The 72,089-nt window shown below is 37.2% G+C and overlaps 5 protein-coding genes across 10 annotated transcripts; 3 read left to right on the top strand and 2 right to left on the bottom strand.

Annotated features, from left to right (window-relative positions):
* Positions 1-1,419: 1,419 nt before the first annotated feature.
* On the top strand, positions 1,420-3,907 carry LOC18435761 (receptor-like protein EIX2). 2 transcript variants are annotated; one of them, XM_088849438.1, is made up of 3 exons: positions 1,420-1,536; positions 1,641-2,006; positions 2,128-3,907. In XM_088849438.1, exon 3 carries the CDS (start codon positions 2,198-2,200, stop codon positions 3,764-3,766), a length of 1,569 nt encoding a protein of 522 aa, XP_088705564.1. In that variant the 5' UTR covers positions 1,420-1,536; positions 1,641-2,006; positions 2,128-2,197; the 3' UTR covers positions 3,767-3,907. The 2 variants fall into 2 exon arrangements, with proteins under 2 accessions (XP_088705564.1, XP_006845863.4); XM_006845800.4 differs by having other exon boundaries at positions 1,641-3,907.
* Positions 3,908-11,648: 7,741 nt separating this feature from the next.
* Positions 11,649-20,357, top strand: LOC18435760 (homoserine kinase). Of its 5 annotated transcripts, none has more exons than XM_020668171.2 (3): positions 11,649-11,799; positions 14,225-15,430; positions 19,854-20,357. In XM_020668171.2, exon 2 carries the CDS (start codon positions 14,265-14,267, stop codon positions 15,426-15,428), a length of 1,164 nt encoding a protein of 387 aa, XP_020523830.1. In that variant the 5' UTR covers positions 11,649-11,799; positions 14,225-14,264; the 3' UTR covers positions 15,429-15,430; positions 19,854-20,357. The 5 variants fall into 5 exon arrangements, with proteins under 5 accessions (XP_020523830.1, XP_088705559.1, XP_088705563.1 ...); XM_088849433.1 differs by having other exon boundaries at positions 14,225-15,460; XM_088849437.1 differs by lacking the exon at positions 19,854-20,357 and adding an exon at positions 18,785-19,169.
* Positions 18,718-20,184, top strand: LOC110007389 (uncharacterized). The gene is made up of 3 exons (XM_020668169.1): positions 18,718-18,802; positions 19,773-19,895; positions 20,018-20,184. Exons 1-3 carry the CDS (start codon positions 18,718-18,720, stop codon positions 20,182-20,184), a joined length of 375 nt encoding a protein of 124 aa, XP_020523828.1.
* Positions 20,358-35,260: 14,903 nt separating the features above from the next.
* Positions 35,261-39,311, bottom strand: RPK2 (receptor-like protein kinase 2). Its single transcript, XM_011625658.3, has one exon. It carries the CDS (start codon positions 39,066-39,068, stop codon positions 35,568-35,570), a length of 3,501 nt encoding a protein of 1,166 aa, XP_011623960.1. The 5' UTR covers positions 39,069-39,311; the 3' UTR covers positions 35,261-35,567.
* A 14,890-nt stretch (positions 39,312-54,201) lies between these two features.
* LOC18435757 (replication protein A 70 kDa DNA-binding subunit B) lies at positions 54,202-59,519 on the bottom strand. Its single transcript, XM_088849432.1, has 12 exons — positions 59,076-59,519; positions 58,017-58,163; positions 57,654-57,893; positions 56,972-57,149; positions 56,509-56,779; positions 56,307-56,409; positions 55,923-56,047; positions 55,593-55,671; positions 55,353-55,500; positions 55,036-55,196; positions 54,832-54,952; positions 54,202-54,583 (listed from the first exon to the last, which is right to left on the bottom strand). The coding sequence occupies exons 1-12, from the start codon at positions 59,210-59,212 to the stop codon at positions 54,389-54,391; spliced, it is 1,905 nt and encodes a 634-aa protein (XP_088705558.1). The 5' UTR covers positions 59,213-59,519; the 3' UTR covers positions 54,202-54,388.
* Positions 59,520-72,089: the final 12,570 nt, after the last annotated feature.

Raw genomic sequence — 72,089 nt, 5'->3', positions numbered from 1 at the left:
ACAAAAAACTCTATCATGGGTTACAAAAAAAGCAAAAAACAAAAAATTCAATCATGGATTAAAAAAAAACAAACAAACATTTCAATCATGGATTACAAAAAAAAAACAAACATTTCGATCATATATTACAAAACATTCGATCATGGATTACAAAAAATTCTATCATGGGTTACAAAAAAAAAAAAAAAAACAAAAAAATCGATCATGGATTACAAGAAAAGAAAACAAACATTTCGATCATGGATTACAAAAAATTCTATTATGGGTTACAAAAAACCAAAAAATTCGATCATGGATTACAAAAAAAATCTATCATGGATTACCAAAAAAAAAAAAAAAAAAAAAAAAAAAAAAAAAAAAAAAAAAAAAAAAAAATTCCGTACGGAATCGCCGATTCACTGTTCGGACTCGCCGATTCCGTACAGTGAATCGCGATTCACTGTACAGAATCGTCCGGTTCTCTCTAGAACCGGACGATTTCCGATTTTCGGGCGATCCGGTTCCTTTTTCACTATTTCCGAGTCGAACCGGGCGAGTCCGGTTCGACTCGGCGTTTTTTAAAACGCTGTTTTAAACACAATTGTTTAAGCCCAATTTTGCAGCATTTTCAAATGGGGCATTTTAAACACAATTGTTTAAGCCCAATTTTGCAGCATTTTCAAATGGGGCAGGAAAAAGAGGTGGAGAAATAGTACAAAAATAGTAGAATTTCCATTTAATGGTCCATATGACACTCCCTTAGTCTATATCATGCAGGAAAGAATTGGGTGGAAATTTCCTTTCAGGCAAGATCAGTATGTCCCACAATTATTTGTTAATTGCTTCAACTACTCATTTTTGACTTGCTGTGCTCTGACTTGACTCCTTCAAACCTCTCTCTCTTTGTGTGTGAATTGAAAGCAATACAATACGCAACAAGAAGTTCTGAGAAAGTCCATACTTCTGCATCAAATAATTGAATCATGGAGCCCGGATTTTTGCAAGACAATGTCCTACTCCAATTTATTCAGAGGAGCTCCACATTACAATGGTGACACTGTTCCTTTTGGTTTGTTGACACACACTTCATCAGCCATCATAAATACATATAGGTGAAACAGCCTTTGACAGTTTCAGGTTCAGAAACTGATCTTACTTGGAGCCAGAAAAAAATAGCCATGGTGATTTGCTTCTCTTGCAGGAAATGCCTTATGTTTATACTGATCGTACTCTGCATGTTCCTACGAAGGTCATCTTCATGTCTAGAGAGAGAGAGAGAAATTCTTTTAGACATCAAAGCCTTCTTCATTCACCCCAATCAGACCTCGAAGGCGTCGATGTATATCATGGGTTCATGGCAAGGACAATATTGTTGTAGTTGGGTTGGCGTTGAGTGCGAAAATCGTACATCTCATGTTGTTGTTTTGAACTTAGATTTTGTTCAAGAAGAGGGGATAAGGGGAGGATACCTGAATGCTACTCTTTTTGTTGGGCTAGAACAATTAAGGTCCCTTAGTCTGGTATCTAATAGTATGGGAGGCTTATTGCCCATCAAAGGTAAGAACTTTTTTTATCTGTCATAATTCTCTTTTTTCCTTCTTGGGATGAACCTCAATTCAAATAATTCTAGTGGTTTCTCATAGCTGTTCTTGTTGTGGCAGAGCTTTCGAGACTGAGGAACCTGCAACGGTTGGTTTTAAGAGCGAATTCATTCGAAGGTGTACTACCGATGGAGATAGGTTTGCTATCCTCCCTTCAAGTCCTTGACTTGGGTACAAATAGACTCAGTGGAAGCATACCTTCTTCTTTGGGCAACCTTTCTCACCTTCGGGTGCTCGATCTAAGGGGTAATCAATTCAGAGGAAGTATCCCGCCATTCTTGAGTAGCTTGCTGTCACTTGAAGGTCTTTATCTAAGTAATAATCAACTTCAAGGGAGCATACCTCGAACCTTCGGTAATTGGTCATCTCTTACTGTTCTGGCTCTCAGTGGCAATCGCCTTTCAGGACCCATCCCAAGAGAACTTGGTAAGCTTCAAAATTTGGCGGAATTGTATCTCTCTAATAATTCCCTGTCAAATAACTTCTCATTTTCCACTATTGTACATCTCTCTAAACTTCGATATGTGGACCTTTCTCTAAATACCAGGTTGGTCATCCTGGATACGAATGTCATCCCATCTTTCCAGCTTTCTGAACTCCGACTATCATTTTGTGACATGAGTAAATTCAACCTTAGTGTGGATGGGTTCCTTTCCACTCAACGGATTCTAGAAACCATAGATTTTTCGTACTCTAAATTGGCAGGAATTGTTCCGACTTGGCTGATCGAATCTGTTAATGAGAATTGCTATTTGCGAGGGAACATGCTCTGGGGATCAATTTCTTCACCAATAGTTCAACCCAATCTTACCCGTTTGGATTTGTCTATCAACAACATTAGTGGAGAAATACCAAAGGATTTCTTTGCTCATCTTCCCAGTCTGTCGAACCTAAACATCTCCCACAACTTCCTACGGGGTAGCATCGATTCTTCCATAGGCAGTTCAGGCACCTTGGTTGGTTTGGATTTATCTTTCAACCAACTGTCCGGGAAATTACCGTTGAACCTTTCCAACAAGTTATTAACTTTAGACTTGTCAAACAACAATCTATCAGGAACTTTACCTACAAATCTAACTAGTGGAAGAGCCATATGGTATTTGAAGTTGTCTAGGAACAACTTAGAGGGACCCCTGCTATCACAGAACTTCTATCTACCAAACCTACAATCTTTACATTTGGATCACAATGCATTCCATGGAACAGTACCAGAGAATTTACTTCTTTACAGTCCCACTTTGACAGTATTAAACATTGGATATAATTATCTGTCTGGGGTAATCCCAAGAGAGATAGGGAAGCTACCAAATTTGCAAGTGCTGATCTTCAAAGAAAACCAGTTTGAAGGAAACATTCCTCATGAGTTGTGTGAGCTACAACAGTTGGCCATTTTGGATCTTTCTCTAAACAATTTGCAGGGCGCCATACCTCCTTGCTTCAACAATAACTCTGCTTGGGTAAATGGCACATCAGCCACAATAACGTATTTACCAATTGAAAATGGCGAATGGAATTATGTTGAGGTGGTTTATTTCGACAAGGGCAACGAATATGGATATAGTGGACTCATTCTCTCTCTTTTGACAGGAATCGATCTTTCTTCGAACCAAATCAGTGGCTCCATACCCATGGAAATGGGCCTCTTGAAAGGACTCATTGTATTGAACATCTCAAATAATCACCTCACGGGCATCATTCCCAACTCATTTTCTCAGTTGCAGGATATCGAAGCATTGGATCTCTCTCAAAATAAGCTCACAGGTAGATTACCTCCTTCATTAAGCCTGCTCACATTTTTGGGCATCTTTTCTATCGCAGATAATGATATAGAAGGGAGGGTACCCACTGATGGCCATCTATCAACCTTTGGAGAAAGCTCCTATGTTGGAAACCCAAAACTATGTGGCTTCGCTGGGAAAGCATGCTATGATCAGGTATCAAGTATGCCTCAGGGAGATGAGGACAATGAAGATGCAAAATCTGGATGGGAGGGGAACAAACTTGTGCTCTATGGTTTAATTGCAGTGGGCTTTACAGTTGGTTTCTGGGGAGCTCTTGCATTTGTTTTCCTAAATAAGAAGTGGGGGATTATGTGTTTCGAAGCAATGGATGAAGTTATTCATCACTTGCTATGGAAATGTTATCCAATACCTAAAGGAACATTCAATCTTTTGCCAAAACCTTGATCACTATATTTATGTATATATCATCTATGGTAGTAGCTGACCCCAGATAGTTGGGATAAGGCTCAAATGATAATGTTGATATCATGTATGGCAGTCGCCCTCAAGTAAAATTTATGTTGCCTTTCTTGTTTGTCACTAAAACAAGGTTATTTGCATTCCATGCCTGAAAAGATGAGAATTAGAAACAAACAAATTGTTTGACGAAATTGAGTAACTAAACAATCCTCATAATAACTAGAAGAAGACATTTTATAGAAACAGTTGCAGACAAATGAAAGTTGCATATGAATCACATAGCCAATATATGAGAGATTTTCTTTAGCCTTGTGAGTCCAGATGGTATCCTGATGAGAGTTTTCCTTAATGCTTTGGGAAACAACAAGCACCCCTAGCAATTGAATGTGCTCAGCTTCCAGAGCACAAGGCCCTGTGAGCATGGCACTAAATCAATGGAAACCCAGAAGCTCCCAATTCTCTTCTCCAATTTTTACCCTTGAAAGAAAATGAACTTTTCTTCCTGCAGCATTAGCTTGTTCCAAGTTCCAACCCAAACTCTTATCCCTAATATTATCCCGTGCCACTTTTATCCCCATGTACCCCCTAACAACCAATCATAATCAAACAATTGTGTATTTGGCTTGCACATCCCTTCTTTTTAGTGACTATTCCGGCGGCTCTTTCATGTTAAGAGCCTTGCTCGGTTCACAACAATACTGAAAGTCTAACACGTACGTGCACACACACACCCCATCTCTCTCAACTCATATGCCAGTCATCGGTTATTGTTAATAAAACAATTGTTCTCTCTCTCTCAATCCAAAACTTGCATGAGCATAAAAGACTTCTATGGATGGAAATGTACTAAATTTGCGCGGTAAAGGTTCTGCATGAAACTTCAAACCACCCCTTCTGTTTGATGCTGAGCTTGAAGGACTTTGAACAGAGGAATGACAAATCGCAACCATTTGTAGTTGACATCAGATGGCTGTTAACCTACATTGCACTCATTAACTACAAACTCTTCATGCAAGGTTTAATGTATAAATGTTGGGAGCTGCATGGCCTAAGAAAATATTTAAATACCGGCCATTATATCAGAAAGAAAATATAATAATTTAACGGGCCTTAGGAAAATAACAAATATAATGGACTTTGTAATGGAGATAATGGTGGTACTATTTTTTTATTCATTAATATATTTAAAAAAAGTATATAACGGGGTTTACAGCACCCACATTTTTTAGATTTAAGAAAAGGGATATATCAGTCATCACACCGATATATAGTGACAAATATAAACCTCAAAATCACCGTTATTTGACCATCGCAGCAATGTCGACTCTACAGGTTACTCTGTCCCATATCGCTAGCTATATATCAAAATGCGCAACATCTGATTCAGTTAAATCAGTTGCCATATCGGACATTTTAATGTTTTCTCGAACCATGTATACAATAATACATATCTAATCTAAAATGGGAAACAACTCCCTCAGCAGTCGAATGTTAACACGCGACAGTTGAAGAGCAACCGCTCATGTCCGAAGTTTTCAATGTGACTGCTCCAATACATGTTCTTAAGGTCAGGAAGCTGGGGAAGCCGCTTGCATTAGATTATAACGGTTTATGCCCTGTTTGGATTATAGATTTGCACTGGCAGCACACTGAGCTTTTGCTTCTTTCACATCAAATATTTTTGTGTGAAATCCTTAGAATTTTGAAAAGGTGCTTCTTCACATCAAATATTTTTATGTGTGAAATCCTTCGAATTTTTAAAAGGTGAGTCCTTTGAAAGTTTGCTTCTTATTCCTCATGTCGTTATCAAATTTGGTAACTTTATAGTTAATCAAAAATTAATTAAATCATTTAAGGTTAATGGTCTTGACACTTTGAAAATAACTAAGCCATTTAAATTCAATTTACAAATGCTTTTCTCTTTATAACAAATTGAAAAATCTTAAATGATAACTGACCAAAAAACAACATCACGAATGATGAATGTAAAGTGAAATACCCTACGATGGGAATCTGTATTATTAACAACAAAAAAACAAATTCCTCATTGCCCAATAATTGTCCTTTTAAGACAAAAATAACTACAACTAAATTAAAGCACTTCAAAACACCTCATAATCACGCTCATTCCTCATCACCACTCAAATTCCACGACAGCCACAGTCATTTAACACACACACACACATATATATATATATATATATATATATATATATATATATATATATATATATATATATAGTAAAAGGTGTGGTTTATATAAGGTCGAGGCTCTAAACAATCAAAGTAAGATGCACCTTCATATGTCCAAAGATGTTTCAAGACCATAAATCTTTATGGGTGCCTGAAAATTTATTTTTATCTCTAATTATAAAATTTAAAGCTTGAAAAAGAGTATAAGTCAAGCAGATTTATGAACAGCAGAAAATTGAAAATTAATGGTCCAAAAATGCATTAAAAGATGCACTATTTCCAAGACTTGAAATCCATTTTTTCTCATGTCCATGCATCTTGAAGTTGAGATGATCAATTTGAGGATTTTTGGGCATCAAAAAAACCTCTTCGACTCAAAGTTTTTAGGGGAGCCCTAATTTGATTGTTTAGAGTCTTACTCTTATATAAATTTTTTCCATAATATATATATATATATATATATATATGGAAAAAGTTTATATAGAGCCAAGGCTCTAAACAATCAAATTAGAGCCTGCCTCAAAAATTTCATTAGAAGATGTTGTTTTGATGTCTAAATATCTTCAAATTGATCATTTCAACATCAAATGCATGGACATGAGAAATAAATGGATTTCAAGTTTTGGAAATAGTGTATTTTGTAACGTATTTTTGGACCATCAATTTTCAATTTTTCATATATCTGTTGATCTATACTATTTTTGAAGTTTTAAACTTTATGAATAAAGATGAAAATATATTTTAAGACTATCACAATGATTTTCAGTATTAATACCACATTTCTCCACACTATTTGTAGGTAGGCTCCAATTTTATTGTTTAAAACCTAGGTTATACTATGAAGTAATTTATCATTGTACTCTACAAAATTTGGACACTTATGCATTTGTTTTATACATAGAGTTTTTTTTTGTAAGTGTATTTTTTGTCATTAGGATAGGTGTGATGTCATATACACTAGGTGTGACATTACCCACATTGAGCATTAAACGCAACTAGTGTGCTCTATGTGGTGATGTCTCACCTATAAAGATGACAACACACCTATGTGAATGACATCACGCCCCTTCTAATGACTAAAAATATCCTTATTAAAAAAATGATCCACGTACAAAACAAGATTATAAAAGTATCCAAATTTTGTTGAGTATAATGATAACAAGGGTATAAAATTTGTTGAGTATAATGATAAAATCACTTGAACCTTGCTTGGGTCTAGGTCCAAGTGACTCGAGACAAGTTTGGATCCATGTGGGACCCTTTTTTCAGTCAAGTCAGGGTTCTGGCCAACCCAGACCCGACCCGACCCAACCTCTTGACACACTATTGGGTCACAAATGGCCCAATGGTCAATTCCGGCCCGGATTGACCCCTCTTTTTCTTTTTTATTGTGACCATTTTATTCTTCTACATTTGTGTTTTGCCCAGCCGAGCCGTGGCTTCATTCTAGCTTGTAAGGACAAAGGCCGCACTAGATCCAAGAATGGATTGGCCCAGTTCCGTCTTGTTGCCACATAGGGGAACCTAGATTTTCTCTTGTTAGTTTTTATCAATGGTTTAAAAAACGGATCGGTGACCCGGATCGGGCTTTTAAAAAATCGAGCCGGATCGGCGAATCGGCAATCCGGATCGGGAATCTGGTGAATCGGTCAGAATAAAGCTTAAAAAAAATCCGAGAAAATTATTAAAATTCATTATAAATATTGTTTTTTAGGAATTCAATAAGAAATGAGGGTACTCCATTAAGAATTTTCATGTTTTTGAATGAATATGCGAATATTGATATGTTCTTTCCCTGCATGAACCGCCATTCAGCATTTAATTTACATCACACAAAAGGATGAACATATAATTATCATGGAATAAGTATATCAACATACATAGACTACAATAAAGCATAAAATTAGTAACATACGATCTAAAAATAAAATAATAGATGACGTTGTTGTTCTTCTTGGTCACATTGGTTTCATTGATTGAATTCATTTGACAATTCATTGATTCGATCTAAAACCGAATCATCGATATTAGCAGGCGTCTGACTATTCCCAAATTCCTTAGTGTTAGTGTTTTGTTGTGTTCTCAATCCAAAATCCCCGAAGCTTGTCCATTCTTCATGCTCACCTACACTGTCGTGCTCATCCCTACACTGTTGCCGTTGGGACTCGATATGTGAATAATATGGCTGGGATAGGGTGGCCTCAGAATCATCATCTCTTTCATTTTCTCTTTGAATAATATGGATTAAAAAAAAAATAACAAATTTTCAAAAAAATCAATCATGGATTAAAAAAAAAAAAAATCAAAAATTTTCAAAATATTCTATCATGGATTACAAAAAAAAATTCGATCATGGATTAAAAAAAAAAAATCACAAATTTTTAAAAAATTCTATCATGGATTACAAAAAAAAATTCGATCATGGATTTAAAAAAAAAATCACAAATTTTCAAAAAATTCAATCATGGATTACAAAAAATTCGATCATGGATTACATAAAATTTGATCATGGATTACATAAAATTCGATAATGGATTACATAAAATTCGATCATGGATTACATAAAATTCGATCATGGATTACAAAAAAAAACAAAGAAAAAAAAACAAAAAATTCAATCGTGGATTACAAAAAAAGAAAAAAACAATTCGATCATGGATTACAAAAAATTCAATCATGGATTACAAAAACTCTATCATGGGTTACAAAAAAAGCAAAAAACAAAACATTCGATCATGGATTACAAAAAAAAAACAAACATTTCGATCATGGATTACAAAAAAAAAACAAACATTTTGATCATGTATCACAAAACATTCGATCATGGATTACAAAAAATTCTATCATGGGTTACAAAAAAAAACAAAAAAAACAAAAAATTCGATCATGGATTACAAAAAATTCTATCATGGGTTACAAAAAATTCGATCATGGATTACAAAAAAAAAAAAACAATTCGATCATGGATTACAAAAAAATTGATCAAGTATTACAAAAAAATCTATCATGGATTACAACAACAAAAAAAAAAAAATCCGTACGGGACTCGTCGAGTCACTGTACGGAGTCGCCCGATTTCGTACAGTGAATCGGCGAGTCACTGTACAGAATCGTCCGGTTCTCTCTAGAACCGGACGATTCCCGTTTTTTTCGCCAATTCAATCCGTCCATGGCGATTTCTGAGTCGAACCGGGCGAGTCCGGTTCGACTCAGCGTTTTTTTAAACATTGGTTTTTATACATTATTGATTGTCACCCTATTTTTGAAAATTTAGCTGTATCGCCCTTTATATAGGAATAGTATCAAAAGAATATCAAAACACTCGTAGTACCAATCGAATTCATATAGGAATTAGAACAAGTTTCAAAAATTATATTTGACAATAAAAACATTCTTAGTACCAATCGAATTCCCATAAGAATTGAAGTAGGTTTTGGAGGTTATACATAGTAAAAACATAGGTCCAAGATCTAGGGACATGCGAGCAACACACTTTCTTCGAAGTGTTTGATACCTCTGACTCTACAAAAATCGAGATGAAAAAGTACCAATAAGAGCACTCTCAAGATACAGTTAGATCTGAGTATAACGTTCAAAGATTCGCTTAAAATTATATCAAAATAATATTAATATATTTCTAACTATCTCCATGAATGCCACAGCAACTACGACCAACTGCTCTATAAATACGTATGCTTTACAAAACCCGTACAACCGTCTCAATCAGTGAGCAACCCTGTATTAAAGGCAGAGCTCAGTAAAAACTCAACGATGGAGCACCAGTCCTCATGACATTCAACATGTTTTCATAAGATTTTCATCAATGTAGGTACCTGGGAAACTAAAGAACTTAGAGAGAAAGAGAGAGTATTAAAAAGAGAAAAAGTTTATATAAGGTTGTAACCTTATAATGTAGAGCTACGGATGCATTTCAAAAATCCATGAAAAGGTAGTTTTAATGTTGAAAAACCTTTTGATTGATCATTTCGACATGGAGATGTATGAGCATGAAAAATAAAAAGATCGTAAGTCTCAAAAATAGTGCATTCTACAATATATTATCTACACTATCCATTTTCAAGAATTTCATATGTTTATAGATCTATTTTATTTTAACTATTTTTAAAATTTAAAATTTTATAACTAGACATAAAAATAGATTTTGAAAATCCTAAGAACATTTTACATCAAAATTATATACCATGATAAAATTTGAAGGCGCACCTTACCTCTCTACGGGTGCATCCGTATGCCAACTGCACCCATTAAAAAGAGCCCCTGGTTTTTGCTTTCCTTTTTCTCTGAAAAGTTTTTAAAGGCTAATCAACCTCGTTCTATGAGGAAAAAGGATTTATAATGGCATGTGACACATGAGTGCTGACGGTATTAATACATCACACCCATGTGTCAAAAATCAATGGTAATAAATTAATTAAAAAAAATTGTTTCATGCGAGTTGGACCGCATGAATATGCCCTCCAAAAATATAGATGCTCAAAAATATGTAAATCATCCATTTTAAAGATAGATGCAAGTAGGAGTTCTATCTAAAAACAATGAAAATTAACTATCTAAATATTTTTTTATCAGAATTATTAGTTTTCAAAATTTACTGATTTTTTCATATTCATGACCTCCATGCTAGAGGTTACATGTTCATAAAAATTAAGTTAAAAAATCCATCTCAAAAATAAATTTATTTTATAAACCTGTATTTCTACATATAAAGGCCGCATAGAAACGGGATCGAGAAAGATGGCGCGACGTCGCCCCTCAAAAGAAATGAAAGATTTAACCAACAAGCATTTGTGGACCATAAGTACCATTTTAAGAAAAGTGATCCTGCAGAAAGGAAAAGAAGATAGTAAAAAGAATGTTTGTTTTGAAAAAAATAAAATGGAAAAAGTTTATGTAGAGGCTCCAAACAATCAAATTGGAGCCCATCTCAAAAACTTCACTAGAAGATATTGTTTTTATGCCCAAATATCTTCAAACTGATCATCTCTATATCAAGATGCATAGACATGAGAAAAAAAATGGATTTCAAGTTTTGAAAATAGTGCAGCTTGTAACGCATTTTTTTACTATTAATTTTTTAGATTTTCAATTTATAAATCTGTTCGATCTGTACTATTCTTTAAGCTTTAAATTTTATGATTAAAGATGAAAATATATTTTAAAGCAATCACAAAGATTTATAGTATTGAAACTACATTTTTCGATACTATTTGAAGGTAGGTTTTATTTTTATTGTTTAGAGCCTCAGCTCTACACAAACTATACCCACGCTCTATACAAATAAGGCTCTAAACAATCAAATTTGAGCCTACCTCAAAAATTTGACGGGAAGAGATTGTTTTGATGACCAAATATCTTCAAATTGATCATCTTGATATCAATATGCATGGGCATAAGAAAAAAATAGATCATAAGTTTTGGAAATAATATATTTTGTAATGTATTTTTGGACCGTCAATTTTAAAAATTATCAAATTTTTGAAACTTTAAATTTTATAAATAAATATAAAAATATGTTTTAAGGCTATGACAAATATTTTCATTTCTCGAAACTATTTGAAGGTAGGCTCTAGTTTGATTGTTTGGAACCTAGGCTCTATACAAACCGCACCCAAATAAGATTTAACATCTCTGAACTCTCTCCTGTGCTCTCTCTGCTCTGTGCCCGAAAGATTCTCTCTTTCTCTCACTGCATTGTCATCCAACGAGTTTGTGCCTCTGAACCTCAGATCCTTCAGGGATTCAGTTGCAAGCTTCATTTTCTTCAAGTGAGGATCCATTTGCAAGTTTTCATCTCCTTCAACAAGGTAAGTTTTTTTTTTGGCTGGTTTTCTTTTGTTTTTTTTTTCTAGTTTTTCTTCAGTGTAAAGATTCTTCACCAAACAACCTAGGGTTTCCCTAACCCCCATACAAAATACCTCATCTTCTTGAACTTCTTCAACATGGGTATGGGTTTTATTCTTGTGATTTTCCTGGATCTTCCCCTTTAGAGGTTCTGATTTTTTAATTATCAATGAAATAATTTTTTCTATGATTTCCCTATGGAAATTTGTTGATTTTTTTATTTTTGGCTTATTTTATTGATTATAGAAGCACAATTTGCGTATGGTTTTTTTTTTTTTTTTTGGTATTTTCTGTTTTATTTATTTATTTATTTCTTGCTGGTTTTTTCTGTTGTATAAAACCCATTTTGTGATTTTTACAGTGGGGCTTGTTCATCATCATGAACAAGCCTTGTGGCAAGTTTGGGTTTCCCTTTCATTATGCTTTCATCTAAACTGTGGGGAACGTTGTATAGAGCCGCTTTGTGAGTTTTACAGTGGGGCTTGTTCATCATCATGAACAAGCCTTACGGAAAGTTTGGGTTTTCCTTTCATTATGCTTTCATCTAAACTGTGGGGAATGTTGTTATCCGCTTTAATGGTGCTATCCTCGAGTCATCCATATGTAAATAAGTCTCATCATAGACTTTTGCAGAATCTGCACTAACTTTGGCTATGAACCCCTGCAGATGTGCTAAAATAATCTCATATTAGGATGTCCAAATTAACAGCATGTTTATAATTTCATATGCGCAAATATGCACACACATGAATATAGTAATATTTATAATATCTCACAAAGAGGAATACTCCTTCCATGATCAAAACATCATTATGCTGCAAACCAAATCCGTGGAGAATATGTGAATAGAAGTGCAATTAGTTGACTAGATTATCTCCCTCTTGTGTTGAAGACTAACAAATTCAATTATTAAAATTGTCCTCTTCAATGACTCTTTGTGTAAGTCTGATTCTTCTGACTGAATTTCCATTTCATCAACTTTTGATGATGATAATTTTATGTGGCAAGTTTTTCCCTTTTTTTATGTCATTAATAGTGAAATAGTTGTGTTGCTTTGTTGGATATTGATGCCCTGTTTTCATTTCTTTATTTGTTAATGCTTATTTGAAGGGCATAAACTTAGTTATGCAATGCTGGATTTTAATTTTTAGAATCTATCTAAATTCTTGAAATAATTTTTTTCTTTTCACATTCATTTTTTTTCTTTTTCTGGTATTTTCTATGTAAGATAATTACTGAGAAAATCTAAGGGCACAAGAAAAGGAGGGTCTACCTTCTTTATTTAATTTAATGCTGATTTTTTGTGTTATTAGATGTTCATAAGCTACATGTGTTTAGTCTTTGACTAGATACCTTGTTAGCTGTTAGAATTATATATAATTTCTTGTGGGAGTTAAATGGATTTTTTCAATGAAAGGAAAGTGAAATTATAGTTGAAAAACTCAAAAACAATTTCATGGGGAGAGTTCTTTTAAGTAAATTTTTTATTCTTTTTGCATAACCATCCAAAATATATATAGATATTTTATACAATCACCTTTATGTTCAATACCTGTATAGAAAACATTAATCATTAAATATTTTTAAAAAAATTGTCTTGGTTGTTTCCTTGTTGCAAAATGAATGTGGCCTTAAAGTGCCGTTGCACCAGTTTGATTGGACCAAAACCCTCGCAAGTTTGGTAGCCTGCCCGATTGGATTTTCATGTCAAATGAATCCATAACGTTAAGTTCTGCGACAAAATTGCTAATGCAATGTGGGAACGATATAAATAGGGTTTAGGATGTAGTAGTTGTGATGGTAGTGCGTTCTTCATTCTTTTTTATCGTACTTGTACCTCTGTTATGCATTTTGAGATTGGATATCAACATCATGCGTTAAAGATGTATTCATGCATTGGAACGAAAAAAACTATTGATAAATTTTGTACTACAAATATTTTTTCATTAATCTTACAAGATAGAGAGATCAAACAAAAAAAAATGTGCGGATTAGTTAACCAAGGCTTGATGCTTGTATAATTTAATAAAGTGAACCAACCTTATGATCGAAACTATCCATTTTTTTTAACGTAATATAGATTGAAAGTTTTTAAAAGATCATCTTAATGGAATGGACGTCGATATCAAATAAACTATATAGTAATCGAATGGTTAAAAAAAATAAGTATTGATCCAGATTCTAGGAGACAAGTTACCAATGGTTTACCAAACATAAGAAACTGGGTACACCTGAATTCCAGAAATGTGAAACAAACATGGGAAAAAACAGGATTGAAAACTTTTGCACAGGGAACTGCTTACATATGAAAACTATTTCACACATATGCAGACTGTTACGCATGAACCAAACAAGCCCTTACTCTCTCTAACCATTTCCTTATTACAGTGATTGAGCCGAGCCGAACCATCCCCCTCTCGGAGCCGAGATGAGCCTCTGCAGCCTCCCCACTGCCTTCTCCTTCCCAACAGAATCCCTTTCCTCAAAATCTGATCCAGTTTCTCTTCCAGGCCTCTCTTTCCCTCCATTTTTACGTCTTCCTAAAACCCTAACGCTAACTGCCTTCTCGGCACCCCAACAACGTGTCATCCACCAAAGTTCCATAGAGACAGAATCCGATCCTGAACCCGCCTTTGCCGAGGTGACCGCCTTTGCCCCTGCCACTATTGCGAACTTGGGCCCCGGCTTTGACTTCCTCGGCTGCGCGGTTGATGGGATGGGTGACAGCGTCACCCTTAAAATCGATCCGGAAACTCCCCCTGGTCGCCTTGCAATCACTTCCATTCATGGGGATCCCAAGAAGAAGCTCAGCCTCAACCCAAACTTCAATTGTGCGGGGATTGCCGCCATTGCAACCATGAAAATGCTGGGTATTCGCTCATGCGGCCTCTCTCTCTCCCTTCACAAAGGCCTCCCCTTGGGCAGTGGCCTCGGCTCGAGTGCCGCCAGTGCAGCTGCTGGTGCCCTGGCTGTAAACCACCTATTCGGAAACCGTCTCCCAGTTTCTGATCTTGTACTCGCTGGTCTTGAATCTGAGGCTACAGTCTCCGGCTACCATGCTGACAATATCGCTCCCGCTCTCGTGGGTGGTTTCGTCTTGGTGCAGACTTACGCACCGCTAACCCTGATCTCCCTCCCCTTCCCAGCTGACAAGGACCTCTTCTTTGTGTTGGCAGCCCCTGAATTTGAAGCCCCGACAAAGAAGATGCGTGCCGCTTTGCCTGACGAGATTACGATGAAGGATCACGTGGCCAATTGTAGCCAGGCAGGGGCGCTTGTGGCTGGGGTCCTGCAGGGGGATGCCAGGGTTTTGGGGCTAGCGATGTCTTCTGACACTTTAGTGGAGCCAAGGAGGAAGGGCCTGATTCCAGGGATGGCAGAGGTCAAGGAGGCAGCAGTGGAGGCAGGGGCATACGGTTGCACCATCAGTGGAGCTGGGCCTACGGCAGTTGCGGTGACGGATTTCGAGGAGAGGGGCCAGGAGATTGGACGGGCCATGGTGGAGGCCTTCTTGAAGGGCGGGAAGCTGAGGGCCAATGCTAGTGTTCATAAGCTTGATAGGGTGGGTGCCAGGGTGTTGACCACGAGTTGATGGTGGGTCTCAATCCTTTCGGATCATTCCAGGTTATGCTTCTTATCTTAGTTTGTGGGTTTGTTTTGGGGAAGCAAGGTGTGCATTCCCTTGAAAGCTGTCTCCGTGGAATCGAAGCTTGATGTCATCTGAAACTGATGTGTGGTTTGCCGAAACGAAGTACTAATTTTGAGAACTTTGATTGTTAGATTGTATGTTTTGCATGCTAATCAACCTTGTGGTCTGATTGCTATGCCAATTCCCCCATAATTGGCAATAAGTGCAGATTTAAAATCCAATTGTAATTCTGGTCATGGGTGTTTTCAAAGTTAATGAAATATGTGCTTTTGTTCCTTCCTTTGGGAGCTCATGTGCATATATACTGATTTGAAGCCTCCATTTATGACATTTCCTTTTTTTAAGAAAAGGAACTAAAAAAGAAGGCGATTTGTGTATGACTGTTGACAACATTACTGTACGTTGGATTAATTGTGATTTTATCACCTTAAAAATTTTAGGATTTTTTTTTCTATAATATTTGTGATACAAGTTTATGCAATAGCTAAGGACTTTGGTACTATCTTGTTATAATATTTGTGGTTTGCAAGTTATGCAACGTTTAGAGACTTTTGGATGTGCTTTGCGAAATGGTTTGGGTGGTTTCTGGTTCTTTTCTGCCTATGTTTCTTGTTTATTGTCTTACTAGATTATTTGGTTTTGTAGTTCTGTTGATTAGTATAAAGTTTGTATTTTTGGGCATTCCTGATTTGTGCTTCACACTGAAGAACAGAATTACAAAACGAAATAATCTAGCGAGGCAAGAAACAAAAAACATACGCAGAATAGGAATCAAAAACCGTTCCACCGACCAAATCAATACCTAACATCCTGTACATGTTGCATACACTTGCAGTTCAGCCTAGAAAAATCCCATTGATCACCTCACGTGAGTAGCCTCTTTGTCATGTTTAGTGAACATAAATCAAGATTTCCGAACTAGGCTGTCTGCCTGTCCCAATCATCCCCATTTGCATTAATGCAAAGCCTTCGGTTCTGAATGCTGTGAATCTGGTCTGTGGTGTGCTTATCAGGGAGTTGCCAAGCATCTGCTTAGTAAGAGCTTATGACTCAATTCTCATGCCCTACATTTCAGGATCCACCTGCTGGGGCATAGACCATAATTAGAGTTACACCTCTCAACTGTTTCAAAAGGTAATCCTGTTCACATGCTATAGTTGCATAAGAGTGTCCGTCTTCTCTTAAGCGCTGTTTTAAGGACCTTTTAATAAAAAGTCTCTTCTTGAAATTGATTCATCAACTTTACTGTCTCAAATACCTTACTCAGCTGCTAGAGCTCCCTCTTAATTGTCTTGTTTTATCCTAGCATTGCGGACTTGGTTTGTTTCCTAATCAGCTAGGGGTAACTATCTCTACCTTGCCATTTTTTCAAATAATGTCATAATGAGAATATGATTTTCAAAATATTACTCCTCAATACTAAATGTGAGTCCATAAATTAGTTTATTGAGAGTGGCTTCCTGGTCAATAGTGTCAAGTAGGCATTAGCCACTGGAGACCAACTTTCTTAGCGAACCTGGTTGAAAAACTATTATATGGCTCTTGATGGCCATGAGCATGATAATGGATGGTTTTGTTAACCAAAAGAGGGACTTGTCACTATCAATTGTCATGCCTCCTAATCAATCTATAGGTATTTGTGACCTCAATTCGAATTTAGCTCTGGGTAGAGCTAATAGTTGGTTTGCTTCTGAATTTTTTGAAGATTGGTTCTTTACATTGGCTGACAGAATTGCATTTTGTCATTTGTGAATCGTCATTTTAATTTTGATCTGTCTGCAGCTCTTGAAATATTACTGTATATAATTTCTGGCTAATATGCGGCAGGAGATCAATGTACATGGTAAGTTCATTGATTACCTTTTTATTTGTGTAGGAATTTCTTTCCTACATTTGTATCCTGGCTTTGGTATTGTCAAGTTCTCTAGAAATGCATTACTTTTTTTTTAGGGCATGCAACTTGGATTCCGTTTCCTCCATTTCTGAAAATTTTGAATTATTCTGTGATGTACTTTAGTTGCATTTGCACTACAAACCTTGTGTTGTGTTCAGGAATGTCAGAAGTAAACTAGAAACTTTGTTTCACTTGTTTTGAGTCACATGCAACATGTGCATAATTTTGGAGCTCATAAGCTCTCTTTGGATTTTCATTTTAATAGTAGATACACTGCTACTGAACATGTACATGACGACTGATGATATCCAGAAGCAAGACAATGGAGGACATTCTTATGATACAGCATGTCATTTAATATCATCGTCATTCCAACATGTGTTACTTGATGTTGGCAGCACATTTTTTTCATTTACCAGTGCTTTTCTTTTTTGGGGCCCAAGTTCATTGACTTTGTTGGATCTAACTGTAAAATGTTTAGCTGAGTAGTCATATCTTTTGTAGAGATCTTGATGAAAATAGGTCCTGAAATAAGTGGGTACGTTGTACATTGAGGCAATGAACTGGATCTTGTACATGCCGAATGGTCTAAAATTTTTGAGCGATCATCATGTCATGAGTTACACTTGAGGATATAATGTTTCATGGCCATCTCTTGCCTAGGAGATGCAAATTTTTCATTTTTGCCTAAGAAAATATCATAAAAACTTGAGAGGAAAAAAAAAAAAAGGTGAAAGATTTTGCCATGTTGCATGAGGGACACATAGATTAACGTGTTCAAAATAATTGTTGAAAATTTGCCAATCTGGTCATAGTGCACCAAAGAGAAAGATTCTGAGAAGTGATATTTGTTTTTCTTATGATACTGGTGTCGCTGTTTTGTACGGTCAAAATAAATGCAAGAATGTTATAGGCATGCACACGATTTTTTGCTCCCCCATAGTAGTGTTGTTCTATTGGGATTCAATATGATACCTGGTCTATTCTCTTCACTTTATCAATGCGCTTATGATTAGCTATGACCCAATTAATATTTGAGTACTGAGGCTTTTTCTATCAAATGAATAATTTGATGGCTAACAAAGATTACATATTGAGCACTAAGCTAGATTAATCTTTTCCTTGTCAAGCACTCTATTGTGCATTTCTTTAGCTGATTGTTGGCTTTTATCAAATTATGTGTGTTGTGTGCGATCTCTTCCTTGAAAAATCTGCTCTGTGCCACTGGATCTTCTTGAAGTAAACTGATACTAGATGGGTACGCTTTGCTCCATAAGTTTATGGGAACTAAGAAGTGGGTTGAGGGGGGGCACATTGTTACTTTTCCTTGGAATAGATATGGGTATATGTAAGACCTTTGGTGCTCAATGTGGAGGAATAACTATGCGATTAAATGTTTCTGCAGTTCAAAAACTTGAACTCGGTAGCTGACTCAGTTGCTGCCAAGGTTGGGGCGACTTGCCATGTTAAACAGTTAAAAGTTTATGTAGTGTGTTTATAGGAATTTCAGGGCAGTAATCAAGACTAACCTCATCGATACCACATCAGAAAATGCCATTTATGGACAAAATGACAATGAATGTTATGTATAACAAAAAAACTCAGGCATATCCTGAGTTTTTCATTTATAAATCTCTACAATTGGGTGATTCAAGTTGACTTGGGAGTTTTTCTGACTAGAAAATGAAATTTTATTTTCTTTTATTTAATTTTTTTTCTCTGGTTGTATGATACTCTTAATCATGGGTGAAAAATTACTACATCCTCTTCAAGTAAAATTTTATGTAAAATCATCGATGCAGGTGTTCGTTCATTTTTGTCATTATCAGGCTCTTGTTTTGGTGGTGAGTAGATCAACTTTGTGTTTTGTGGGGAGGAATGCAAGTACGTGAGAGTGTTTTGTGAAATTTCAATGGCTAGTTAGGAAAAATGGATAGAATTGTGTTGCACATGAACTTCATTACCATTCATATTGTGATCCTTCTCTGAATAATCCAGTTTTCTTTTTATTTTGGTTTGTTTTTTCCCCAGTTTCTTCCAACATGTTGCAAATTGTTTACAATGGGACTTTTTTATTGAGGACTAGCATAGAACGATAATCATTTTAATGCTATACTCATTCCGAGTTTCTTTCTCTTTGTCATAAGTCTGATTAGTCCGTTTTCTTTTTGTTTCTATGAATGCTAAATTGATGAGATCAGGGTTTCTCTCACTTTCTATCCTATCTATGTACTGTATTTCTGTTGACATAGCAATGAGTACCTTTCTTATTAATGGTGGTCAAGCTCTATGTGTGCATGGTGTTTATCATGGAAACTATGAGGAGCTCATCCCTGGATACCTGGGATTTGTTGAGGGAATTCTGATGACTTGCCCTTAACATCTGTGGATAGATGTTGCTGCAAAACAAGATACTCAACTTATTGAAAAGAACCTTGTAAAGAAGTGCATTGAGGTGTTATTTGAAATTGTAGGGAACGAGTTCTATGAAGCCTTCTCTAAGAACTTGAAGTACGGTATCCATGAGGATTCACAAAACACAAGTTGAGGAAGAGAGTAGAGTGGGGGCTGATAAGAATGACCAGTCGGTGAAGGACTTGGTGATGCTCCACTTTTGAGTCTGCATTGCTCACATCAGTTTTCAGCTTGGACGGCCCCAACAATTTTGCAAGGAGAGTCCATAGGATGCTTAAGTTTGGTCTGAGCATCAATGAAGATGAGGCAGCAAACAATATACCTCCGCTTGAGGAGGATAGCTATGAGGAGAGCAAGATGGAAGAAGTTGACTATGAAATTGGCACATGAGGATCTCTCTCGCTCTCTCTCTCTCCTCTTGACTCAGAAATCGAAAGTTTTTCATTGTTTTGGAGAGGGATGATAGAAAGCATGAGTTGTTAATATCGTTGGGTTTTATAGACAATGATGTTTTGAAAGCTCTCTTTTTCATGAATGAAATAAAATGAAATTGAATTTCATTATTTGGACATGTACCTGTTAATCTATTTAGCTTATTTTAAAAAAATTTAATATCAATATTTTAAAAGCTTGTTCGTTACTCCAGGATGGATTTCTTTACTCCAGGGTGAATTAACCACTCAATTTCACCATCAATGGTTCCTCTCATGCTCTATGATCAATAAAATTTAAACATTGTGCTAAAATCCAATTGTTTTTAATGTTTTCAGAGAGAGGGACAGAAGAACTTGGATCTAATGATTTGAACTGTCCAATTTGTTAGTCCTGATAGGTAATTTTCAAGATATCCTATTCATTCGATAGGTATCAAGGCCTTCTCAACGATATATGGGATTACAATTAAATATAAAAAATAGGTGAATTCTAAGATGGTCGATTTCCAAACAGATTACCAAACGACAGAAAATAATTTCACAGTTAAATCTGAACAGTATTACCAAGCATAAGAAGAAAGAGTATGAGAAATATAAATCATAGAAATCTATTGCCTAAGAAATTAATTTACTAAAAGGAAACTATTTAAGCAAACGTGCAGTGCTTTCTCCAAGCAAACATGCTTTTACTAGCCCCATCTAGTACTCCTCTTTCACCCGTTGTAAATACAGGTCGTGGCAGATGGGCGTTTAAGATTCAGCCTTTCTTTCGACTGAAGAAGAGCCGTGATTTCTTGCTGCTCTTACAAATAAATCATTCTTTTATGCTGAGTCTGCTACCCATGTTTTCATTAAGGTATCTTGATGTTTTCTCAACAAAATAAATAAATAAAATAAATAAATTAAGGGTCATCTTCATAACTTGAGAGTGAGAGAGATTATTTTTTAATCTTTCCGTAGCTGGGTTTTCATTAAGGTCATCGTCATGTTTTCTCTTACTCTAAATTGGCAGGAGGTATAGGGAAGGGGCTGGGTCGTGGTGGAAACACCCCTATACTTAGTTACCACATTGTGGTTTCCATTCTTGCCAGCACCACCCACTGATACCTTCAAACAAGTAGGGTCTGTCTTTCCCATTAATTACCCAAAAAAAAAAATTTTGGCAGGAGGCATCACTACTGGATGACAGAATCAGTTGATTTGGATTTGTATTTGTGAGGGAATATGCCAAGGGGGCCACTCATTGCACCAGTATTTCAAACTAATATTCGTCATTTGGATATGACATCAAAATTAATGGAGATACCTATGGATTTCTTCACTCACTTTGCCTATCTGTCGAAACTAAACATATCCCATAACTCTTTATGGGGTATCATCGATTCTTCTATTAGCACCTAAGGGAATTTCGTCGATTCGGGCTTATGCTTCAACTACTCAGGAAAGGTACCATCCAATCTGCCAAACATTTTCTTTACTTTGGACTTGTCAGCAACCTCTCAGGAAAGTTACCCCCAGTCTAACTAATGGACATGACATTAGGGTATTCGAAATTGTCAAAGAACAACTTTGAGGGACCACTTAGGAGGCAATGTTCCTCATGACCTGTGTTAGCCACAACAGTTGCCATCTTGGATCTTTCTTGAAACAATTTAGAGAGCTCCATAGCTCCTTGCTTCAATAATAACTCCGGTTGAGTAAGTGGCACATCAAAACCATTATTATATCCATTACATGAAAAAGATGAATGAATTCTGCCATGGCTAGTCACAAGGTGGTCATGCAAACAGTGTAGAACTTTTGCCACACGTATTTCATGAAGGCAACCCCGAATAGCCGGAATAAAGCTTGGATGATGATATGAAAATGGTGAATGGGATTATGTTGAGGTGGCTAATTCGATAAGGGCAATGAATATGGATACAATGGACTCATTCTCTCTATTATCATGGGAATCGATCTCTCTTCAAACAAGCTTAGTGGTCCCATGCACAGGGAAATGGGCCACTGGAAAGGACTCATTATATTGAACATCCCAAACAATCAACTTAACAGGAACAATTCCCGAATCATTTTCTGAGTTGCATCAAACTGAAGTAGTGGATCTCTCCAAAAATAAGCTGGAATGCCTCTTATATGATTTAGGTGGATCTCTCCACCTAACCTTTCTAGGCATCTTTTATGTAATTTTTCAACCTTTGGAGAAAGCTCTGAAACCTGAAACTCTGTAGATTTGTAGGAAAAGAACGTTAGGATCAGATATCTAGTGTGCTCAAGCTTTTTTTTCCTGCTTCTTCTTTTTGGCCTTTTCTTTTTTTTTGATAGCAGAGACCAATTGGTCTGCATACTATTCACATGCTAGCTTTCATATGAGACATTCTTAGCCATGTAAATCAAAATGTTACCTTTATGAGAGTTTTCCTTTTCGACTCCTCTCCTAACAGTTGCATGAAACCACTAAAACGCCCACCTCTCTAAACTCCTAAGACACTCATCATCTCTATCATATTCCCAAAATATTTTTGTGTAAAAATAGTTGTCGACTTTTTAGTTTTACATTGCATAACAAGCATTCCTATCAATCAAATGTGCTCAGCTGCCAAATCTACAAGGCCTCGGGAGCATGGCACAAAACTAATGCATGTTTTCATCAAACACATATGCTTATGCTGCATAACACAATAAAAGTGTCATACATACATAAATATATAGGGCCATCGCCAAATATATAGGGCAATCGGCAAAATAGAAGTGTCATACATACATAAATACATAGGGCAATCGCCCTATATATAGGACAATCGCCAAAATTAAAGTGTCATACATACATAAATACTTTGAGAAGGCCAAATGACTTATGCTGCATAACACAATCATTCAAAAATGTCTTATCCTTTAGTGGCCTCCGACTCTCATTAGGTGGTTCTATCAAGTATTCTAGTTAAAGTCATTTTTTCCAAATGCCCATGGCAAGTGGTGGATAGTTGACTGTTCATAAAGATTGTAAAGACCCTTTGGACTCGATGAGATATCGAAACTCTATATGTGGAGTCGATAAGGTAGGTGGTTTAGGCATCAGGAACCTGCAAAAGCTTAGCTTGTTGATCTTGGGAAGGAGGTTTGGGGAGGAATGAGGTAGAAAACCTTGATTATTCTGGAAACTACGTATGGAAGCTAATGTCAGTGTGTGATGCATTTGGGAAGAGCATTGTAGGTTCAAGGTAAGAAAGTAGTTGGAGGAATTTATGGGGTGATGTGTGGTGTGCAGAAGCTTGATTTGGCATGAGATGTCTTCTGGATTTGTTGGACGTATACTTGGATTAGAGATGGTGTAGGAGATTGTTCTGATGGGAAGGAAAGCATACAGTTGTGGAGTCACCTTAGGGAGTTTGTTTGTCTACCTACTCAATGAATAAGGGGAAAAGTGGGTTAGTCCATCCATTGACAGAAATGAGGAATCTTTATTTCTCATAGGCAGCACATAAGGATTTGTAACTGAGAGCCAAGGGCGTCTGCTCGTAAGAGTTTTCAGGAGGGTACTCTCCATGCCCAATGATTTTGCAAAATTTTGGCTTCGCAAAATTTGCCTCAGTGTTGGCTGCTAAGACAAGAATATCACATGCAAACACCTTGAAAACAGGGTATACGGTTTCAAACTTTGATGCGCAGGAGGTGGACCATGAAGCACCTCACTGCCATGGTGATTGTTCACAAGGAGTTTAAGATCATCTCTGAAACCTATTCAGAACTGGTGGAATATTTCACAAACCTCTGCTTTGGCAAGGCTTAATTATTTTGTTGTCATGCGGTACTTTCATTGCAAAGGGAGTTCCTTACGACATGATTCTGAAATGAGCATCACCCATATCTAATGTCTCTTTTGAACTACTATATAGCAGGAACTGATAAATCCGACTACGGAGAATGTATACATGGACCATGTAACGCAAATCAGACCAAACAGCTAAATATATTATACTCTCAGAGACATGGAAAATTATAAACTCAACCTCTTAAATATATAGAGGAACCAGAAAAGATGGAACATGGTTACAATATCATAGGCAAAAGCAAACTATCTGAATAAGCATGCTACAAATTAAGCAATATGGATACCTTATAAATTTTTCCACCCTTGAGAAAATTCATACATGTCATCAAGACAGTATCATTAGTTCTAGAAAGTAAAACGAGATCGCTCTATCAAACATTTAACAGAAAAGTCAGACACTGGTAGGCATTTTATCACACATTCAATACTCTTCTGTAGCACAACAAATAACTTGACAAGCAGTTGACTTTAGCAATTCTTCCCCTACTTCTGGCCCAAACTCCCCTGGCACCCACAACAGTTCCTCCTGCTCCTCCACTCCATTAGATCCCTCAGCCTCGGTGACATCCTCATTTATTGAAGGCGTCGACTCGGCTCAAGGAGACATCTTCCGAGTGCTACAAGTAATGGGATTTCCCTACGAGAGCCCTGAGGAAGACATCAAAGCCTTCCTAAAATCTGATGCTCAAGCAAGACTCGACGCAAGAGACAAGAGAGAAAGCATGGCCTCCATTCCCACCTCTGAAGGCAGCTCAGCCCACACGGAGTTTCCAGGTGCGCCTCCCATCCCCTCTGCCCATGCCTGTCCTAACAGACATCACCTTAGGCGGTCTCCTCAACTGGCCTCCTCCTCCAACCGTCTAAGATGAAAATGCTAACCTGGAATGTCCAAGGTTTTGGCGACCTCCAAAAACGTGAGGCAGTATGAAACTTCTGCCTCAAGCACCAACCTGCAGTTTTAGCAATACTAGAGACAAGCTCTCCTCTCCTCCCCCCCCCTCCCTTTATTTGGTCCACCAGATCTGGGGCAGGAGGCCCTGCCAACAGATTGCTCTGGAGGCCCAAGGGGCCTGGGGGGACATTTGGGTTGTCTGGGGCCCAGCCCTTCACGCCCTCCCTTCCTCCCTGATTGCCGCCTTCTCCGTCACAGTGGTACTTTCTAGTCTCAGAAGGCCTGCTGTGGAAGTACACCGCAGTCTATGGCCCCAACTAGGCTCAACTCATAAATCTTCTCTGGGAGGAACTAGATAGGGCCAACCTCACAATTCCTCCCCTTGGTGTTTAGGAGGCAACTTTAATGTCACCAGGTGGTCCTTTGAAAGGAACTTGAATCACAGAGTCGAATAATGCATGCTTAACTTCTTGGATTTCATTTTATGCTACAATCTCCTCGATGTACCCCGTCAAGGTGCCTATTTCATGGGGTCTGACCACTCGCCACCCACCCTCTCCAAGCTGGATCGCTACTTGATCAGTCCCAAATGGGACTTAATCTTCCCGTGATCACAGACCTTATCTCTCCCTAAACCTACCTCACACCGGTCTATCATCTTGGACACCCATCCGGCCCTTATGGGTTTCAAGCCCTTCCACTTCGAACTCCATTGGCTCGAGGAGGCGGACATCTACTCTCTCATTCCCTCTTGGTGGCCATCCTTCTCCAAACAGGTCCATGGGTGGGCCAGTTTCCGACTGCAGTGCAAATCACAACTCTTCAAGGCTTCCCTTAAAAATTGGAGTCATCCCCAGGCAACTTCAGGGCCCAGAAAGATGTCTTTACTTCAATCCATTGCCAATTGGGACCAGATCGAGGAGGGTAGGGCCCTGACCGCCAACGAACTCCTTCAAAAAACCCAACACAAACACCAATTCCAGACCATTCTCCACCAAGAGGAGATCTATTGGGCCCAACATTTTAAGCTAAAGCGGATTAAGCATGGGGACCTCAACACAGCCTTCTTTCATACAATAGCTAACTGTAGAAGGCGAGAGAACACTGTAACCCAGATCAAAGTGAGCAACATTACCCTGGATAGTCCCAACCAGGTGGAGCAGGCTGTCATAGACTGCTTCAAAAATATTTTTGTTGCCCCACAGGACCATAGGCCCCTTATGTCAGATCTAGCCTTCCTCTCCATCCTCCCCGAAAAGGCAGAATCGTTGGAAAGACAGTTCACCAAAGAAGAAGTCCTAAAAGCTATCACAGGCCTGAGCCAAGATAGGGCCCCTGGGCCGGATGGTTACCCGGTCGCCCTCTTTAAGACCTTCTAGTCCTATCTTTGTGGAGACATTCTGTCCTTCAAAGAGTTCCACTCTAGAGGCATCATTCACAAAACCATGAATGCCACTCTTATCGCTCTCATCCCAAAAATTAAAGGTGCCAAGGAACTCAAGAACTTCCATCCTATTAGCCTCATCGATAACTCCTACAAGATACTTTCCAAAGTCTTGGCCTCCCGCCTCAGAGATACTTGGCTGGATCATCTCCCCTTGCCAGGGGGCCTTCGTGAAGGACAACCAGATCCTTCATGGAGCCTTGGCAGCTCATGACTGTATACATTCTCGCCATCTCTCCAAAAAACTAGGAATCGTCATGAAGTTGGACTGGGAGAGAAGGCCTATGATCATGTGGACTGGGCCATTCTCAAAGAAACAATGTCTAGGATGGATTTTGGAAACCGCTGGAAAAGATGGATCCAAGGCTGTATTTCCAGTCCTTTCTTCTCGGTCCTCATCAACGGTACTCTGAAAGGCTTCTTCCCCTCTTCTAGAGGTCTCAGGCAAGGAGAACCTCTCTCCCCTTTCCTTTTTGCTATAGTAGGTGAAGTGTTTAGCATATCCATTGAGAGGCTGTATCATCACGGCCTTACCCCACTGGTTTTCAAATCAAAAACCAAGGTCCAACCATCTCCCACCTGCAATATGCAGACGACACCATCCTCTTTTGTGGGGCCGACCGCCAACAAGTTGACCGCCTGCTTCTCTTCCTCAAATGTTTCGAATTGGCCACAGTTTTCAGGGTTAATATGGGCAAAACCAGAATGATTGGGGCAGCTGCGAGGGTCCATACTATCTCCTCTTTGGCCGATAGACAGGGTTGTGAGGTAGATGAGCTTTCCTCATCGTACCTGGCTTCCCCTTTGCATTGGCAAACCCAAATACAGCCAATCGAGTCATCTTATTGATAAATTTGACCGTAAGCTGGCTGGGTGGAAGGTTCGGTTCCTCTCATCTGCAGGCAGAATTACCCTTATCAAGGATACTCTATCAAATGTCCCCATGTTCCAAATGTCCATTTTCCATATACCCTCACGCATCGCCGCTAACTAGAGTAGCTTATGCGTAATTTTTAATGGTCGGGTGAAGGGGACAACTCTAAATTCCACCTCATCTCTTGGGATATGCCTAAGCACCTCGGGAGGTTGGCTATTCGCAGTCTAAAAAATAACAACATGGCCCTCTTCAGCAAGTGGTGGTTGGCCACCCAGGACCACCATTTGCGGCAGCAAGTGGTCCGCCACAAATATCACTTCCTTCCCTCTGAATTGGTGCCCCAAACAAGGGTTGGTAGCCAGCCATCAGGGGCATGGAGATCAGATTTTTACCTTGATCAGGCCACAGAGTGAAATTCTGATTGGATCTCTGGCTTAGTAACGCCACCCTGTGAACCTGTTCCCTGAGACTGTTTAGCCTTGCTAGCAATGCTCAGAAGACTATTGTGGATCACTTTAACACCTTAGGTCCCTCTAGAAGTTGGAATCCCAATTTCAGGAGACCTCTGGCTGATCATGAGATTGACGACTTCCTCGCTTCTTCCACTTTGATCCAAACAGTATTCCTCCCCCTCCAAGGTGATGATCGAATAGTTTGGTCCTTTACTGCCTCCGGCATCTTTTCGGTTACTCATTCTATCGTTCTCTTTTACATACATCCCTTCCCTCAGCCCTCTCCTCCCCCTCTATGCCGAAGGCCTGGTTTCCCTTTATTCCCCCAAGAATACAGGTGTTCAATTGGATAACCCTAGCTGAGCGAGCCTTGACAGTGGACCAGCTACAAAGGAGGGGCCTGCCCATACCCTAATAGATGCAAGATTGCTTGACAGCTGAAAAAACACACCCCCACCTATTCATCCATTGCAAGGTGGTCATTGGTCACTGGGGGGTCCTGCTACAACTCTTCGGGTGGTATTGGGTAACTCCAAGAAATGTCCCTGATCTCTTCACCTAATCTCGGCACCTCATTGCGCCCACCCCCTTGGGCTAAAGCTGGCATTCAGCTTTGGAAGGCATCCGTTGCAGCCACCCTTTGGGTGATTTGACCCGACAGGAACAATTGCATCTTTTTTTTAAACTGCTGACTGTATTATATGTGAAGTAAAGGGGTATCACAAGAGGTAAGTCTTGCAAAAAATAGGCTACCCAAAAGGTTAGTTGTCCTATACAAAAGCCCTCTAGGAGCCCAGAAAATCTCAAACAATCTTCACAACCATGCACTATTAGGGGCTAGCCCAAAAAGGTGCTGAGCAACGCTACTGTGGGATTGTTTGAAGCACCCTCCCTAGCTAGGAGGTCGGCTTCAGCATTGGCTTCCCTCCAGATGTGTCTCCACATGACGTTGATGGAGCTGATGATGTGGAAAATCTCGTCAAATAGGTGAACCAAACGCCACAGACAAGGGGAGGATGTAGTGGACCAAGCAATTGTGTTCTTGGAGTCACTTTCAACTTCTAAGACCGTACCCCAATTAGGATTGAACTTTCTGAAGCCTACAAGGAGAGAGCCTCTGCAAGGGTCGAATCAGCATGGCCAATGAGGATGGAGAAGGAGACGAGAGTGCTGCTGATGTGAGATTTGAAGGTGCCTCTAATGCCTGAAGGGCCCAGGTTGCCGAGAGAGCAACCATCATAGTGAAGTTTGATGTTGCCCACGTCAGGTGGAGACCCACAGGGAAGCACGAGAGATGGTAGTGCGTCGCAAATTGAGGAAGGCCTGCCAATTCTGAAAGAATTCTGTATGGGAAAAGTGCTTGAAGATCTTGTGGTGCATGGCCCTGAAGGTGACAAGTCTAGGATCTCGTCATAACAGCATTGGACTGTACTTCTCTCCCCCCTGAAAGTTCTGTTGTCTTTTTTTTTTATATAATGTTAACGTTTGTATAGAGGAAAAGGGGTTACATAAGGTTCTTCCAGGGGACCCACCAGCTGGATCGCCTGGCAAAAAATAGATTACCCAAAAGAGTAACCTTATACAAAAAAGGGGCTTATATCAGTTGCCCTATACATAAGTGTACAGAGAAAGCCGGAAAAGTATAAGAAGTCAGCCATATACAAAAGAAACCAGAGGAACAGTCCTTTGGTACCAAAAAGGCTGGCACCTGTTTTCTAGAAGTTCGTCCCAGAAGGTCCATGATCCACCATCTGTGCAAGAGCCCCATCCCTAGCTAGCTGGTCTGCGAGGGAGTTTGATTCCCTCCAGGTATGCATCCACAAGACGTGAAGATCCCTGCAAATGTGGGAGATTTCATCAAAGATGGGTGCGAGGTACCAAGGAGCAGGGGCACGTCCCGCCCAGATTAAGATGTTCTTTGCGTCTTCTTCTACTAGCAATGGAAGGTCCCAGCCAGATTGGAATACTTCGAGTCCGACAGGAAAGCCAAAGACTCAACCAACTGAGAATCAGTATGACCTATGTGAGTCGAGAAGGTTGCTAGAATGTGTCCAAGAGGAACTCAGAACACCCCCAATGCCCAAAGGTCAGGGATTCCCACCCGTCAAAGTTTAACTTGATGTGATTTTCAGGGGGGGGCAGCCAATTGTTTGCTCTCGCAGGCCAGCGCGGATGGAAATGAATGACAGTTTCCCAACTATGAATGAAAGCCGAGGCTGAGATGCCATTGAAGGCTTTGTGATTAAATGCCCAGAAAATCACTAAGGATGTCATTCTATGGAAAAGGTTTGTGACCTCACTTTTCGCTCCTCTAAAGATCCTCAAGTTTCTCTCGGTCCAAATGACCCATATGGTTGCCGCTATGGATGCCCTCCAAAAGAGTCTACCTGCCTTAGGCCAAGGAGGGTCCACGGCGAGGAAGAAGAGGTCTGGAATAGAGGCTGGAGTTACCCAGGACAGACTGAAGAGTCCAAGGATTTTACTCCACAAGTTATAGGCGAGAGTGCAGTGTATGAAGAAGTGGGGGTTGTTCTCTTCCTCGCAGCAGCACATTGCACACCTGTTTGGTATTGGGATACCTCTCCGTTGTAGGTGATCTACCGTGAGGGCTCTTTCCAAGCCTGCTAACCAGTTAAAAGCCTGCACCTTCGGTGGGGCAACGGAGGACCACACCTTGAGGACGACAGAAGAAGGGGAAGGAGTGGCGGCAGCAGCAAGATCTTGTAAAAAGAAGAGACGGAGAATAGTCCTGCAGACAAGGGAGTCCAGATGATTCTATCAGCCCCAGAATAGGCCAAGAAGGTGGAGTGAAGTAAGGATGCCAACGAAGTGAATTCCAGGAATTCGGGGTCCAAAAGGGACCGTCTGAAACGAGGGTTCCAAACCCTTGGGCTCCCTAAGGCTGGGAGCTCTTCAGCTATGGAGGACAATGGATTGGAGGCCAGAGAGAATAATAAGGGGAACCAATCCCTCAAGGGGGTGTGACCTAGCCAAATGTCAGACCAGAAATTAATGCTGTGACCACTCCTCCGGTGAAACCAAATATTCTGCTGAAAAGCAATCAAGGCCGTAGAGAAAGATTTTCAAGCCCCCGAGGTTCTGGTGGGTCTTCTGCCCTCCGGCAGCCAAGCATTCTGTGGGATACGATATTTAGAACAAATCACATTAGCCCAAAGAAGATTGTTATGGTTCGCTAGACGCCACCACCATTTGCCGAGCAGAGCAGTATTCTGTTTTCTCAAAGATCTAATCCCTAGTCCTCCAAAATGTTTGGGTTGGCAGACTTTCAGCCAAGAGACAAGGAGAAACTTAGTAGAATCAGAGCAGCCTGACCAGAGGAAATTTCTCATAAGCTGTTCGAGGTGATAGGCCACTACTGCCGGCATGTGGAATAGAGACATAAGGTACACCGGAGTGTTTGACAAAGTAGCCTTTATCAGTGTAGTCCTGCCTGCGAATGATAGGAATCTGCCTTTTCACCCAGCCAGACGTCGGTCTACTCTATCTATATCATGAGACCACTATCCCTTTTTGGGTTTCCAAATACCCAATGGCATCCCTAGGTAGGCAGTATGTAGGTCTTCGACTTTGCACTGCCAAAGGGGGATGAGTTCTCTGGTTTCAGAGGGGGAAAGAGCGACCCCAATCATGGTAGACTCCCCATATTAACCTTGAAGCCAGTGGCGTATTCAAAACACTTTAGGAAGCGTAAGTTCTCAATTTCGAGAGGTACAGCATCCATGAACAACAGCATGTCATCTGCATACTGTAGATGAGTAACCGTAGGGCCTCTAGGACTGCTCTTGAAGCCTGAAAGAAGGTGGGACTGGTACATGCGTGAGACAGAGCAGCTGAAGACCTCAGTCGAAATTGCGAAGAGGAAAGGGGACAAGGAGTCCCCTTGCCTAAGACCCCTTGAGGGAGAGAAGAAACCTCTTGGTGTACCATTAATGAGCACGGAGAAGAAGGTATGGGCGAAACAGCCCCTCATCCAGTTTCTCCAACGGGTCCGTCCCAAATCCCATCCTAGCCATTGTTTCATCCAAAATGGCCAGTCGACGTGGTCATAGGCCTTTTCCCAGTCGATCTTAAAGATGAGGCCAGGTTTTTTGGTAAGGGGTCTGGAGTGGATGCACTCTTGAGCGACGAGGAACCCATTGAGGATCTGCCTTTCTTTAATGAAAGCGCTCTGATTCAAGGATATCACGAAGGGTAGCACCTCTTTAATCCTAGTGGCCAGCACTTTGGACAGAATTTCATACGTTGAATTGAGCAAGCCGATTGATCTGAAACCCTTGAGTTCCTTAGCCCCTTCAACCTTGGGAACTAAGGCGATGAAAGTGCCATTTATCGCTTTGTGGACCCCCTCCAGGCCTGGGGCTTTGTCTTTGCCCAGGTCTGAAATGGCTTCCAAGATCTCCTGCTCCGTGAAGGGTCTTTCCAACCACTGGGACCAGTGATTAGGTAAGGTAGGGAATTGGAGGTCCCCCATCCTGGGCCTCAGTTCAGAAGGGACTGAATAGAGCGATTGATAGAAGGAAAGAATAGCTTCTTCGATATCAGCAGGTTGGTCTAGGACAGAATTTTCCACCTTGAGCGTCGAGATGGAGTTCTCTCTACGCCAGCAATTAGCTATTTTGTGGAAATATCCAGTGTTGTGGTCACCAAGGCGCAGCCATTTGATCTAGAGCGCTGAAACCAGAAGATCTCTTCTTTGTTTAGGGTAGAGAAATAATCAAGTTTGAGTTGGGTCCTGAGGTTGGACTCAGCGGTAGAGAGGGGTTGGAACTCTTCTGACAGGTCTAGGTCTTGAATGGCCGACGGAAGGAAGGTTTTGGTTTGACTGAAGTTCCTAGGGATAGTTCTGCTCCAGTTTCTGAAGTCAACTTTCAGAAGTTGAAGTTTCCTTTTGAGGATAAACCCTGCCCTACCCGAGACTAATGGTGAGAAAGAGTCCCACCATTGAGGGATAAGAGAGGACAGAGAAGGCTCTTCCAGCCATGCCAGCTCAAAACGGAATGGTTTCAGGTCCCTGTGAGCTGAGTGTGTTTGGAGTAGAATAGGGCAATAGTCTGAAGTCGGTTTAGGGAGAGCCATTGCATGGGACCCTGGGAAGGTATCATCCCATTGCAGAGAGGTTAGGAATCTATCGAGTTTGAATAGGGTGGGTTGGGAAGAATGATCAGACCACGTGAACAGGTTGTCCTGTAAAGGGATGTCAAGAAGTTCATTATGTGAGATGAAGTCTGAGAAATCGAGCATTCCTTCTGAGATATTAGAGTTGTTGTTGCGCTCAAAAGACCACCTTGTGATGTTGAAGTCTCCTCCAAGGCACCACGCCTGGTGGGGGAGATTGGCAACAAGATCCAGTTCTTCCTAGATTACTCACCTGGACCAAGTGGGAAGGTATCAGCCACAGTGGCCTGGGGGTCCTAGGCTAGGCGTGAGAGATGAGGAACTAGATTACTCACCATATATTGGCCAATCCACAGGTCTTGCCAGAAGCATAAGTGGAGCCGTGGATGAAAGCAAATGTTAGAGAGGAAGGAGTCCCAGCTGCAAAGGATGGACCTCCATAAGCCTGAGATTCTTCCTGTGGTTCTACAAGGAGGAATCCGATCTGCGCTGCCAAAACAGTATTTGTTGCCTATGACCTGCCTCCAGAGGTGGTCGGGTTGGGTAGCGTTACGCCGCCACCATTTACTTAACAGGGCAGTGTTTATGGGCCAAAAATCACAGCCTTTCGAAACACTTCTTCCACTCCAACCTCCTTAACTGGACAGCATTGCTGCATACCAGACCTGTACGCATTCCCTGGTCTTCCCTATGGAGACCTCCTGACCCCAGGCATATCAGATTCAACTTAGATAGTTGCTCTCTTGGAAACCCAGGCCCAGCCGGCATTGAAGGCATGTTTAGAGACATGCAGGAATGAAGCAGCGCTCCTTTTCCAAGTCCATTGGTCACTCAGACTCCAACACTGCCGAAACCCTCTCCCTCCTAAGGGCCTCAAGCTTTTTGACCCCTGCTGGGGTGCTTCCTTGATCGTCGAAGGCGACTCCAAAAATGTCCCATATGCCCATGGAGACTGGCTAACTTCTTCAACAAAAGTTTGCACCTAAGCGCAAACCTGTCCATCGCTTGGAGACAAATCTGGCAAGAGTCAAACTCAGCAGCAGATACTTTGGCCAGAGGAGGGGCCAATTCTGCCATGCCCCGCTAGGAACCAGTGCTGCACCTTTTTAAGAGCTGGACCCTTTTTTGTATACTCGATAGATAGTTCTGTGATACTGCATTTCCTTGTATATTCCCTCTTTAATTGGCCCCTTGAAGCCTGCCCCAACTTGGGGAGGTTATTTTTTGTACACAATACTTTATTTTAATACGAAGTTAATTGATTCCCAAAAAACAAAAACAAATAACTTGACAATGTTTGCCCCCATTATCTGTAACCACAATCTTAACATGAATTGCAGAACCAACCATGCAAAAATAAAATCAGTAGCACTATCCCAAACAAAGAAAGAAGAAGAAGAAAACTGCAGAATCCTGGAGGTACAAGGAACACTGAAATGTCAAAAGAAGTAAAGACAATAGGTAAAAGCCCAATGAAAGAGGACTCGTAGAAGAAATAACAGCCACTAAACTAATATGTTTCCCATGTTAATATAGGCTGCTCAAAGAAGTTTCCAAAATGAAAAGTGTGGACAGAAAGAAGACTTGTAAGTAACATGCAGATTGATTTAATTCCTTGGATCATTTACTCTCATAAATGGACAAGTGGCTACAATATTGATGACATGAATGTGTATACAATAATGAAGTAATTTTTAAAGATAAAATTGTCCAGACATTTTATTGATTGTGAATGCAAACCTAATATTCTGTCATGAACTTATTGTTCCTGACAAATAGAGGCATGCGTAACTGTAACCATAAGGAGGAACAATAAGTGCATGACTATTGCTTTTGCTATATTATTCAACAAATCCTGAGAAATGGTACAATTGAGATACCAATTTTGGGGGCTTTGCCTATGGAATGTCTATATGAATAGCATCAATGTCATTGGGAGCTTCAGTCTAAGTCCCATATGCAAAAGATCTCCAAGCTCATTGAAGTAGGAAAGCTGCCACAACACAAAGTTACTGCAAAGGAATAAAGCACTACTAGTTTACAATTTCCATGCACTAAATGTGGAACAATTACTTAAAAAGGATGCATATCTGGCCCCATTGAGTTCTCAGAACTCATAATAAACTGCTGCTATGATAGTGTATCAGTAATTTATAACTTCCAGCAGCTTTTAGAACTGAATGTATCAAACAATTATGCAGGCATGACATTGCTAAAAGACATTCAAATATATTAGTGACTTATCTATTTTAAAGTTATATATGTTAAAGTACATAATCATGAGATGCACATCAAAGGAACAATAAAAAAAAGGTGATGCAAAGTTCTTCGCTATTAAATGTCAAAAAGAAAAAGTGATTCACATCAGAGGCTGCATCTAAACCTAATAGACACATGGGTGCAAAAGGAAGAGACAATGCCATTGAGATAGAGCAACCAAAAAAAAACCACCTGAGAATTGGTACAATTGAGATACCAATCTGCATTCTTCTGCAGATTTTACATTTCCTCTGAGGAAACCATGAGGAAAAATGGTTACTGTATATTACAGGAGGATTTCATCTTTCTTTTACAATACATACAACTCAGAACCGCACCTGAGGATGCTAAAAAATGGACTAAATAGGAAGCTAAAAAAAAAAAACTCTGCCCTCTCTAGTGTAAAAATCAAATGTGTAAATGACTTAAATAGCCGAACAACTCTTGCTAGCATGTTGGGGGCTGAAGTTGTTTCAACCGTTGAACAACTTGCTTCATCGAAGGCCTAACCGACAAGGACTCAAAAGTACACATAACGGCCAGGTGGAGAGTCTCAACCAAATCATCATGAGGCCCCACATCCCAAAGGCCAGCAGTGAAAACTTCCCTTGCCTGTCCCTGCCTTAGAAGCATACACGCCCACTGAACGATATTGAAACCGTTTCCATATGATGAGAATGAGGGATCTAAGGCTTTCTTATCAGATAACAACTCCAAGAGAACCACGCCATAACTATACACATCTGCCTTGTCAGATACACGGCAGGTCATTGCATACTCAGGAGCAACATACCCAAAAGTCCCTGCCACATCAGTGGTTGCATGGGTTTCTGAAGTACCCAAAAGCCTAGCCAACCCAAAGTCTGAAAGATAAGCATTGTAATTATTGTCCAACAAGATATTACTCGGCTTAATGTCACGATGAAGGACCCTAGGAACGCATTCATCATGTAGATAAGCCAGGGCTCGAGCAATATCCAGAGCAATCTTATGAAGCATCCTCCAGTCCACAGTTCTTTTAGACCTCTCCTGAATAAATTTCTCCAAGTTGCCCCCGGGTAAATAATTATATATGAGAAACATCTCAGTTTCACTAGCGTGATACCCAATCAGGGTAACAAGATTGGGATGGCGCACTCTTCCAAGTGTTTTGATCTCGGCATCAAATTGTTGGACCCCCTGAAACCGGCCAACAGAGAGCCTCTTAATTGCTACTAAAGTTCCTGGTGCCATCTCAGCCTTGTAAGTGGCCCCGAAACCTCCATTGCCAATGCAATTGCGAGCATTGAAGCCCCCTGTAGCCCTTACCACGCTCTCAAAAGTAAGGGAAACCCCAATATTTGAGAAAGTTATAACCTCTCTCCTTCCCGAGCCTTGGCCACTCGAGCGAGGAATGCATTTCCTCGTGTATACAAAGAGAAAAATCAGGGCAAGAAGAACAGAAACTATGAGAGATGCCGAGGTAATTGAGGCAATCTCGATGGGGTTAAACCCACTATTCTTTCGAGACACGCTCTCTGATGGAGAATAAGCGTACTGTGTGTTAGACCCACTTTGCCCCTGCTGCTCTGTAGAGGGTCCTGACTGCGATGCAAGGTGACAAGACTCAAGAAGCAATGGGTTCCCAAGCACACTATCACACCTCACTGATGTCACATTCCGGGGTATCGGCCCAGATAAGTTATTGAATGAAACATTAAATACAGATAGTGAAGTCATTTTGGAAAAGCTTGAAGGAATTTGCCCGGAAAGCTTGTTGTTGTCAAGTAAAATAGAAGTCAGGTTCTTCAAACCTGCAAATCCATCTGGAATCTTGCCTGTCAGGAAGTTTGAGGATAGTTCCAAAACTTGAAGAGAAGGCAATTGAGCCAATCCTGAAGGAATGCCTCCTGTCAAGGTGTTTCCTGCCAATGAAAGATACCGCAAGTTCTTGAGTTGGCCAAATTGCATAGGTATCTGACCAGACAAAAGGTTTCTACTCAAATCAAGACTTTCAAGAGACAGCAAATTCCCAAAACTCGGTGGCAAAAAACCCACAATTCTATTCTCAGATACATCCAACTGCTTCATTGATATGCAACCATTACTTGCCACCTCAGGAAGCTCGCCTGATATGCTATTTCTACTGAGATTGAGAATCATACCAGACAAAATGTCGCAGGTTTCAAACACATAACCAGGCAGCTTGCCACTGATATTATTTCCACTTGCCAAGAAAGCATACAGAGGGTCCATTTCCAATCTCACAGGTGCAACGATTGGTAGCAAAGGGACTGAACCCGTGAAATTGTTCCAACTGAAATCGTGAAAGATGGGAAGATTATCCGTTTCCAAATAAGGCATTGATGAGCCAGAACGAGCATTGCAGGCAAAGAAGGACATGTAAACTGATGAATAATCCCACTGACCATACAACCCATTTGAAGGCAGCTGCCCTTGCTTTTCAACAACAAAAGAAGGAATCGGCGGGCACCCAGTTTCCAAAAACTTGGGAATATCACCTGACAAAGAGTTCCCACTGACATTGAAAAGGCCCATACAAGGCACCAGTAGTTTCTCAGTAAGCACCCCAGTAAGCTTATTAGAACTCAAGTCGAAATAATACATGTCCTTGCATTCATGGAAAGAGTAGGGGAACTCTCCATTGAAAAAATTCCCACCTAAATTAATCATTTGCAAGCTCTTGCAAGCACCCCAATACTTGGGCAGAGGACCATCTAAAGTTGCCTTTGGTGCCCAAATTATCCGAATCATGGAAAGGTTCGCCAAACTATCAGGAATCCCACCCTCAAAATAATTAAACTCTCCTTTATCATCACTAGAAAACCCACTAAATGAATCCATAAGAGAATGTTCTTTTCCAAACATTTGAGGGTCATACTCATTAGAGAGTATGAGCACTGATAAATTTTTACAATTCCCTAAGTCACTTGGTATATGCCCACTCAAACTATTCCTTGAAATATCAAGTACTTCAAGAGCAGAAAGCCGACCAAGATCAGGAGGAATCCCACCATCCAAAATGTTTGACGAAAGCAATAAAGATCTCAATCTGCTGCAATTTCCAAAATTCGAAGGAATCCCGCCTGTAAAATAATTACCCATCAAATGCAAATGCTCCAGAAACTCACAATTATTACCGATATCACCAGAAATGGAGCCTGAAAGCTGGTTAAATGAGAGAAAGACACCTCTAAGGTTTGAAAACTTCCCCAAAAAGTCGGGTAAAGTTCCATTAAGCAGGTTTCCAGCTAAGTTCAGTATCTGCAAATTAGGGCAACCTGAAAGGGAAGCTGGGATCGAGCCAGTGAACCGATTGTAGCCAAGATTAACCACACGAAGTGAGCTCAGAAGCCCCAATTCCATGGGCAAATTCCCAGAAAGTGAATTCCCCTCAAGTTCAAGCTCTTCCAAGAGTTTCAGGCTGCCAATCTCTCTAGGAACTTCTCCATAAAGATCATTAAAAGGCAATGACAATACCCTAAGCCAAGTCAAGTTACCCAATGATCCAGGCAATTGTGCCCTAATTTTACAACTGGACCCATTTCCAGAAACGCTTTCACTATTACAGTTGCAGCCACCATGAGAAGCAAGCGAAAACGCTAGAAATCCATTACAGGAAGCAGAGCTAGAGTTACCTTTAAAACAGTCACTCCCAGCTATGCGGATTGCCGAAACCCTAAACTTAGTCGAGTCACAGGTGATCCCAGTCCAAGAGCACGGATCTGGGTCATTAGGGTTCCAATTTGATAGAAAGCCAGAAGAACCAGGTGCCACATAGGCCTTGAAGTCAAGAAGAGCAGCCATGTCCTCCTTGTACCCAGCAACCCCAGCGGAAAGCCATGGCTGAAGCAGAAGAGCGAGAATTAGGGTTTGGAAGAGGGTTAGGGTTTTGCTAAGCCGCCATCGCCACGGAAAACCAGGAGAGAGCTTCACCGGAAGAAGCATTGCTCTGTGGTTTCTTTCTCTTTTCGAGTTCGTCTTTTTACCTTATGTAGATCGGAGAAAACCCAAACCCTAACCCTAACCTAGACCAAGCATTTGAGACAGAGAGAGAGAGAGGAGACTGACTGAGGAGAGAGAATGGGAGAGAAAAGTCTGAATGTAGAGAGAGAATGAAAAGAGCTAGAGGGAATGAACGAGGAGCAAATGTCGAGAGAAAATTAGAGAGAGAGAGAGAGAAAGGGTCATAGTCTGAGACGCGTTTTTCTCTCTTTCCACTATCTTCACATAGTGGGGACCACCGGAGCAGCCGGTGAGCACTTGTACGGATACGGAAAACTCACCGGCAACAGCCGGTGGGTTCGAAGGGGCTTCCGGTTTCCCCAATAGGGAGAGAGATTCGTCGTACGGAACCGCGTATAAGGGACACGTGTTGGTGTCCGATGAAGCCTGTTGACGTGGTGTCCGCCTCCTCATAAAAGTTTGAATAATTAGCAATTAAAATATTATTGGAAAGTAAATTAAAAATATTGATACTAATTTAATTAGTTGGAACGTGGTATTTATTGGGTCCTTATTTATTTATTATTGTGCAAGGCAATTCTATTGGAATGGGAGAACTTGTTTCCTTTCTCTAAAATAAAGAATTTTGTGTTTTTTAAAAATTATGTTCAATACATTTTGTGTTTTAAAAAATTATGTTTAATATTCAATAATATAAGCATGGAATAGATGCATGTGAAAATGTCATTTGAATAATGATGGAAACACCTCAAAAATATGGACTCGGTTAAATCAACAATGTTATCAATGAAGTGGTTGCTTTTAAAACTTCTTTTATTTAAGGACCTCAAGTCTTTTGTTAAGATTGCCCTTGTTATATGCTTGTAATGTCAAGGTAGCATGGGCGACTTAAGTCACTTGAATTAACTTTGAATATATTTATTATTTAAAAGAAAAAAATTATATACTAAAATAAATAATGGACAATATTGCGATAGTACTTCTACAAGTAAAGTTGTCACTAGCAGTGGCAATGGACTCGGGACTTGAGGAGTAAACCCGAATCGGGTCCGGGTATTGATTCAAAATTTGAAGCCGGCAAGTGAGGTCCATGACCAAGTATTTAAACAATATTTACTACATGATATTTAAACAATATTTAAGTAAATTTAACTATATATTGTAGTTATAACATTTAAAATATATGTATTTTGATTATCTGTCGGATCCAGATTCAGGTCTTGGTACCACATTATATTTTGGGTTTGGGTCTAAATCTAGGTCCAGGTCCGGGTCCCATAATAAGTTTTCCAGGTCAGGGTCTGGGTCCGGGTCTGGGGTCACCTTATTCAAACCTTAAAAAATCTTATTCTAGATTGAAACTTAGAACAAGTGGAAGCATTTTGGCAATTCAACTTCATTTAAATCAGTAAGACATTATTCTTTGCTCGTTTTAGGTTCCAAATATGGAACCGAATTTTAAATGAAAACCCAAAAAAAAATACCTTCATTTTAGATCATACGACCAGTAGCATGTTTGGCCTTAAAAATTAGTCGAGGAGGTACTAAAATGAAATAACTTCTAAAAAGTAACTATTTCTATTGATAAATTGGTTTATAAACCATTGATGTATCTTTTGAGGTAGTTTATCATTTTGTTGATATTTCTCTCTCTCTCTAAACTAGTTAGAATTTTTATAGAGCAAAATGCAATAAACAGATTGGAACCATAACTTTTTGAGATGATCCAATGCTAAAAATAATGTAAAGATATGAAGATAGGAAGTTGGCTTTTTATTGACATTAGGTGCAAAAGCAGTGTAGGATTGTCTCCATATTTGAGCCAAAAGGAGATTATTGTGGTCTCCTTTCCACCAAAACCGGCAATAAAGTCGGCTGTAGATAAACCTCATCTACATTAATAAATATGATGTACTTAAACAAGTTCAACTAAACTGCATGCCCTCTTTTGAGTGTCTCCTAAAAGTGGCACCAACCTTGTTCACCCTTTTTAAGCACCATCTCTCTATCTCATTGTGCAGAGTTATAATGTTGATTTTAAAACACTCCTATAATTAGGCTCCTCCGTGCGTACATACTCAAAGGATGAGTGTAGCTTAAATGAGAATGTTGAGATAGATGAAGGTAAGATAAGAATAAATAGAATTCGTAATAAATATATTTGGGCAGACTTAGTTATAGCTCCAATAAGCCATAAGATGAGAAAAAGTAGACTTAGGTGTACTGGCTATGTACAGCACAAACTTAGCACAACACTTGTTAAGATATACGAGTTGTTTCAAGTGAAAGTCTAAAAAATGTTAACGAATAGGCCAAAAGGATTTGGTTAGAAGTAGTAAAAAACATATATGGAAACTTATAGCCTCACTTAAGGTATGACCTTTAATGGAGCAAAATGACAGATCAAGATTCGTATAACCGACTCCAAATAGTTTCAAAAAAACTGATGAAAATGATTATAATGATGTGCACTTATTGTTTCATTTACTAAGCAGTTATAGAGATTTTGGACACTTTACATGATTAGGCTCGTTCAGACACATCTCTCTCTCTCTCTTGCTATGGGCGTGTTTGTTTTTCTGACTTTCTGATTTTTCAAAAAGTTGTGAATGTGACACACGATTTTATCTAAAAGTTCAAAAAGTAATCTTCCAAAAAAAATTATCATTCCTTTATTAAAACTTGAAAGATTAAATTCTTAGGAGGGATATGAACTTAATCTTTCATAATGTTTTTGTTGATCACTATTCACTATTCATAATATAATATATAATATTAATTTATTAATATGATATAATATAATATAATATAATATTACTCTAACACAATATTATATTATATTATATATTTAATTTATTAATGTATTTTATATTATATAATATATATTAATTATATATTACATGTAATATATAATATTAATATATATTTATATTAGGAAAAGTCTATATAGAGCCGAGGCTCTAAAAAATCAAATTAGAACCGACCTAAAAAATTTCATTAGAAGAGGTTGTTTTGATGCCCAAATATCCTCCAATTGATCATCTTCGCCTCAATATGTATGGACATGAGAAAAAAAATTGATTTTAAGTTTTGGAAATAGTACATCTTATTTTGTATTTTGGGACCATCAATTTTTAAGATTTTTAAAGTTTTATAGATCTGCTCGATCTGCACTATTTTTAAAGATTTAAATTTTATAATTAAAGATAAAAATATATTTTAAGCCTACTACAAAGATTTCCAATATTGAAACCACATTTCTCGACAGCATTTGAATGTGCGCTTTACTTATATTGTTTAGAGCCTTGGCTCTATACAAACTGCACCCTTTATATTATATTAAATTATATATAATATATATTATATAATATAATATATATTGTGTTATATTACATTATATATTTATATATTTTTTATTAATGTAATTTATATTATATAGTATATATTGATTATTTATTATATGTAATATATAATATATAATATTAATATATACATATATATAATATATTTAAGATATTATATAATATATAAATAGCATATATTATATGTAATATTATACGATTATATTATAAATAACATTATATATATGTATAATATTGTTATTTATTATAATAATACATAAATATTATATATATAGGAAAAATCTGAGATTAGCCCACTAGTCTATATGAACATATGAGCCCAACAGCCCAGATTGAATCTGGGCCGATCTAACGGCCACATTTTGAAATTTTACACGTTGTATATATATATATATATATATATATATATATATATATATATATATATATATATATATATATATATATATATATATATATATATATATATATATATATATATATATATAAGATAGGAAAAGGCTGAGATTAGCCCACTAAACTATATGAACATATGAGCCCAATGGCCCAGATTGAATCTAAGTCGATCTAACGGTCACATTTTAAAATTTTACATGTTGTAAAAAAAATTTGTAAAAAAATCACATTTTGAATGTTGATTTTTTTTTCTATATTTATAATCATTTTAATCTTAATCTAGATCATGAATCTTTAAAATTTTGATTTAAAAAATTATTTTTAAGATAGGTTTAAGTGGGGCCCGCACAGTATGAGTTGGTTGACTCCCAGAAACCTCATCCTTATATGAAAAACGTTGCCACCAAATGGCCCCTTTCATATGAAAGTAGCTCCGCACCCCAATAAATGTTTAGCAACTTTCCATAATACCAATTCCCAACGGACTGGATTTTTAACATTAAATTCCCTCCTAATCTTTGACAGGTCCACCCAATTAAGTCCCTCCTCTCTCTCTCTCAAACCCTCACCCAAGAAGGGCTGGCAACAGGCCGGCCCGGGTCAGGACCAGGACCAAGGCCACTATGGGTTGAAGGGGCCTTAGCCCTGTTAGGGTCCTGCCTAACAAAGCACAAAGAAAAATACATGATTGTGGAGGGCTGGGCTAGGCCGGCATTGTCATGGCCCAAGCCCGCTCTCGAACGTGTTGATCCGGTACCGGCCCAGCCCTTGGACCACATTTTGTGGCCCATGCCCTTGTTTTTCAAGGCCGCACAAACTAGCTTGGGCTGGATCAACATGGCAGGGCCGGGCCGCCCGGCCAACACACAATTAATGTCTCTATCTTTAAACCCTCACCCAACAATCTCCCAGGGCTGGCAATGGGGTGGTAACCTTGGCTAGGCTCTAAAAAATTAGGTCTGGGCCATAAAATGTGAAGCAATTTCGCTAGGTCCGCACCAAATATTTTTTCCTTTTTTTTTTTTTTTTTCTTTTTTGCCCTTTGTTGGCCCGGCCCAACCCACCCCCGCCTTGTTAAGGCGAGGGCCCGCCTTGGGCGAGGGCCTCTTTGGACCCATCCGAGTTGGGCAGGGCTCATACTTGCCCTATGGCAGCTACGACAATGGTTGACCCTCTTTGTTACCAAACCTACACTCTCCCAAGCACCTCTCTTCCCTTCTCTCACACCCAAATAAACAAAAATTGATTACACTTTTTCCTTTTATTTGTTCAGTGGGGATGGGTCCCCTAACTATATTAAGAATGGAACTTAAAACATCACACTGTGATACCCCATCACCGAACATTATACAATTTTTTCTAAACATGTTTGTCAAATATGAAAAAAAATAAGCTCCACAAACTTTTTGTTTTAAATTGTTTGCACATGTAAATAGTTTTACATCAACAACGTGTTTCATTCATACCAAATGTATCATAGGGGTTTTTAAGGTACTGAAAAATTTGAAGAGGGGCATCTCTTCCATTCTCAAAAGTTCTTACACGGTTGGTATTTTACCACAGGAAGAACGTGCGCATGTGTGTGTGTTAACCACTTTTTTTAGAAAGAGAAGATCCAACAAAAGTAAGCCTTTGTTTTTCTATTTTCTTGTTCCCATGTGTGTGTGTTAACCACTTTTTTGAGAAAGAGAAGATCCAACAAAAGTAAGCCTTTGTTTTTCTATTTTCTTGTTCCCAAATCTCTAGCTATTGATAATCGGCTCGCGAATAACCGTTCTAAATCTTTTATCGCTTAGAGAATTTGGTCTCTGCACCCCCAGTTTTTTAATTTAATTATGATTTGGTAATTATTTAAAGTTAAAAAATATTACTCTTTGATTACATAGATGGGAAGTCACCACTTCTTGAAAATCAATGGATGAAACAAAGCAACAAAAGGCGAGTCATGAAAAGACTAATGAGAACCAAAGAACCCCCAATCTTTCTATTTTCAAGCATGATAAATTCGCTTTCACGAGACAATATTTGCCCCATGCTAATAAGAATCAATGTGCATCTAAAATACTCTAGGCGAAAAAAAAAAAATCAAATTAAGATATACCTTGCATGTTCTAATGCATTTAGTCTATAAAGATCTAAACCACCAAAAGTTGTCTTTTCTAGATAGAAAAATTTCTCACAAGGAATGAAAGTGAAATACCATAGAAAACTTATTCAGGAATTTGGGCCCCATTTATAGATAGGGAAAGTGCCCTATCACCTTCACTGAATGTAACTGTTCACACACTTATTGGTTGACAAGTTGGCATTCCCACTTCTGAAAATAGGAGTAGGAGCATACTGGATACAGTCCAATCACTTCACTTTTCACTGGTGGATTAAGTTCCCATTGTAAAATTGCTCATTGTCAAATGATAACGAGTCACGAGCTTAACTCAGGCACGTGCTTGGGTTAAGGACGCCTCTTGTACCGATGCAATGTGCAAGGTGTGCTTTAAGCACCCTCTTAAGTTGGTGGCACTGATGCGACACGCAAGAGTATTCCTCTAGTGCTCTCTCTCTCAAGTGCTCATTGCACGCTTCGCTTGCTCTACACATGTCTTTTTTTGTCAATTAGTAGAACACAATAGAAGAGAATGTTCTTATATTTAAACATATTTTCAAATATCACTTCTTCTCTTTTCATAGTTAAATATGAGACAAAACATCCATCACTTCACTTCATTGCTCTAGAAATAAGACAAAACACACTATCCTTGGACTAGTAATGCAAATATTAGTCTCTCAACAGCAGAATCCCACAACCCATTTGAATCCGGCCCCCGGCTAGGTCAGGAGATTCCCAATTTCGGAGAATCGAGACCCTGGACTTGAACCAACTGGTTCATTGCACCGAACCAACAGGTTGTACATCGGACACTGCAGAATTTATGAGTCATGGCTGGGTTGGCCAAGACCAGCTGAGTTTTCTTTTTTTTTTTTCTATTGGTAGAGAAAACAGGATCTAAGAAGCAAACTTTAGAGCCAACAAGGGGAATAAGGCCCCAGATTTGGGCCCTAGGAATGATTTTCAATGATCCATCAAATCTATAAAGTTGTCTTGCAAAAGATGCATTCCTTTTTTTTTGCCTGTTCAAAATAATAACGATTTCCCTTTACAGAAAAGGAGTCTCGAATCTCATAAATTTGAAGCTTAACCCCAAAAATGTTGCGGGGATTCAATTTTCGAGATTCATAGGAGTGATGCACGACTGGTAATTGCTTTTACATTTTTTTGACTTCCTAAAGTTTAAATTTTCACTACTAAATTTCTGAAGTAAGTCTTGCTCTCAGGCAGATAAAACCTAATTTCATAAATATGCATAACTTGTTTAGTCTTTTTTTTTTTTTTGGTATCTATACATTAACCTTTTTTGGCAATTAGAAATGCTATAGTGAAAATATGGACTTCCACCACCCCCATGTAAGAGTGAATCACCCTAAAAAAAAGGAGATGCATATTTCTCTTTTTTTGGATTGTTTTGTCATTTTGAAAATGCGTATTATTAAATTCAAAGTATTTTTATTTTTTAAAATCGGATCAAGATGAAATTTGTAGCATATATGCGCCATTTTTTGTACTTTCTAATAAAAGTATCCAAAAGATAGTTTACATAAAATAAAATCACTAAACTATCCCTCAAATTTTTAGAGGCAAATAGCCATTTTACTTTTTACATAATAATTTTTTTATATTGTTTATACTTGTGAGTTATTTAGATGTTAGATACCCAAAATTTCAGATCCATCCAGTCAGACATGCTCTAGATCCTCCAATCAAGATCTGATGTTCGAGATCGAAAGTATTTTAGGTGATCTATAATCTAGAGTTTCAAAGTTTCAGGGTTGTTTCGATCATTGCCTTATGAAAAAATATTTATATTTTGTACAAAATCTATGAGGGGGAAAGCATAGACGCCAAAATTTTAGCTCAATCCAATGTATAGAAAATAAAATAAAATTAAAATACTCATATATGATCTCGACCCTCTATGAGGGTATTTCACTCATTATATTTTTTATTTTTTATATATTTGTTATATATTCTTGAGGTGAGAAGTATAGAACATCAAAATTTTAGCTCAGTTTGATGTAGAGAGATCATAAAATAAAATTGAAATACTTAGACATGCTCTCACCTCATCCAAAATATTTGTCTTTATATGTGATACACATCTATTTCTCTAGACCCGTCATGTAGGAGAGATGATTTCAAATCTCATTCATTTAACAAATATTTCCATCTTATTGCTGAAAATTTTAATGAATAGTTGAAATTGTCTCACTTTCATTTTTCCTAATTTTCGAGACTTCAACTTAAACCAAAAATCACTTTTCAAAATCCCCATAATTCCACAAACACAGTAATTTCCGATTTTGATTGAACGTTCCAATTTTCAAACGACCCCCTGATGCCAACTTTCATTCATTGTATATGTAAAAGGAGAAAAGGAGCCATTTACAAAAGGCCATGCAGTTTTAATGGCTTCTACATTTGGAATTTGCCAATATATTCGTACTTTTATTCGTTTGTAAAGTTCTCAATAGAAGAATAAAATCCACCTTTAAATAAATGGGAATCATACAATTAAATCGTAATCTGCCTAAAATAAATACTAAAGGTGATTATTAAAAGTTTTGCCTCGTGTTATGAAGCAAAAACAATTATTAATTTCTTTCAAATGACTAAGAAGCGGGAACGTCTATCCATGAGAGATACACTTATGAAGAGAGAGATCATCAGCATCATAGCATTTTGTCCAATTAATTAGGGTCAGTCCGTCATTCTGCTCGAGTTAATGCCATCTTTATCAGTCATTCTGCTCGAGTTAATGCCATCTTTATCATAAGTCTTTATATCTTTTCAGACTACTTCCAATAAGAGAGAGAGTGAGAGAGAAGATTTTCAAAATAAATGAAAATTGAGAAATTTATAGAAATTTTTTATTTTATTTTAAAATTTAAAACTACTTTCTATAATTCATATTATACGCCCAAGTTCATTTTGAGAGCATATTGTATGTTTTAATTTTACTTATTTTTTTTATATATCGAATTAAAATCAAATTTCAAGTGTGCGTATTTCTCACCATAAAAATTGATTAGAACTTGAATTGAAAGATTACCAAAATGCTCTTGATTCTTGTATTGTTATTTTTTCTATTATTGAATTATTTTTTTATTTTTTAATTGTTTTGTCATAGTAAGGAACATAGACAACCCAAAATTGAGTTTAATCAAATGTATAGAAATTTTATTTAAAATAATTCTAAAATTAAAATACATCATACACTATCAAAAAATGGGACTTGAATATAAAATATGTAATACAAGTGATTAAAGTTGGAAAAATTTCCCTGTTTTCTAACAAACAGTTAATTTTTATTCTGGGAAGACACCTTAATTTCTTTTTCAGCATATAATCTCTTACCGGGTATATAGATTTCCATCATGCAATAGTGCATCACCATCATCATCATTTTCGCCTTCTTTCTAATTAATGGGGGTTGGCTTCATCATACAACAGTGCATCAGACCAAAAAAAAATTTATCAATCATATTATATATCTTATTCAACATGAGTTAATGTATATTGTTATATTCTCATGAGGCACTGGAATAACCTCATATATACTCATTGTTCCAACTTGCAGATCCTTTGATATGGATTGCCATGTTATGGATCCATGACATTATTCTTTGATATTTATTAAAAAGTTAAGTAACCAGAGCTCTGATACCAAGTGTCGCGCAAAACTGATATAGAGTCTCATACTTTAAATTACCTGTTGGGAAGGATAAGCCGCATTGAGATCAAAAGCAATTCAAACCACTATGGAAACTTAAGCTCAAAATTTAAAATTGGGATTGGGTTTGAGTGGTTAGCAGCTGACATTTAGCAACATTACATCCCGAGAGTCCTACCTATCGCACCAAGAACATGAATAACAGTATCCCAACATATAAGAATGACACCAATCCGAGCATCATTGATAGGAGTGTGATTAATATTTCAAACGAGCGATTACAACAAAGGCACGACTTAGCATACAACTTAAAATAGCAATAATTAATTACAATTAATTACATGGCTATAGCAAAAAATAAGAGATTAGTGGCATATCAAATTCATACTATAAAGCTGGGGACTTTTTATATTATCTTAAAAAGTATAGTTTCTATATTCCAAAAGGTAAAAACGATTATTATTTTTAGAAAAAATATCATTTAATGGTTCATAACCTCTAACGAAATTATTAAGGGGTCTGATTGGAGTACCATTACTTGTTTAAGAAGGTCAAATTTGTCAATAAGACCTTATACTTGATTAGATTCCATCCCGGAACAAAAACAATTTGAGCATTTTTGAAATTATTTTTTTGATTAAGTATTGAGTGAAATAAATATTTAAAAGATAAACCTGCTAACACAATATTAATCCTCTTAATATTTTTAAAGTTTAGTAATTTTGCAAGGAGTTCTTACCCATCCTTAATATTTCCCTATAGTTTATCCCTTTTAAATTAAATTCTTTATAATTAATTTTAAAGATGAGGGACTTAACCCCTTTCTAAGCTTGAGAAGGGGTTAGGCTCGTTTAGAATGGACTGACAAGATTAATGCCCACCACCAAAACTACAAGAAAGAAACCCACCTTAAGGAAAAAGAATAAAACATATATCAAGACTCTTACACTTAAATATGACCATCAATATCTTTTAGAATGAAAACACCAAGAGCTTGAGAGGATTGGAAAAGTAGTGGAGTGAGTGCTTTGATGTTGAAAGTGCCAAACTGAGTTCTTACTTGTTTGCCGATTCGAAACGCCTTCTCAGCCACTGCCATTGCTAAAGTGCGCCTTTTCGGCCACTGCTATTGCTAAAGTGATTTGATGTTCACCAATTCAATACCATCAACTCACTTTTGCCCATAGTGCCATTAGTTGGCAGGTGCCTTTTCTCTCTCTCTCTCTCTCTCTAGGTTAGGTAAGATGGGTTTGAACCCCAAAGCCTGAAATGTGTAAAAAGCTCCCACCAATTGAGTTTTAATCATTAATTACCCAAAAAAAATGAGTTTTAATCAAAGTGATTAAATTCAGGCCGACTGGTGCCAAACCAGTAACCAGAACATGGTATGGTTCCATGGAGCAGGATTAAACTAATCAAAAATGTATTTGACCAATTAGACCAGTTCAATTGCCAGTTTCGCCGGTTCCATAGAGAATTCATTTTACAAGATTCTATAAGGTTTATTGAGATTCTTCTTTTTCCCCAAAGTTCTTGCCAAATTTTGATAAGATTTTTTCTTTCTTTCCATGCATTTTATTGTAATTGCATAGAAACATTTCATTGCCAAAAAATTGTACCAAAAATTCTGATTAAAAAGAAACCACACCTTTCCATAAATAAGGATGTCAAACCTATCAAAAACTCAAAAACCATTCTACTTTTGAGGACTATCATTAGGTAGTCATAAAAAGAAATTTTAGAGAGATCTTTGGAAAATAATTGTGGTAGTTCTTTTATTAATATATATATATATATATATATATATATATATAATATGGTGATATAATGATGAAGGAAAACAACTCATACAATTTACATTGCCAACACTTTTTTACATATTACACATGCAACATACATTTAAAGTGTTTTAATGCATCTGTTAGGTAATCTTTATTTCACTTCACAAGTTAAAATCCTTATTGCCAAGTATTGAAGAGCCACAAAAAACCAAACCACGAGCAACAACTTTTGGAAAAATATCTTATTTTAATCTATTTTTCACAAGTTCACCCATTGTTTAAAAAAACGCCCGGTTCGACTCGGGAATCGCCATGGACGGATCGAATCGGCGAAAAAAACGAGAATCGTCCGGTTCTAGAGAGAATCGTCCGGTTCTAGAGAGAACCGGACGATTCTGCACAGTGACTCGCCGATTCACTGTACTAAATCGGCGAGTCCCATACAGATTTTTTTTTTTTTTTTTTTTTTTTTTTTTTTTTTTTTTTTTTTTTTTTTTTTTTTGTAATCCATGATAGATTTTTTTTGTAATACTTGATCGATTTTTTTGTAATCCATGATCGAATTATTTTTTTTTTCTTTTGTAATCCATGATCGAATTTTTTGTTTTTTTTTTTTTTTTTTAACCCATGATAGAATTTTTTGTAATCCATGATCGAATTTTTTGTAATCCATGATCGAAATGTTTGTTTTTTTTTCTTGTAATCCATGATCGAATTTTTTGTAATCCATGATCGAAATGTTTGTTTTTTTTTCTTGTAATCCATGATCGAATTTTTTTTTTTTTTTTTTTTTTTGTAACCCATGATAGAATTTTTTGTAATCCATGATCGAATGTTTTGTAATCCATGATCGAAATGTTTGTTTTTTTTTTGTAATCCATGATCGAAATGTTTGTTTTTTTTTTTGTAATCCATGATCGAATTTTTGTTTTTTGTTTTTTTTGTAACCCATGATAGAGTTTTTTGTAATCCATGATTGAATTTTTTGTAATCCATGATCGAATTGTTTTTTTCTTTTTTTGTAATCCACGATCGAATTTTTTGTTTTTTTTTTTTTTTTGTTTTTTGTTTTGTAATCCATGATCGAATTTTATGTAATCCATGATCGAATTTTGTGTAATCCATGATCGAATTTTTTGTAATCCATGATTGAATTTTTTTGAAAATTTGTGATTTTTTTTTTTTAATCCATGATCGAATTTTTTTTTGTAATCCATGATAGTTTTTTTGAAAATTAGTGATTTTTTTTTTTTAATCCATAATCGAATTTTTTTTTGTAATCCATGATAGAATTTTTGAAAATTTGTGATTTTTTTTTTTAATCCATGATTGATTTTTTTGAAAATTTGTTAATTTTTTTTTTAATCCATATTATTCAAAGAGAAAATAAAAAAGATGATGATTCTGAGGCCACCATATCTCAACCATATTATTCACATATCGAGTCTCAACAGCAACAGTATAGGGATGAGCACGACAGTGCAGGTGAGCATGAAGGATGAACAATCTTCGGGGATTTTAGATTGGGAATACAACAAAACACTAACACTCAGGGATTTGAGAATAGTCAGACGTCTGCTAATATCGATGATTCGGTTTTAAATCGTATCAATGAATTGTTAAACGAATTCAATCAATGGCACTAGCGTGACCAAGAAGAACAATAACGTCGTCTATCATTTTATTTTTAAATCATATGTTACTAATTTTATGCTTTATTGTAGTCCATATATGTTGATATACTTATTCCATGATAATTCTATGTTTATACTTTTGTGTGATGTAAATTAAATGCTGAATGGCAATTCATGCAAGGAAAGAACATGTCAATATTCGCATGTTCATTCAAAAACATGAAAATTCTTAATAGCGTACCCTCATTTCTTATTGAATTCCTAAAAAACAATATTTATAATGAATTTTAATAATTTTTTTGGATTTTTTTTAAGCTTTATTCTGACCGATTCACCCGATTCCCGATCAGGATCGCCGATTCGCCAATCCGGATCGGTTTTTTGAGAGCTCGATCCAGGTCATCGATCCGTTTTTTAAACCATTGAGTTCACCCAATGGTTTAAAAAACGGATCGGTGACCCGGATCGGGTTTCCAAAAAACCGATCCGGATCGGCGAATCAGCGATCCGGATCGGGAATCGGGTGAATCGGTCAGAATAAAGCTTAAAAAAAATTCGAAAAAATTATTAAAATTTATTATAAATATTGGTTTTTTGGAATTCAATAAAAAATGAGGGTACTCCATTAAGAATTTTCATGTTTATGAATGAATATGCGAATATTGATATGTTCTTTCCCTGCATGAACCGCCATTCAGCATTTAATTTACAGTATTTCGTGTTCATCCCTACACTGTTGCTGTTGGGACTCGATATGTGAATAATATGGCTGCGATAGGGTAGCCTTAGAATCATCATCTCTCTCGTTTTCTCTTTGAATAATATTGATTAAAAAAAAAAAAAAACAAATTTTCAAAAAAATCGATCATGGATTAAAAAAAAAATCACAAATTTTCAAAAAATTCTATCATGGATTACAAAAAAAAAATCGATCATGGATTAAACAAAAAAAATCACAAATTTTCAAAAAATTGAATCATGGATTACATAAAATTCGATAATGGATTACATAAAATTCGATCATAGATTACAAAAAAAAACAAACAAAAAAAACAAACAAAAAAAACAAACAAAAAAAAACAAAAAATTCAATCGTGGATTACAAAAAAAGAAAAAAATAATTCGATCATGGATTTCAAAAAATTCAATCATGGATTACAAAAAACTCTATCATGGGTTACAAAAAAAGCAAAAAAACAAAAAATTCAATCATGGATTACAAAAAAAAAAACAAACATTTCGATCATGGATTACAAAAAAAAAACAAACATTTCGATCATGTATTACAAAACATTCGATCATAGATTACAAAAAATTCTATCATGGGTTACAAAAAAAAAAAAAAAAACAAAAAAATCGATCATGGATTACAAGAAAAGAAAACAAACATTTCGATCATGGATTACAAAATATTCTATTATGGGTTACAAAAAACCAAAAAATTCGATCATGGATTACAAAAAAACAAAAACAATTCGATCATGGATTACAAAAAAATCGATCAAGTATTACCAAAAAATCGATCAAGTATTACAAAAAAATCTGTCATAGATTACAAAAAAAAAAAAAAAGAAATTCCGTACGGAATCGCCGATTCACTGTTCGGACTCGCCGATTCCGTACAGTAAATCGGCGATTCACTGTACAAAATCGTCCGGTTTTCTCTAGAACCGGACGATTTCCAATTTTTGGGCGATCCGGTCCCCTTTTCACGATTTCCAAGTCGAACCGGGCAAGTCCGGTTCGACTCAACGTTTTTTAAAACACTGAGTTCACCTAATGATTTTCTTATTTTAATTTATTTTTGAATTTTTTGCCTATATTTTAATCATTTGTATTTGAAAAATGGAACAATCACCCACTAAGTGCACCAACTTTTTACTGGACAGGCCCCTCCGCCAATTCAAACACCAGTCCAGTCCTAATAACACTGGTTTTAAGTTTTGCCATTCTTTCCGATTCAAAGTTACAAGACAAAATAGTGGGAGCAAAGACTATTCAACAATTGTCAACTGATTAGCTGCACTCAGTGAGATACAGATTACGGAACTGCTAGACTGAACACTTTTTTTACAGGATCAATTAACCAAAAATTGAATAAGCCCAAGGTTTAAGAAATAAAGTTTCTAATTGACAAGAAAATAGAGCCAATTATAGGGGAAGAAAATGAGCAATTAGTACTTAAGTAGCAAACATGAGGAAGCCTGCAACTTCACTATCTCATTTAACAGAGAAGACAGCAAAAGAAATTCACAACTCTAATTACAATCAGGAGGCCTTTAAGGGGGCTAGCTCCTCTAACAAGTACTGTATGGAAAGAAAATGACAGAAGACTAGTCACAATCAAGAGGAAGCTTTCAATTTGGCTATCTCCTCTAATAGATACTTTGACTCAGCTTCCCAATCAACAGGGGCCTGAGCCCTGACTGTTATCCTTTGCCTCTTCTCATACTGGTATTCATTTTGTGCAACACTAACTCGAAAGAGATGGGGAACCCACAGCGGTTCTTTCAATCGAGACTGATATTGTTGTTCATCCTACAACAAAAAAAAAACAGACATTTAGAGACTAACATCTCTGTGTGATAGAGAAATCAACAAGTTAATGTAGCTGCTCTTCTATATTTGCATAATAAAGGCATACAATATATATTTTCATAGAAAGAGAGAGAAGTATTATTTTGGTTTGCTGATATCCTTCACACACCCATCTTTGTATGTGAGAGAAAAGCACTGAATAAAGTTGCCGTTATCATTGTCTGGTCTGACTTTTTCAATGCACTTACATCTAATTTTATCTTCTCAAGCTCATCTGCAGAGCACCCAATGATTCTCTCAGCTTGTTCATTGAACACAGAAAGCCAAGCTTCAGCCTTCAAATCAGTTGCCTTAGCCACCATGATGTATCTGCCCATGAAAAATCTTCAGTGATTATGGACTTGAAGATTTAGAAAATGGAAAATAAGGGTATTTCGAATTTGATTATTCACCTTAAACTGCTTTCAGCGTCATTCTTTTGGCACCCCTCACACCAATAACCTGACCCAATGGCCTCTGTAACCTTTTTGTTGCAAACTTTGCATGCCCTATACCACATGGCCTGGTCAGGCTTGATGAAGCTTACATAAGTTTTTACACTGAAAAATACAGGCTGGACATGAAAACAAGCAATCAGAATTTTACAGGATTGGATCTAAACTGTGAAAGGCTTTCAATTGGTGAAACATCTCTCTCTCTCTGACATGAAAATGGAATGAACCACAAGTATAACATCTTCTTGTATTTGGTGAACTATGGGATCAATTACCTTATCTTGGCCCAAGGATGGATCATCAACAATTTGAGAAAGGAAGACTCTATCCGAATAAAACGATCTTGGGCCAAGTTTTGATGAGTTTGAGATAACACTAGAACCAATAGAAGCCATGGAAGTTCCTTTACCTTCAGTGTCATACCTTAGAAGATAAATGGCAAGAATAAGTACAAGAGTTTCTGGTTAATAACATTTGAAAGACAAATAAACAAGCGCCGTCCATTAGACCATTACCAAGATCGCAGCTTCTTTGCCTCTGGTGTATCTGGATTGACGGCCACAATACTTCTACTTATCATTGATAGAGAGACTCCTAAAAGAGACAGTCTATGTAAGTGCAGAACGACATATGTTAAGAATAAAATTCCTTTCAAATAAAAAATCAAATAACAAATAATAACAGAACTAAAGCCCTAAGAGAAGCATCAATTCAAAGAAGAAACAACAAGAACATTACATAGATAACCTGTGAATTCTCTCTCCCTCACCTTCTCCCTCTCCCTCTCCCTCTCCAGGAAAAACAAGCACATTAAATTTAGTGTTGTAGATGATTCGGGGATGTACCTTGAAATTCACCAACTTTAAGACTTTTAAATGCGACTATAGGTGCAGAATCAACAGAATCCTGCAATTCTTGTCCCACTGTAGTTGCAGCATCATTCCATAAGGATATTGTCACAGTCTTCTCACTGCAAATAAACGAAGAACCTCTCACTGATGTCAGTCTTCTGACTGTAATTAAATGAAGAACCTCTCGATGACAAAGCATAGAAAGATAGAGAGAGAGAGAGAGAGAGAGAGAGAGGAGCAACAACAAACAATTCAGTGCACTATCACTCAGTGTAGGAGAGGGCAAAATGACCTATTTTCTTTCTTTCTCAAAAAGTAATCCAGAACAAATCTAAATGCGAGTGGTAACACTCAGGTGGTGAGTTTAAAGAGACTTACGAATCATCTGCAATAGTAATTTCGCGTTTGGGGATTTCTTCATTGTTGCTTTTCCTACGAATACTCAGAGTGTTGGAAACACTCTGAACAATCCCAATGACATCTGCAGAAATACATAGGAAACAAACACAACTGTTAACAACAAATGTAGGTTGTTGAATATAACACAAAACCAACACTTTATCCAAGCTTATGAGCATACCAACAAGTTCCCTCCCATTCACATAAGGACCCAATTGATCAATCTTGACAAAGTTGTATTTTGTCTCTGGGACAAAGGATTCTTCTCCAGCTACTTCTTCAACTACAGAATTCTCATTCAATGTCATCTCATAATCATTTGGAACAGTTCTAAACTGCTTATTAGCCACCCTTAGGGTCCCTTTAGATATGTAATATGTCTTTCCAAGCTCAAATATTGTGTAGAATTTTTTTGCAGCTTCATTAAACATGGTGGCTTGGATCTGAGTGCCCTGAAACCCCAAAAGAGAGGTCAACATTATCCTTGCTTTCTAGAGAATTGTGGTAAATATATGGATTTCAAAGTTAGAAAATACAGAGTTTGTGAAAAATGGAATCTATATATGCCCACATAATCAGAAGGTTATCTAGGGAATAATAAAGAAAGAGCATAGAGAGAGAAGAAGCGATGGTGCTTTACTCACATCTTCATCTGTTAATTCAACATTAAAAACACACCCTTCTCCTCTTGCATTTTTGTAGGTCCGAAGATTGCCTTTGTTTGTGAGGCGAACCTTTATTGTCCAGCTCCCCTGATAGGGATTCAATGAAACAAGGGGATGGACCCTTTTGGTCATTGCCATTCGAGCAACAGGGGCAGCACTAAAAACCATTGATACAAGAAAAGAATTAGAACCATGCAAAGAATACACATAAAACCAGAAACACAATTTCCCATGAAACCTCTTCAGGCATGCATTTGAAGATAAGTTAAGTGCTAAGCTTTTGCACTGAAAGAGAGAGAGAGAGTGGTCTTTTCCCCCTACAAATTAGAGTAATAATACTTGCCATAAAAAGAAAACCCAAAATAACACACACACACGCAAACAGAGAGATGACCATCTTCTCAAGGGTTAGCAATATTCAAAATAATTTCTATCGGAACAGAGATGGATATAAAAAGGGATATAGGTAGATGTTCATTTCATAAAAGATCAGCACGATTAAAGCCATTTCATAGCAGAAACAAACACAATTAAGTAGAGAAAAAAATCATATTTTCATTCATATGAAGAATACCCACAACTTTTTAAAACAAGAGAAACACAAGTCAGAGAATGAAGAAAAAAGACATACACACAAGAAGCAGATAAGGAAGGCACTCACTTTACGCGCCCTCCCATAATCTGAGCTGCTGACTTCGCTTCAGTTTCCACCTTCGGCTTTAAATCAATCCCTGTGCCTTCTGCCTTAACCTTGCGTTCTTCGCTAATGTGAGCTGCTGACTTCACATCGGTTTCCACCTTCGGCTTCAAAACAATCCCTGTGTCTTCTAACTTGACCTCTGTCTTTACTTCAGCATCCAGTGCAGGGGAAACCACTTCACATTTTGTAACTATCAAAACCCTGCAACAACAATTTATAATTAAAAACAAATGATGAAAATGCACCCCACAAAGAGAGAGAGAGAGAGAGAGAGAGAGAGAGAGAGAGAGAGAGAGAGAGAGAGAGAGAGAGAAAGGGATTTACTTTTGGGATTGACCAGGCACGGCATTGCAAGTGTAGTCAAGAATGCGAATTAGACCAAGGTTCTGAAGGCTCCCTGAATGGATATCCGAGGACATAGAAGAAGGAAGCATCGCTTTGAGCTTCATTTTCCCATCATTAGCGACAAATCTGCACAAAACAAATATAAACAAACTGCTTAGTGGATAAATGAAGTGAAGAAGATCATAGACCATGGTTACATATAGCATTTGATCTAATAAAAAGGGAAAGACGGGGAGAGAGAGATCAGAAAAGTAAATTAACACAGAACAAGTATTAACAGGTATTGATGCCATAAGAATGTCACAAACTTTAAAAATGAAAGGGAAATGAAAAATAAAAAGTTGAACCAAGTAGGAAAAGAAAGTAAAAGTTCACATTTTTTTTTGTTTACTCATGCCTTTTTTTGGGAGAGAGAGAGAGAGAGAGAGTAAAATTAGTATTGCAGAAGAATATGCAGAAATAGACGATCAAATACCTGTTCCAGGGAAAATACATGTAAAATTGACGGAAACAGTACTTTTTATCAGGGATTACTGAACCATAAACTCATCTGAATGCAAAATAAACCATTTGTGAAAGAGAGAGAGAGTTTACAGATAGAACTGAAGAACCCGTCAAATTTATCATATCTCGAAAAGAAACCAGACTAAACTTAGGCCTCATAGAGCAAAAAGCCCATAAGCATATTGCAGCAGACCGCAAAAGCACAGATCTTGGTCCAAAATACACAAATCATAGCAAAAACTAGTGAGAATACAATAAATCCGAGAATAATGAACAAAACAAGAGCCCAAAAACTTTCATAAAACTATAATAAACACAGCATCAAGCAATGAAAAACAGCACACAGATCTCACTCCGAGCAAACAAAACATAGAAAAAACCAGAACAAAAAAAAAATGATCTATTTTTTATCATGAATAAATCTAAAAATAATGAGCAAAACAATACACCCAGGGAAATGCCATGAAATTCTAATAATAAAAAAAACTCAAAAGATAGATTTAGCTGAAACATAAAACTGGGAAGAGCACTTACGTGTACCGTGAGTTGGTGTTACCAACAGGCTTAAGATCGAGGACCTGGATCACGATCTCTGGTAATGAGGTCGAAGAATCAGGTGACAGGTTTGAGAGAATAGAGGAAATGGCTCCATGGGTTATAGATTCCGCCATTTCTCTGTGTATTTTTCAGTTGCAGAGGCACTGAACAAACCCAACAAGCCTTAGAGAGAGAAAGCCCGTGGATCGACAGGCATAGAAGCCTATAGATCAGTAGAGAGAGAGATTTCTGAAAGTTGCAAAGGCAAAGAAGAATGAAGAACTCAGCAATTTTTAGTGAGAGAGAGTTCTATAGATTGTTAGAGAGAGAAGAAAAACTCTTATAGAGGAAGAGAGTAGAGGGAGGGTTTTGGGGATTGTTTGGCGGGAACTTTGACTCCGCGCCATAATTTTGAAGTTCAGGTTATAGATGATTTCCCTCTCTTAATACAACCCTTTTTAAGTGAGATGACAAAAATAATGAGGCCTCTTTTGTCCCCATGATATGTGCTAATTCCTTCTAGGCCCTCACAGTATGGACAAGACGAAATTACCCTTATGGGACGAGAATGCCCTTGAAAGGGACCACCATAGAGGGATGGGATGCTTTAAAGACTATTGCTGCTACAAGGGACAGATGAGGAATTTTTAGAAAGCTATATCAAGCAGAACCATCTTGCCCTTGAGGACACATGTTACAATTTTTGTTAACAAAAGGAAGTCTTGGAAGTCGAAATTCTGAAAACCTTAGGAATGAAGATCAAAGCCTCTATAGTAAAATGACGAAAGTGCCCATAACTCTTGACCTACCTTTCTCGCCTTTGATATCTTCTTTATGTGCATTATTATTTACTTTTGGTACATGAAGATTATAATTACTTATAACAATCCGATTTAAAATATGACAGCTTGGGTATGTTACAATTTTTAAAATATTTATTTTAAAACTTTGAGCCTAGTCAATAGAATGAATGCATCTGCCCAATTTTGCATACAATGGTCAAGATCAACTGTGATCTTTATGCACCAAACATAAATGGTCATATTGTATCCTTTTCTTTTCCAATATCCACTTTCCAAATTTTCCAATATCGAACACACTTATGAATTAAAAGTAAAAATGGACCAAGTGGTCCGACTCGATCAGCCCGAGCCTAAGCCACAAAATGTGGCCCTAGGGTCGGGCTAGTGCCAACGCCACCCCGGTTTGGCCCTCATTTTTCTCTATTTTTCCTTCTATTTCTTTTAATTTTTTTAGCCTCACCTTGCCTTGAGAGGTGGGGTCGAGCCTGGGCTAGGGGCCACTTTGGCTAGTCAGGCTGGCCTTTGCCAGCCCTACATATGAACATTTCATGTACACCACTTACTTTATCTAGGACACGCTGAAGCCCCCAATGTACATGAGTTGAATTTTTCAAAAACAAGATGGTAAGTAAACAATAATAACTTTAGTGAATTTTTGTAACCATCTCCTTCAAAAAGCAACAAGTAAGAATTATGAAAGGTATACAATAAGAAATACATACTAAGTACCAAAGATCAAAATCATTTTTGAAATTTGGAAATAAATTCAGGTGGTTGGGAGTATGCTTTTTTTTTTTTTTGGACAAGAGTATGAAATATTATTAGATGGAAAGCTAACAATACCTTCCAACGATAGACATGTTGGAAGCTAACAATACCTTCCAACGATATCTCTTTAATTTACAGCCACATATACCCCAAGGGACTCTAGCTATATTATTACACCAATTAATAACATTAGCTGAATCCCCTTCAACTATCAATACATTCCCTAATTTCTTCTCACGCCATAAGATAAGACCATGAAGAAGAGCCACCAATTCTACAAAATTAGCAGTAGCATTACCACACGAGCTAGCATAACAAAATGTAATAGCTCCTTCATCATCTCTACAAACCCCCCCAATCCCTGGCGCACCTGGATTTCCTATCGATGATTCATCAAAATTCAATTTCCAACAACCTGCAAATGGGGACACCCAAACACCTCTTGACCTAACTTTAAGGAACCTTAAAGTAACCAAGTGAGCCAAATTTTGATGAACATCCACACAAAAAACCCCCCAACCGTCCTTTGTAATAGCAAACCAACTCCATACACGGAAAACGATTCTAACTTTTAAAGCCTCCAATTCCATAATCACACTATCAAACGTCCACCTATATCTCTCAAGCCAAAGTTCCCACAAAATTGCTGCCCGAAATATGTCCCATTACAAACTTCCAATCTTGGGGATACGACAAAGTTTAAATTGAAAAACAAAGTGAAAAACTGATGATGGAAGAGCAAGAGAGAAACCTACCATTTGCGTAGCCCAACACCGCAAATTGTATGAATACAAACAATGAATAAAAAGGTTGTCATTTGATTCCCCATCACTTTTACAAAATAGACACATTCACAATCAACATTCCCCTTTTTCGAAGATTATCAACGGTTAAAACTTTCACTTGAGCCAAAATATATATAAAGACTTGAACCTTATGAGGTATATTCCATTTCCAAATGTCTTTATTGGAAAAATTTCCACTTTACATCTCATAACATCTGCCAAAGATTTTACCATTTAAGTAGAGCAAGCAACTCCAATAGTTGATGTTTTTAAGAAATCAATCTTAATAGCCAAGGCCATTTCACAGCATCTCAAGATCCTTCTGATAATAAACACTTGATTTAACTCAGCCCCACAAAAAAGTAATATATCATGTGCACACTGAAGGTGAGAAATACGAAGACCTGAAGAATTTATCTCAAATTCAGAAAAACCTTGATTCCTCACCACATTATTAATCACAAGACTAAAAGCCTCACCAACCAGAGTAAATAGAAAAAGATAAAGATGATCCCATTGTCTTATTCCTCTAGAAATCTTGAAGAAGCCTTTAGGGCTACCATTAACCAAAACAGAAAAATGTGTAGACAATAAACAACTTGAGATCCACTTTCTCCACCGAGACCCGAAACCCATTTGATACATAATCTCATCTAGAACTCCACATTCCACTCGATCATAAGCTTTTTTCATGTCTAGCTTAAAGAGAAACCCGAGGATCCCACTAACAGTCCTAACATGAATACACTCTTGTGCAATTAACACCCTATCCATTATCATCCTTCCACTAACTATTGATCATGCTTGTTGCCTAAAAAAGCAAATCTAACACTATGATACACCATTGGATGCCTTATTTCATGTCTGGTAACTATAAGTAATTACGAGGTGTGACATTCTTATACCAAAGGTTAATGATATTATAATACACACCCTTACCGTTCTTAGCCTCTAATACTGTCTTTGAAATTATTTCAAGTTTCGAAGCTCTCCCACTGTTAGGTGTGGCTTCAATTGGCAATAATATGAGAGCAAGTAGACTTACTTGGTGGGAGCATCTGTTTAACAATAGGAGAGCTTCAAAACTTGAAATAATTTGAGGTGGATGGCAACAGCAATCATGAGAGGTTCTCAAGGAAATAATTTAATCTTTTTGTGTGCTTGTTATTTTTCTTCAGTTGGTGTCTTTATAGCTTGTGTCGAAATTTAATGATTTTAGTGACTTTTCTTATGTATGCTATTTTTCCATTAATGTATCCATAGTTTATATTTGATGCTTGTTACTATTGCCCATGCTATTGATGCCCATGCTACTGATTATGAATGTTGGTGACACCTAGTAGCATTTTAAGTTAGTGAACCTATAAGAGTAATCAGTTGTAACAACTCATATAAAATGTTGGCTACTATGAAACTAGATTAGTTAATGTGATTTGTTTCCTTCTTATGGAAATTAGATGTAGATTATGACCTTTTAACTAGTCAGAATGTCATCAACTTCCACAAATAACGGAGGATTCACATGCATAAATGTCCTTGTTGCCATTTACCATTTTAAGTAAGTACATCAAGTTCCCCATCCAACCCTAAAGAATGTAGTATTGGTGTTGAGATTGTACATTTTTCAATGATGCTATGAATAGATAGAGGGTGTGGTTTGTATAGAGCTGAGGCTCTAAACAATTAAAGTAAAACACGCCTTCAAATAGTGTCAAGAAATATTGTTTCAATACTGAAAATCTTCGTGATAGCCTTAAAATATACTTTTATCTTTAATTATAAAATTTAAAGCTTCAAAAATAGTGTGGATCGAGTAGATATATGAAAACTTGAAAATCTTGAAAATTGACGGTAAAAAAATGCGTTGCAAGATGCATTATTTCCAAAACTTCAAATCCAATTTTTTTTCTCATGTCCATGCATCTAGGTTTTGAGATGATCAACTTGAGGATATTTGAGCATCAAAATAACGTCTTCTAATGAAATTTTTTAGTGGGCATTAATTTGATTGTTTAGAGCCTCAAGTCTATACAAACTTTTTACATAGATAAAAATGATGAACTACAATGTGAACTTGTTGCATTATAATATATAACAAAGGAATCAATCACTAGTATCAAAATAGCATCTCATGGTCAAGCCAGAACAAATGATCATTCAAGATTGAATTGTTGATGCCTTATGGTGTATGCAACAATTTCTATTTTTCTATTTTCTTATGTGTAACAAGCACATTTATTTTGTACTACTTAAAAAGTATATGATATGATTGGGGAGTTGGTCTCTTGTTGGTATTGATTTTGGATATATTTTGTAATGTGAAAGTATGTCTTATAATATTAGCGTGAAAGATAATGAACCTTAATAGTTTTCTTGTATTGTGGTCAAATGACACTGCGATGGATTTGACATTTTTGTAATTTTCTATCTCTCTCTCTCTCTCTCTCTCTCTCTCTCTCTCTCTCTCTCTCTCTCTCTCTCTCTCTCTCTCTCTCTCTCTCTCTCTCTCTCAGTTTGATATTTCTATAGTTTTATGGGTTGCTTTGCACATATGTGAAGGTTTAAGGGATACAATGCAAAACCTTTGATGGATTGTGGTCGAATGACACTATAATGGATTTGTTATTTTTATAGTTTCCCATGTTTCTCTCTCTCTCTCTCTCTCTATCTCTCTCTCTTTCTCTCTTTGTTGGGATTGATTAATGCAAAATCAACAAGGGTTTATAATATGTGCATTCATATCAATATAAACAAACAATAGAAACTACACAATATCAAAACAAAAAGATGGAATGAAAAATCCAGCAACATTTAATCCACAGAGCACAAAGATTTAACGTGGTTCGGTCACAAATCATGACCTACATCCACGGGAGAATGGCTCGAGATTTTACTTACTGATTTGGGAAGATTACTATGAAACCAAGCTCAAAATATCTATTTCCTGCAACTCTTTCTCACTCTAAATTGAGCCCAAACTCAAAGCACAAAGAACACCTAAAAATGAGTTTTCTTTAACACTTTATCTCACTAAAAAAAGGCACACAGGAAACCTACAATGGATTTCAGGCCTTTTGTTCATTTTCTCTCTCTAAGACAGAGCATACCAAGCTCTCAAGAGAAAACCTAATTACAGCCCAATGTCTCTATCTTTTTATCTCACTTTCTCTCTCTAAACAAAAGGGTTTTAATCCCTTTAAAGGAGCAAAATTCCTATAACACCACAACCATTGGATTAGATGCAATCCTATGACCCAAAATAAAAGAGAGAAAAGTCAAATAAAGACTCCACATATACGACTTGTTTTCACACATGTAACAATCTTCCACTTGAAGATAAATCACAAAGTTTCTGAAATAATCACCAATGCACCAGTTTCCATCTACCAGAGGTTACGTCTCCTCCAACCCCGAAAGTCTTCTACACATCGCATTTTTTTTAGTTGAAACAACCTTTGTCAACATATCAGCAATGTTCTTCTAAGTATGAATCTTGTCCACCTGCAAATCTCTACGCTCGAGGGCCAACCGAATAAAATGATATCTACTATCTATATGTCTTGGAGTAATAAGCGGCATTCTTAGACAGATGAATAACACTCTGGTTATCACAATGCACAACATATTTATCTTGTTTCACCCCAAACTAGCCAAGTAACCTTCTCAACCAAATCATTTCCTTCGTTGTCTCGGTCAATGCCACATACTCAGCTTCAGTTGATGACAAGGCAACAATATCCTGCAACCTTAACATCCAACTGACTGCACTACCACCAATATTGAAAATGTATCTAGTGGTAGACCTTATAATATCACGGCATCCTGCATAATCTGTATCTACATAACCAACAACTTCCAATGATAAAATTCCAAAACACAAGCATACATTTCGTGTTCTCTTCAAATACCGAAGAATCTACTTAACTGCTTGCCAATGTTCTCAACCTGGATTAGACATAAATCTAAAAATAACTCCCACTGCATGGGCAATGTCAAGTCTAGTACAAACCATTGCATACATCAAACTACCCACTGCAGAAGTATATGGAACATTATTCATCTTACTTCTATCTACCTCATTCATTGAAGAGTCCCTTTTAGACAACTTGAAATGTGTAGTTAATGGCGTAGAAATAGGTTTGCAGTCAATCATATTGAAGCACTCAATAACTTTATAAATATATTCAGATTGACCTTAACCAAAGCTTACTTTGCTTTGTGTCTCTATGGATGTGCATGCCCAAAATCTTCTTGGCTGATCCAAGATCTTTGGTGTAAAAATGCTTGGACATATCAAGCTTTAAACACTCGATTTCACTCAAACAATTTCTAGCAACAAGCATATCATCAACATAAAGCAACAGAACAGTAAAAGAATAATATGTTGAACCCTTGAAGTACACACAATGATCAAAATCATATATAGAATAACTTTAACCTAGAATAAAATTGTCAAATTTCTTATATCATTACCTAGATGATTGTTTCAAACCATACAATCCATTTTTCAACTTGCAAACCAAGTTAGGATTAGTTTTGTTCCCAAAACCTTCAGGTTGACACATATAAATTTCTTTATCAAGATCACCATGTAATAATGCAGTTATAATATCAAGTTGTTCTAGCTCCAAATTCAAGTTAGCAATAAAAGATAAAACAATTCTAATAGAGCTATGCTTAACAATATGAGCAAAAATTTCATTAAAATCAACACTTAGTTTTTGCCCATAATCTTTTACCACAAGTCTGACCTTATATCGTATAAGACCATTTGCCTCCCACTTAAGAACATATACTCACTTATTTTTCAATGCTTTCTTTACATGTGGAAGTTCCACGAACTCCATGTATTATTCTTATACAAATCTTCAATCTCTTCCTCCATTGCCTTATACCACCTTTCAGCATTAGGGCAATAAATAGCCGCATGAAAAGAATCAGGTTCATCACTATCAATATACAAAGCATAATATAAGGAATGAGAATATCTTTGTGTGGGTTTGTGGGGGCATATAGATCTTCTCAATTTTGGTAGAGGTGTAACTGGTAGTCATTTTTCATCTTGAATTAATTTAGTGTCATCCTCAAAACTAGCATCACCTATATCAAAACTACCTTGAGCTTGAGCAAAACTCTCTTACATTTGTCGAGGTAAAATAATGGGATTTGGTTATTGTATATCTACAACAAGCCTTTCTTATTTTAGCTCTTCCTATTTATTTTCAGCTAACATTATATTATCATTAAAGAGAACATCTGGACTTCAGATAATCTTCTTTGAAATAGGATCCAAAATCCTATAACCTCTATCATCACGACCATACTCAAGAAAAGCGCATCTTGTTGACTTGGCATCCAGCTTGGCTCTACTTTTACTATGCACTTGAATATAAGCTTCACACAAATGTTATCAAGTGTTCATATGAAACATTTTTACCTCTCCATAGAATTTTAGGTATTTCACCATTCAAATATGTACTAGGAGATCTATTGATCAGATATATAACTGTATTAGCAGCTTCTGCCCAAAATTGCTTATCAAGACCAGATTGTGATAGCATGCTTCTTACTCTTTCAATAATAGTCTTATTCATCATCTCAATGAAACCATTTTGTTGCGGTGTCCCATAAATAATCCTGACTCTACGAATGCTATTTTCTTTACAAAAAGTATTAAAAGCATTCGAACAATATTCACCACCATTATCAGTTTGCAAGTATTTTATAAATCTGTCTCTTTTTCAACCTTGGCTTTGAAAACCTTGAAAACTTCAAAAACTTGATCTTTAGATGTCAATGTATACAACCAACACTTTCTAGAATAATTATATAAAAAAGTGATAAAATAAGAAGCTCTACCAAGAGATTTAACATTAACAGGGCCACAAACATCAGAATAAATCAATTCTAATGCTTTACTTTTTCTATGAGATTCATTTCTTTTAAAACTAAAACTACACTGCTTGCACATGGCACAATGATCACAAAAATCAAGAAAGGAATGCTTAGAAATAGGAATACAATATTGAGTTTGCAATATCTTCATACCATACTCACTGAGATGACCCAAACGGCTATGCCAAATCTGTATATCCTCATACTTACTAACTGCAGCAACGATCTTCTCTGTAGCATCATTCATTTGAGTTGTGTCATGAAGAGTGTAGATGTTCGCATCTTTTTGCCCTCTCAACGTTGTCATACAACCTCTTGAAACCTTCTATAACCCATTTCCAAAAGTCACTATGAAACCAAAGTCATCTAACTGCCCGACTGAAATGAGATTTTTCTTCAACTCAGGAACATGCCTCACATTTCTCAATGTGTGATTCTTTCCATCTGATTGCTTGATAACAACATTTCCAATGCTCAAGATTTTGCAAACTTAATCATCACCAAGATAAAATAAGCCACCATGCACATTAGTGTAGGATAAAAAATATGACATTTTTGGGCAAACATGAAATGAAGCACCAGAGTCTAAAACCCAAGTATCTACAATAGACAATATTGTGCATGTAACACTAAAAGTGACTCCATCTTTACCATATGAAACTGTATTTTACTTTAGCATAATTATCATTGCCCTTGACCTTTTGCTTATTCTTTAAAGTATAACAATCTTTCCTTGTATGACCAGGTTTCTTACAGTGCCAGCAAGTAACCTTCTTGCCCTATGACTTGGACCTGCATCTGTTATGAGATTTGCCCTTATTAAATCCATAAGGTTGGTCTCTATATTGTGTTCTTCTTCTATTTCTTCCTGTCAATGCTTGATTTGATTCAACAAGTATTTATGTGGATGCCTTTCTAGTCTCTTTATTTAACAATAAAGCTACAACATCTTTTAAATTAAACATGTTACCCATTGTATTAGTCACAGTAGTAACCAAGGTATCCCAACTAGCAGGCAAAGAACCTAGCAACAACAAACATAACACTTATTCATCCAAATTCACTTTCAAAGACCTCAATTGTACAAAATTGAATTATATTCACTCACATGCGACCTAATTGTACCACCTTCTTTTATTTTCAAAATAAATAATTTTTTCATCGTATGCATTTTATTTGCACCAGATGGTTGCTCAAAAGGTTGCTCAAAAGATTGCTCTAAAGATTGCCAAAGCTCTGCAAATATTTTACACTGACAAACATCAAATAAAATTGATGGTGAAATACATGGTCTAATAGCTGCCAAACATTTTCGATCAAGAGCATCTCATTCCTAATCTTCCATTCCAACTGGCATGGCCACCTTACCTTGAAGTGGCCCATCCAATTCTTTTCCAACAAGATAATCTTCTATCATCATATTTCATGTTGGCCAATTATTTTGATTTAATTTTTCAAATTCCATTGGCTTTTTTATTTTCAAGGAAAAATACATCATATAACCAAAATAACAAAAAACCCCTTTCTTCACAGACACAGTGAAGAACAAACCCTAGGCTCTACTACCAATTGTTGGGATCAATTAATGAAAAATCAACAATATAACATTCACAGCTATTGTGCATTCATATTAATATAAACAAACAATGAAAACTACACAATATCAAAGCAAAAACATGGAATGAAAAATCTGACAACATTCAATCTACAGAGCACAAAGATTTAACATGGTTCGGTCACAAATCGTGACCTACATCCAAGGGAGAATGGCGCGAGACTTTTCTTACTGATTTGAGAATATTACAATGTGAAATCGAGCTCAAAATATCTATTTCCAATAGCCCTTTCTCACCTAAACTGAGCCCAAACAACACTAAAAAAATGAGTTTTCTTTAACACTTTATCTCACTAAAACAAGGCACACAACAAACCCACAATGGATTTCAAGCCTTTTGTTCACTTTCTCTCTTTAAAACAGAGCATACTAAGCTCTCAAGAGAAAATCTAATTGCAGCCCAATATCTCTATCTTTTTTTCTCACTTTCTCTTTCTAAACAAAAGGATTTTAATCCTTTTAAGGGAGTAAAATTCCTACAACACCACAACCATTGGATTAGATGCAATCCTATGGCTCAAAATAAAATAGAGAAAAGTTAAATAAAAACACCTACATGTGTAATTTGTTTTCATACATATAACACACACACTCTCTCTCTTTTTTATATTTATGTAGTTTTCCACGTTGCTTTGCATATATGTGAAGTTTGAGGGGATGCAATTTAATATTTTTGATGGATTATGGCTTAAGGATATTATGGTTATGGAGAGAGATGAGCTGGAATTTAATATCTTTGTTGGGTATGGCTGTAAAGAGAAAGAGAGTATATATTAATTATATTGCAATTTGAGCAAAGCATGGGGGTTTCTACTTTCTATTAATCCACACAAATAACCTCTGTAATAACCAAGTTAAATTTGACAATTCAATTCTGATATATAAACTTTAGCATGAGGTGCATATTTTATCTCTTATTTTTAACTGAACTGCTATTGACTTTTACTCTACTTCAAGAGTATATTAGATATCATGAGCAGTCTCAAGCTTTTCATCCACAAGCATCGCAATTGACATCAACCATCACAACTTTTTAACCAGAGACACTGAAAAAGAAATAAGGCCAAATCCTTTGATATAAAATGAAAGACACAACTACTGCTACACAATTTCAATTGCAATTGTAATGCCCAACAACTTTTAGCCAATAAGAAGAGCACAATCCTCTCAGCAATTTCTCTTCTCAAAAAAATAAAACTCGGATCAAAATGAAGTCATTGTATCCTAAAAATCACAAGTCTAAGTAGTTGAACTCTATAACCTCTGTCATTGATCATTTCCTATTCTTCTTCTCTTCTTTTGATTTCTCACTAGCATTTTACGCTTGCAATTAATAAACACCACCACAATAGTGTAAACAATAATACACAACAATCAATATACAACTTCAACAGTCAATAATTCATACAGTTTCAGTAGTCAATATATGCAAATGGTGTACACATAACATGGACATATATGAAGACCAAAAATTATAAAATAAACATGAAGAAGCAGCACCAATGATAAATCAAATGAAAAATTACCATTAGAGAGTGTAAATCGCAAAAAAAATGAAGGATAGCGGCGCATTTAAAAGTTGCATGTGTTGCGGTGTGCATGAGTAGAGAGAGAGAGAGAAAAAGAGAGATGAAGTCCTATAATCAAATTGTTGCCATTCAAAAGTTCTTTAGTGAATAAAAAAGACTGCCTAAGCTACAATTCTATTAACATCTTATCCAAGAGCCATCTTGCGTGTTGCCCTTATCATGTCCATGTTGGCTATCTCACTTCCAACTGTTGTGGCTCTATGCGTTTCCTCTTAGGATGCCCACGAGGGCGTTTAGTGCATGGAGTTAGTACCTTTGGCTCATTTGAAGATAACTCTCATTGCAAAAACATATCAAAGAATGAGACTAGGCCGACTGGTTTTGAATATGTTTCTTGATGCTTTGCAACTGTGAAATACTCATCGTAATATTCGTATAAATCTCTTTTGACCATTGAAGGGCTTTGCATACATGCTTACATGGCAAAGCCAAAATTTGTGAAGCCGGACACTCATAATCTCGTGTGACTATGTGTACAGAGCAACATCATGGTCTTTAATTGCTTTGAGCTCTTCATTTGAAACCTGCATAGTACGAAATGAGAGAGAACTCTATATAGCTGCTGCCGACCTCTTTGTCACATTGGTTGTTAGTACAATTGTCCACTTCTGAGCCTCCAAAAGGTGGTCGGTCATTAATTGCACCATTTGCTTCCTAATGTGTTCAAGGCACTGAAAATCGGAAGTTCTCGAGCTTGTAGGATCCAATTATTGAAGGATTATACTGCATTGGGTGTAACACGTCTGTAATGCTTTTCGCTAAATATTGTAGTTGCCTAGAACTCTGATGTTGATACAAGTACCCACGTATATGCTTTTTGAGAATAGTTTTAAATGTCCACCATTTTTGGTCGAACTCCTCTCACCAAAATGAAATGTATGTGTGGGAAAGTAGTTATAATGGCCTTGCTAACATGACTAGGAATATTTTTTATTTTATGCATAAGATTTTCTATCATGTGGTGCTCAAAAAAGGCATGATAGGAATTTTGAAACAAAACTAAAACATTGTTGACTAACCCAATATGTTTATCAGAAATAAATGTGATCAGTAACTCCATCCCTACAACACTCCTCAAGTTCTCTAGAAACCAAAGCTAATTGCTAGAATCCTGCATCAACAATAGAATATGAAATAGGAAACATCTCATCCTCGGAATCTACATATGCAGTGGCTAGCATTGTACCAAGAAATCGAGCTTCAACTGTATTCCATCAAGGAAGATAGGTGGACAGTTCCCAAATTTAAAACTATATATTGAAGCAGCAAGTGATATAAAGACTCAACAAAATTTATTATCTAACCATTTATGAAGTGCCACATGACTTCTAGGGTTTGTCTCTAATAGGAGGTCAAGGTATGCTGAGAGTTGATTGTAAGTCTCTTCTTGGGAACCATGCAATTCTACCATGGCTTTCTGCTTCCCACATCATGCCTTTAGATATTGAAGCTATCTCCTATAGTCTCGAGCTGTGTTCTTTACAATATCTCTGGGCTTATATCATGGGTTGTAATCCAGCTTGCTTTTCACAAGGCCGTCAATTAAATTAGTTTTG

Source organism: Amborella trichopoda, chromosome 10 (genome assembly GCF_054954075.1).
Source record: "Amborella trichopoda isolate Santa Cruz 75 chromosome 10, AtrichopodaSantaCruz75HAP2 v2.0, whole genome shotgun sequence".
Classification (NCBI taxonomy): domain Eukaryota; kingdom Viridiplantae; phylum Streptophyta; class Magnoliopsida; order Amborellales; family Amborellaceae; genus Amborella; species Amborella trichopoda.
This window is presented reverse-complemented; position numbering and strand designations above follow the sequence as displayed.

Excerpts from the sequence above, each read along its gene's own strand:
- LOC18435761 (XM_006845800.4), top strand. The coding sequence starts at position 1,512 with ATGGGAGGCTTATTGCCCATCAAAG. Across the intron at positions 1,537-1,640 it reads AGGCTTATTGCCCATCAAAG|AGCTTTCGAGACTGAGGAAC; the intron begins GTAAGAACTTTT and ends TTGTTGTGGCAG.
- LOC18435760 (XM_020668171.2), top strand. The coding sequence starts at position 14,265 with ATGAGCCTCTGCAGCCTCCCCACTGCCTTCTCCTTCCCAACAGAATCC.
- LOC110007389 (XM_020668169.1), top strand. The coding sequence starts at position 18,718 with ATGGGTATATGTAAGACCTTTGGTGCTCAATGTGGAGGAATAACTATG. Across the intron at positions 18,803-19,772 it reads AGTTCAAAAACTTGAACTCG|ATGTTGCTGCAAAACAAGAT; the intron begins GTAGCTGACTCA and ends ATCTGTGGATAG. Across the intron at positions 19,896-20,017 it reads CTCTAAGAACTTGAAGTACG|TTTTCAGCTTGGACGGCCCC; the intron begins GTATCCATGAGG and ends TGCTCACATCAG.
- RPK2 (XM_011625658.3), bottom strand. The coding sequence starts at position 39,068 with ATGCTTCTTCCGGTGAAGCTCTCTCCTGGTTTTCCGTGGCGATGGCGG.
- LOC18435757 (XM_088849432.1), bottom strand. The coding sequence starts at position 59,212 with ATGGCGGAATCTATAACCCATGGAGCCATTTCCTCTATTCTCTCAAAC. Across the intron at positions 56,780-56,971 it reads TTGAATTAACAGATGAAGAT|GGCACTCAGATCCAAGCCAC; the intron begins GTGAGTAAAGCA and ends TTGGGGTTTCAG. Across the intron at positions 56,048-56,306 it reads ATTACTATTGCAGATGATTC|TGAGAAGACTGTGACAATAT; the intron begins GTAAGTCTCTTT and ends GTTTATTTGCAG.